Raw genomic sequence first — 69,827 nt, 5'->3', positions numbered from 1 at the left:
GACCTCGAATCTTTTTGATTCCTTTAGGTGAATCTGAAAACACATCTTCCTTTGAGGCGGATAGCATACAGCAATGTAACCCTGATTACCAGTATGTTGCTGCTGTAAATGGCATGATAGGTCCTAGTCCTAGGAAAAACAGTGGAGGGCAGAATTTGACTACTGAAGCAAGTCAACAAGGAACCAAGACTGTCCTATTTTCTATGGAAATTAAGAGTGACCTTAAAGCTTTGCATCCCAATCAAATTTTAAGTGAACCCCAGAATATTAATCGGTCTGCCATTCAATCTCCCTTTTCTCTAATTCTGCATCAGCGAGGAGGTTCCAAGGGTGTTCATTTACAATCATATGGTCTAAACTCATGCCAGGGTAGTAATGAGAGTAGCAGTTCTTTTATAAGTGCTCAACCACCACAAGAGAATTCCAGCAATAGCATGGAAGGTTATAAAATTCATCCACAGGGGGCAGTAACTGTTATGGACTATCACCACCCTCGTAAGCAAGCTGATGATGCTCAACCGGGCCAATACCATGGAGGACATAGTCTCAACCACAATCCCAGCAAAGATCCCATGTCTACTTTAGCTGTCGGTCAAAAGGTTGGTGATTTTGATGGATTCTCCCATGAGAGGCCCATGCATGAGGAAAGAATATGTCCTCCTGAGCCTATCTCACACCAAGAAGATTCAAAGATTATGTTGTCAGAATCTAATGATTATGTTGATTGTCATTGTGGCATGCATCATGCATATTCCGATTCAAAACTGCATGAGAATGGAGGGAGGTCTGTATACTGTTCACAAGAAGGAATAAGCTCATCGTCCCCCTTAAGTTTTGCAAAGGCTCAATCGTCATCGCTGCTGAACTCAGGTATTTCACAAGAAAAGCCGACCCTACTGTGTGACAATATTGAATCTTTGAATCCTCGGTTACACAACCAGTTACATGGTATGGAGTCAATAGGATTGCAGAGCAGACTGGATTTGCCGAACTCATCTCCATGTTTAGAATCACTGGGCAAGAATGAACATACTCCCAAATGTAATGGTGATTTCCATGAAAAATGCCGGACAGCTAAAAAGAAAGATTCTCTGACTTTGGATCTGACGAAGAAGGTCAATCAAAAGGATCCTTTCTTACATCAAGATGAAACCCTTTATGGGACAAGATCACCTGCCACTGGAGTTGATTATCGGAATGGATTTCCTAATATTATTCCCAACCCATCATCTACTTTTGCCTCTGGGGTTGTTGTTCCTGCAGCAATTAATTTGAAACCGTTGGTAAACAACAAGGTGGAGGATTCACAAAGCTTCCAGTGCGACAAAACCCCTGCCGATCTTCTTGTTACGAGTCAAAGAACTGCCAGTGATCAGGACTGTGCTTTGGCAGGGATGCCTAGTTGTGAACAAGGACATGATGTTTCAGGGGCCAGGAATTCTGAAGTTGCAGGCATATTTCCAAGCACTAAACAGCATTCTCGTGGTGAAAATTCTTTGGCTGATCTCATCTCAGGGTTGTCCAATGGCCCAGTTTCCCATGAGCCTGCACGACCACAACTTGTTGCAAGTCAAAAGGATATGGGTTTCCAAGAACCCCTGCCTATAAACTCTGCAAATATGCATCCAATGACAGTTCTTCGTGATCCTGTGCTGGAAAAGAGTGACCACATGGTGTTGCCTAATCCACCCCAAGATGTTGTGTTTAAAAGACAGGTCTCTCTTCTCGATGATGACTTTGTAAATTACCCTGATAAGAATGTTGAGAAGTTGAGCTCACATGTCGAAGATGTTTGTTTGGCACAATCAAAACCCCCAACAATGAGGAATGATAAAAAGCAGTTGGAGTCGGTGATAAATGTGGAAGACATAACTAATGGTGTTACTTCTGGCATCCAGTCTTCATCACCAGTTTCCCCATATGCTTTCGACGAACCCATTGGTGATCTCATATCTCCTACTGCAACAGAGGTGGAGAGCATCAATCCAGATTCTGAGTATGAGGTAAAATTGATGAAGTTTGTTTAGAGTATCAGATTTCAAAGTTATGTATATACTTGGAGGTTTGAACTTTGGATTGCTGTTTGTTTTATTTGTAGGATGATAAGGCTGATGAAGACAACAAAAATGAAACATTTAGTGATGCAATGATCGCTGAAATGGAAGCCAGCATCTATGGCTTGCAGGTATTCCACTGATGTCTTGAGTTTCTTCTTGATTAGAGCATGTTTTTGTTTATCATAGTACACAAGTTCACATCTGCTGACTGGAGCTTCTTCTGCTGCCAGCGTATGTTGCAACATTCTATATAAAAAATTTCTTGAAGAGGTTTCTTGGGGTTGGTGAATGTTGAGGAGAGTTCATTATTTTTTTAATTCTCTTAAAAAAGTTTGGCATCTGATGATTACATATGATGGAATTGTCTCTTGGTAAATGCAACGATACCCGTTTCAATTTCTCATGTCTCCTAAATCCCTAAGATTGTATTTTTGCCTGATGAGAAGAGATGGTTCATACTCCTCTTGCCTCTAAACACTTAATTTGGAGTATGCAGTTTTGACTCCTGTTATATTCTCATTAGGGAATAGGTATACAAAGCTCAATACTTTCGAATGATAAAAACTTTTGTCAAGATTCTGACTTGATATATGTGCGTAGATATGTGGTCTATAGAGAGAACTATATTCACTGATAACAAATGAATGTGTAGGGACGTATGAGACAACAATCACTCATTCTTGTGTAAACTTCTCATATTGTCTTTGATTGCTTTAGGTGGTAATTAGGTCGCTCCTTGAGATAATAGTATGACCGAAATGCTCTCTGATTTGTGAATAGATCATTTTTGCAGCATTTTTCCTTTGTGGGTATTTATAAAAGTTTAATTTGTTCATGCAACTGAATCTTCTAAATGTGGTCCAGATTATAAAAAATGCTGATCTTGAAGAATTACGGGAATTAGGTTCTGGTACATATGGAACTGTTTATCATGGAAAATGGCGGGGAACAGATGTTGCTATAAAGCGAATAAAAAAGAGCTGTTTTGCAGGAAGATCATCAGAGCAAGACCGTCTGGTGGGTTTCCTGAACAAATTTGTTTTGTTATTTTTTCCCATCACCTGCACAGTTGGTGTTGAGGAAAGTTAACATCTTTAGTTGTTTTATGACAATAATCCGTGACATTAAATGTTAGAGTAATATGATTTTCTTTGGCTTCTGGCATCTATTATGACATACACCGTCTGCCTTAAAACAAAGGTGTCATTTTTATCTGGAATATCTTGGTACCTTATGGACAATCTTTAAATTTCTTGCGAAAATTTGTAATTTTCATTTGACATGCATGTGAAGTTGATTGTTCATATGGCTGTATCAGACAAAAGACTTCTGGAGAGAGGCGCAAATCCTTTCAGCTCTCCATCATCCAAATGTGGTTGCATTATATGGGGTAGTACCTGATGGAGCTGGAGGAACGTTGGCAACTGTAACTGAGTACATGGTGAACGGATCACTTAGGCATGCCCTACTTAAAAAGAATAGGTAATTTTTCTATCATTTCTTTTCTTTTTTGCTTCTTAACAGTTTTTTATGCATATCTTAGAACGTGGCATTCCTTATGCAGATCACTTGACCGTTGTAGAAAGCTTATAATTGCCATGGATGCTGCTTTTGGCATGGAATACTTGCATTCAAAGAATATTGTTCATTTTGATTTGAAGTGTGACAATCTGCTAGTCAACTTGAGGGATCCTCAACGACCTATATGCAAGGTAAGTTAGTCTGGAACCAAGTTACATGTTCAGGGATCGACGTAAAAGCACATTATTAGAAAGCATTTTCCTTTGTAGTCTTTAATGCAAAATTGGAAAATTTGTTAAAACTAGGTACACTATTACTGTGCCAAAAGTTTCCCGGCTGATCGAATTGGGTAGATCCAATGGGAATTTTCTCTTATATGGAGGGTAGAAGTCAGAATGTGATGTTTGTAAAGGAACCTTTTATGTGAAATTTTAGCCCCATATCAAAATATTTCTTTATTTGATTTTTTTTCCCTGGGGAGTTGGATGAAAGATTTTTTTTTTAAATACCTGGTGATTGTGGATTGATCTTTTAGGTTGGAGATTTTGGTTTATCGAGAATCAAACGCAATACTTTGGTATCTGGTGGTGTGCGAGGAACTCTTCCTTGGATGGCACCAGAACTGTTAAATGGCAGCAGCAGCCGGGTTTCTGAGAAGGTAAGTATGACTTTATATATATGTCAGCAATGTAAGGAATTGTTTGTCTAGTAATTAACGTTATTGAATTAGAATTGTTTGTTTAGTAATTAACGTCATTGAATTAACTTTGACAGGTTGATGTTTTCTCATTTGGAATTTCACTATGGGAGATCTTGACCGGGGAGGAACCATATGCCAATATGCATTGTGGTGCCATCATTGGTAAGTTTATGTCGTGGACCTAGTTATCATCAGTACTGATTGCGAATGAAGGTCCACCTATGTGATGATTGAAGGGGAAATAAAATGAGTTTTATAAAAGAAATTTTGTTGAAGAAAAATATGTTTTGTATCTGTTTTGAGCATCTTTCCCTTGCTTTGAATTAGGATTAGTATGGGACACTTTGTATCTTTATATCATTTTTTTCTACTGATTTGGAAACTTGTGAACAAAGGTGGGATTGTGAAGAACATTCTTCGACCTCCTATTCCTGAACGGTGTGATTCCGGGTGGAAGAACCTGATGGAGCAGTGCTGGTCACCTGATCCTGACATCCGTCCATCATTTACCGAGATAACTAAGAGGTTGCGAGCTATGTCCAATGCACTTCAGATGAAGGTACCTAGCAATCAGACGAGACAGAGGAAGCCCAACGTTTGACATTTTTGTCAGGTACCATAATTATATAACATCACCAATGGAAACCCTTTCGGTTGAGGATCAAAACTTTGACGCCGATCAGTTCGTCCCCACAATTTGACGGTCTATTGATTTTCTTCTGTTGATGAAAGGCTACATAATTTTTTTGATTCTTTTGTAAAACAAGCCCGGGTCATACTACATGCGAGCAAGAGACGATCTACAGTTTTTCCGCTAGGTTTGGTGTCCATGTATTTTTGCGGAAGAAACGATTCTCCATATGTATATATACACAGAAATAATAGAGCTTTGTTTGGTTTACCTTGTCACTCTCTTTTCTTGATCTGTAAAATGTGCATTCACCAACCTTTGATGATGATGGCTCTTCGTCTAGGATATGTGTACAAATAAAACCGACACTGAAGAGACAATAAATAAGTACTTAACCGTGCTATACTTGTCGTCTATTTATTGTGCCCTAGTTTCGATTTTTATTAAAAGCGTGTAATCAGTTATACATAAGTGAGAAACGCTAAGGAGACTTTTTTAGAAGTGAGACTTTTCATGAACTCTATGTTTCCTTATGTTTTAGTACAATATTTTATAATATTAAAGTCAAGTCTCCTTAACATTTATCTACATACGTCTATATATTTTTTTTATTTATAAAAGTATGGAAAACGAAATTGCACCAGAGCCATCAATCAATGATTTTGGTCTCCCTCAGAGCACTTCCACCGTGTGCTCCAGCTCGAGGGATAGGCGCAGGAACAGGGCCAAAGAGCCCGAGTGATGAAGCCTAGCGTGTGCTGGTGAGCAAGCCCGAGCAGGCTCGAGGGAGAGGCCTATGGAGAGTTGCCAGCCCGAGAGCCCGGAGTGGGTTTGATGCAAGGTTGACGTCAACCACGTTTTGCTTATGTTTTGCGTTAGCTGTTAGGGCCCGCGTGCGTAGGCCTTCGTCAGTGATCGTTGGAGGCCACGTGGCACCTCGACGTCCGTTGGATCTCAACGGTTATTTGTTTTATACCGTTGGACTTCCAACTGTAATAATAATTTTAAAACCTTATTTAATTTCAACCGTTGGATCTGAGATCAATGGTCCACGTTATTCACCTTTATAAATTTTAAAAAAAAAAGTTTAAAAATCATAAATTTTACCGTTGTGCCACGTGGCACAATCTGGAGTGTTGGAATTCAAATTTTTTTTAATCCAATGGCAGAGATTAATTAGGTGAATAAAAATTAAAAAAAAAAGTGTAGAAAATTAATAAAAACCCAAAAAAAAATTTGAAAAATTAAAAAAAAAAATTGATTTTACTTTTCTATAAATACCTTCTCATTATGTTCTACCTTACACCACAATTTCATTTTTCTCAACTACTTTCAACCACATTCCTATTTTTCTCTCAAAGTTTCAATCCAATTTTTTTTTTCCAACAAAATGATACTGATGCAGGTACGAATTGGACGCTTATTGAAGATGTTGCGTTGTGTATTAGCTGGGTTGAAGTTACTCATGATCCTCTTATGGGTAATGAGATGCAGTTGTGAGAAATGTGGAGTCTTATTCATACGAAAATTGGTGGGAAAAGAACCAAAGAATCGATGTCCAGTCGTTGGAAATTACTTAGCCAATCGTTTAGTACGTGGAGAGACGCCTTGACACAAGCTAGTAGTAATTTTCGAAGTGGGGAAAATTTAGCGGATCAGGTAACAATATATTATTTATTTGTTTGTACTATACCCAAATTTACATTATAATTATTTGTTTGTATTATTTATTTATTACCTACTTACATTATAATTATTTGTTTGTATTATTTATTTGTTGCCTACTTTCATTATAATTATTTCTTATATTATTTATTTGTTACCTACTTTCATTATAATTATTTCTTCTCCCGCATTGTGTAGGAACTTCAAGCACAAGCTTGGTATAATGCCAAAACCAAAAACAAAAACAAATCATTCAACCGGTGGGAATGTTGGAATATTGTCAAAGATTGTCCTAAATTCAAAGTTGTGCCTGTCGGTCCAGAAGTTTTCATGAACAGCACCTATCTACACTCTACACCCGATCATGCCTCACATGCTCATGAAGATGACGCAGAAGAAGTGCCCGAAACGCCCTCCCTAAACAAGTGTCGGGGTCGACCCGTTATCCAATTAGGCCTCAAGATAAGAAGGCTTCAAAGAGAAAATGGAGTGCTTCCAAGAATGATTATACAAAGTATATGGAAGAACTTGCTCGTCAAGGTGAATTGACTTTGGCACGGGAAATGGCAAAATTTGAGGCTGATAAGGTTAGAGATGAGGCAAAAGCTGCAGGTGTTGAGAGAGCATTTCAAGCTAATGAGAGAGAAAGAGAGCTATATAGGCAAGAAAAGGAACATGTTAGAGAAGAAAGAATGGCTCAACGAGATCATGACATTATGAACACGCCTTTAGAAGGGAAGTCTCCAAATTCTAAATATTTTTGAAAGTTGGAGAAAGCAGACGTGGTGCAAATGAGGCGTGCAAGAGAAGCAAAAGCAAGTGAAGATGGTCCTAGCACGACAAAAGAAGATCATCCTAGCACCACAAATGGGTTAAGTGATGATGAATAGAGTAATTTTTGTAATCGAAGCCCATAATTTTCCAATCACCTTGGGTTGTAATTTATTATTTATTGAATAGAGTACTTTATGTTGTTTTCAATTTATTGAATTTAGTGCTTTATTTAAAGTGAGAGTAAATTTATTTAATTTGGTAATTTATTTATACTAAGAGAATCTTTATTCAAATGACATAAACACACCAAATAAAATTACATAAACATGCCAAATAATAAAAAACTCACTAAATGAACTAAAAAAAACACACCAAATAAAATTACATAAACATACCAAATAATAAAAAAACTCACTAAATGAACTAAAAAAAACACACCAAATAAAATTAAATAAACACACCAAATAAAAACAAACACACTAAATGAACTTAAGTATCTTGAGCTTGTTTCAATTCCCACTGGTGCTTTATCAAGTCAATTTGCCGAGCATTGTGCATATATGACATTTGAAGTGCAATATATTGTTGAATGAGCCTTTCATTGTAACGTCCATCCCTTTATAATGGCTCGTGTTGCACGGGGTTCTTCGGTGGTATCATGAGCACAATATATTTGTGTTCTAGAATTGTTCATCGTGTTTGGCTCATATTCATCAACGGCATCATAATCGTACTCATCTTCCACAATCATGTTGTGAAGAATGATGCACGTCATCATGATGGATCGAAGCGACTCTACATCAAACATTCTGGCAGCACCCCTGACAATCGCCCATCGAGCTTGGAGGATACCAAAACAACGCTCCACATCCTTCCTGCACCCCTTTTGACAGCTTGCAAAGTATTTTTCCTTTGCACTTCGTAGACGTGGCACTGTTTTGACAAACGATGACCACCTTGGGTAATGACCACCTTGGGTAAATGTCGTCTTCTAGGTAGTATGACCCGTTGTACTTATGTCCGTTGACCCAATACGTGACTCTTGGTGTCTTTCCTTGCAGGACATTGTTGAACATTGGGGGTTGGGTAAGGACATTAAGGTTATTTTGAGCTCTCGAAACCTAAAACAATGCGTGCCAAATCCATGTATTAAAAGATGCCACCGCCTCCAAAATGATACTTTTTGCTTATTTTCTGTCCCCCTAAGCGCCTTGCCATGCACTTGGACAATTTTTCTAGGTCCAGTGCATACAATCGATGCTTCCAATTATCCTAGGAAAACCTCACATCTCGCCCTTCTTCAAAAGCCTTTGCAAGTCCATGTCAGTAGGTCTCTGGAGGTACTCTGCGGTGTAAATAGATTCGATTGCTCCACAAAACCTCATAAGGGACTCAAGAATGGTTAATTTTCTCATCCTCGCTATCTCATCCACTTGGTCTGTAGATGCTCCATATGCAAGCATCCGCAAGGCAGCAATAATTTTTTGCTCAGCAAGGAGAACCATAGCACCAAAAGCATCATTTTTTTTGCACAAAGTAATAATCATGGTTGCAAACAACAATCATGATTTTGTTGAACAAATGTTGTTCCATTCTAAAATGAGTCTAAAGTATGTATCAGGGAATGCACTATTACGGACAAAATAATTGTCCAAGAGTTCCATACCTTGTCGTTACCTGCTTCTATCAAGGTTTCCTGAACGGATGGGCCTGTAGATCTGACCCACAACTTGAATGACTCGACGGGAATGTGAGGCTCTGCCCATTCTTACTTCGTCATCTCTCCTTCTACGCTTCTTATCCTCTTCCCCTTCATTTTGGGCCACCTGGAGATTGACCATTCCTTTTGAATGGTTAAACAATTCTTCCTCTTACTGATCGATTTCCCACATCATCCTTGAAGAAGAAGACATTGTAAAAAGGAAGCATAAACTATGAATAATGTTACATATTTTGATTTTGGTGAAGAAGGAAGTAGAAACTATGAATAATGATAGACGTCTTCATAAAATTGGTGTGAGATTTCTGAGAATTGATGGTGGATTATATAGAGGATTCAGAAATGATTATGTTGTAGATAATGCCACGTGGCATGCAGTCATTTGTTAAAAATCTGATCGAAATATATCCTCAAAGATTGTAAACAGATTGTGACACTTGTCACGACGTGATTGGTTAAAAATCTTATTGGAAATCTATCATTAACGATTCTAAAAAGGTAACAACACGTGGCATGACGACATTGGATAAAAATCTTATCGCAATCCATCACCAATAATTATCTTTTCCGATAATGACATGTGGCGCAACGAGAAAGATTAAAAATCTTATCCGAAATTACAAATTAAATTATTTTGTATTATTTTATAAAGAAAAATATACTAATATTTTATTGCCTATTTCCAGGGCTATTCAGTGTAGGGGTGGAGATGCAAAATGCAATTACTGTTCATTAAGGGCAGTTACTGTTCATTAGATGAATTAAATAGTGAATAGCCTGGGGAGCCTTTTCTATGGTGGAATTGCTCTCAAGCCAATAGTAAAATGATTCACACCTACCAAATGTTTTTAACATTGGTCTCAAGTGGGAATTCATATTGGTTTCCAAATTGACTTTTGGTAAAACACAGAAAACGTAGTCGTTTATTATTACGGTCGAGTGATATTCTCTTCATTTGTAAGTGAGAGATTTTAGGTCTGATTCTCGCAAATGCGAATTTGAACAATATTATTGTTAACCCTCAGTCCACACCTTCCTCCTTAGTGTAGATAACATCATTTGTTCAAAAAAAAAAAAAAAACACAAAAAGTAGTTTTTGGGGGAGAGGGAGCTTCAACTGAGTTGTATTGTAGAAAGTAATTTTCACAGGCTTATTTTTGTTTTCTTTGCAAACTCATGTTTGATTTTAGTATATGAAGTGAATAAACCAAAACAAGAAAATATGTGTGTAAATTTAATATATACTAAAACTGAAAATCAATTGAAATACTGTTCATAAGCACAGTGTACTTCCGAAAATGCCCCCACTTTAATGGTGTAATTTCAATTTTGTTTTGACAGTCCACTTTGAATCTCGGTCGTCCATTTTTATAGACACTATGCTCAGTCCGTCCATTTCATCTTCGCTCCTCTCTCCTCTCTCCGCTGAACACTCAACATTGTGCTCTCTCTCAATGTCACTTTCTGCTCGACATCGCTCCCTCTTTCTGGAACAATGTCCGAAATGCCGATCATATCGGCGATATTTCGCCGATATTATCGGTTTTTCACGTTACCGATATTTTAATAGGTATCCATATCGCCGATACAGATATTTTAATAGGTATCCAATGGGTTTTCGTCAAAATATTCTCATATTATCGATAATATCGCGATATTAGCGATAATATCGCCGAGGCTCCGTCGTCGCAGGTGCTAAGATCTGCACCCCTCTCTGCAAGCCACGCTCAGACCCATCAAAATGAGCAATCCCTTTTCTCCGAAGGTGGCCGAAATATGGGTTGGGTGTCCTTGGGGTCATCGAGGTTCCTCTACGCGTCGCTGTGCTTCCCAGAGATGGAGGAGAGGGAGGGAGAGTTCAGGAGGGTGGTGGAGATGCTGCGCTGGCATCAGGGTGGACGAATTTGGGTGTGCCTGTGTGTGGGTGCGATCGGGGAAATGGAGTCCTCTGCGCGTCGCCGTGCTTCCCAGAGACGGAGGAGAGGGTGGTGGAGATGCTGCGCTGGCATCAGGGTGGACGAATTTGGGTGTCCCTAGGTGTGGGTGCGATCGGGGAAATGGAGTGAGAGAACGAGAGTTCGACAAAGAGATAGAGTTGAGAACTGAGAGAGAGTAAGGGGTCCGAGAGAGACTCGGGAAAAGAGAGAGAGAGAGATAGGGTGAGGGTTAGTGGGCTGCCATGTGGCAGTGTGAGAGTGAGAACCAAGATGGAGGGTCCATATTAGATTAGGATAAAGGACTCAATTTCACAATTTATATAATTTTAGGGAAAGAGTGAAAATATAAATTAATTTAGGGGTGTAGATTAGATTAAGATAAATGACTCAATTTCAGGGAAAGAGTGAAAATATATAATTTCAAGGAAAGAGTGAAAAATTTGAACCTCAAAGAGTGAAAAATTTGCCAGTTCGCTATATAATCAACTTAAATCAGTTAAATCCATCATGCAATGCATTTCCTTCTAATTTTTTGTGATAAACTAATAGATAATTGACTAAATAAACATCCTGCAAAGTTTCAATAAAAATTTCCAAGTTTTTCTTACAATTTTCATGGTTTCCATATTATTTTTATCGATATCGATAATATCCCGATATTCCCATCAATATTTCCATATTTTTGGACTACCGATATTTTCGATATGATCAATATAAATATTGTAGACTGCACAAGTCGAAACCCCCTCCAAACGAACCCATAAACACCCCAAACCACCACCAGTCTCACTTCCTACATCAAGATTCATACCTTGCATGTACGATTAGGTGAAGGTTTGAAAAGGTTTGAAGGAGATTGAAGCTCAATTTGAAAAACTAGATTCCGGCAAAGCCTCCGTATAGACATCGACAAGCGAATAACACCACCTTCTCTTCTTCCTCAGGTAAAAGTCAACGACTTTCTCTTTCCGAATGCCATTTTTTTTTCTATTTTTGTCTTTAAGCTTCTGCTTTTTGGGTGAGGGCAAGGAAATCGAATTCGAATCATGCCGATGTATGGAACGTTATGCACTTCTGTCAATGTATAGTTCAATATCTGATCAATTTACATTAACTCTCTGTATGAATCTTTGTACAATAGTCTAACAATTTACAAGTAAATTGCCAAAGGCTCTGAAATCAATACTATATTTCAAAGCCTTAAATTTCCATAAATAAAAATTCCAACATCAGAAAAAAAATCGAAGTGAAAGGGGAAGGCAAAGAGGACAAACCTGGGTTTGAGGCAATTAAGGGATCTTTAGAATTCTGTAATATACTTTGTTCCTTTTTGCAGTTGATGATGATTTTTCATGAATATTTGTGCTTTAATATAGTTGTTACAGCAGCCAGTTGTTTAACTAAAAACCTTAGAAGATTAGGGTAGAGTGTGGAGGACAAATTGGCGGGAACTCGGGCTTTTCACCATAAATATTGCCTTTTTGTGTGATTGTATTAGTGTGTTTGAAGAAACTGTGTCAATATATCAAGTTCTTATATCTGACATATTTATGGTACATAAATGAAAAAAGGGGAGAAACAGAGAGAAAAGGAGAAAGGAAGATAAAATTAAGACATTTGTATATTCATTCATAATTTTTAAATGAGAAGGAAGAGACCTAAATATATAGAAGGTTTAGAAACTACAAACTGAAATACCAAAATGGCTTATTTTACTTAAAACGGGTTAGCATGTGAGAATTAGACGGCCAAATAAATCTCGAGGAGTAAAATTCAAATAGATGGTATGAATGGTTTTGAATTGCAATTTCCTTACATATTAGACTGAATTGGTTTGAGCATGATTGAATTGATTGGTTTGAGTATGAATGGTTTTGAAAACTTGGATTCATATAGGATTTAAGGTTTAGGGCTTTTTTTGCTTTGATAAGGCAATACTCTTCCAACTTACTTTCATTGTTATCATCCGCAATGCACACCACATATATTTTGTTCTCTCATTTTCATTAAAACTACCATTTATTTACATTAACAAGTTTCATTTTTCCGATTTGTAACAACGAAATGAAAACAGAAGAAGAAAGTTCTGAAGTGTCGATTAGTAAAGAAGAAAGTTCACTGCTGATCAGTTTATATGTACCTAGATTATTTTGGAAAAATAAGCAGTTCAACAGTGCTCTAAACTTGCAAAATGTTATGAACCCCCACTTTTGGACACCTATTTTCTTTGTTATTGTAAATATATTTCCACATGTATGTAAATAGTATTGTCTATCGGTATATATTTAAAACTTTCAATATATTTTATAAGGTTTTAAAATCCGCAGCATCGCGCGGGCAACTTTTGCTAGTCATTTTCGAAAAGAACAATAATTGGTTTCAGTGAACAACGTTGCAGTTGGTTCCTTGTATATTCCGAAAAGAGATCCAACAACAATAATATTATTATTGTGATATAAAATTGTGATTGGTTCTCCTCGTGGTCTTCTGCAATGGAGTTTAATATATATTAATATCAGTGCCTTTATTTCACAACTTGACTAAGTGGGTTGGTCTCTGTTGTCAAATTTTACTTGGAGTTGGAAATTTTAGAGGTCGACGTCATTAATCATAATTCCTATAAAATCCCACAGACCATTGCATATGTTTTTGCTGCTCCACAAATTTTAATTGATCAAAGAGCCTTCTTCAAATTCCATTTTCTAGAGAGAGATGGATAAAGCAATGAACAGACAGAGGGTTCTGCTGCAGCACTTGAGACCCAATTCTTCTGTTTCCTCTTCCAATTTTGAATCTGTTGCTCTCTCTGTAAGTTTATATCCACTTTCTTTTCTGTTGACTGCTTCATTTTTGTAAATATTTTTTGTTCATGTTATTTAGTTTTTTTTTTTTTTTTTAATTTTAATTTATTTTCTTCTGAATTTTTTTTGTTAGGCTTCAATATGTGCAGCTGGAAATAGTGCTGCCTACCATAGAACAGCTGCTTTTGGAGACGATGTAGTGATTGTGGCGTGAGTGATTTAAACTGACTGATAAAGTTACTTAATTTTTACTACATTTTTTGTCTTTGTATAAAATTTATAGCAAAGTTTGTAACTTTATACCTTTTCTGTATTAAATCTTTCTGCGAAAATCGTGTTAAATAGAGCGTATCGGACTGCCATTTGCAAGGCAAAGCGAGGCGGTTTTAAGGACACTCTACCTGATGATTTACTGGCACCTGTTTTAAAGGTTTGTTACAGTTCCTGAATTCCCAACTCAATTCCGGAGGAATGAATGTTTTTCTTTAATTATGTTTGTATCTGCCCCTATGAAGCCGAGTTTGAATATTTGTCCGTGCAGTTTATATTAGTTTAAAGTAGAATATCGCATTTAGAAAAGAAAAAAAAAAGGGATAAGATATTGACATATGGTGTACTTTTTATGCAGGAAGTAATAGAGAGAACAAATTTGAACCCAAGTGAGGTGGGGGATATAGTTGTTGGTACAGTTAGGGCACCTGGCTCACTTAGAGCCACTGAGTGCAGGATGGCAGCGTTTTACGCTGGCTTCCCCGGTAAGTTTTCAACCATATTTGAAGTTTGGAGGCCTTTTTTTTTTTTTTTTTTTTGTATTAATTTTAGCTTAGTGTTATGGTTTGTCGGTTTTGTCTAGATACGGTTCCCATCAGAACTGTCAACAGGCAATGTTCATCTGGCCTTCAGGCAGTTGCTGATGTAGCTGCTTCTATAAAAGCAGGATATTATGACATCGGTGAGAAAATACTCTTGATTATGCATCTATTCTAGACACCAGGTGTTCTCCACCAGTGGACTTGATCTTTGTTTTGAATACAGGCATTGCTGCAGGATTGGAATCCATGACAGTTGATAAACTTGGCAGATCCCGTAAAATTAACCCTAAAGTATATTCCAACTCTCTTTGTTTACTAGATATATTGTTTAACATAAAGAAAAGGAAGGTTTTTTTCGTACTGATATATCTTGTCAATAGGTGGATATCTTTGCACAAGCGCGCAACTGCCTTCTTCCTATGGGTATTACTTCTGAAAATGTTGCACAACGTTATGGTGTGACTCGGGAGGAGCAAGACACAGCTGCTGTGAGTGTTTTTTTTATCTGTTATAACATCCATTAACCGTTAGATAAACTGGTAATGCTGAAGCTGTAATTTAATGAATTCATGTAAATAGGTTGAATCACATAGGCGTGCTGCTGTAGCCACAGCATCTGGTAAATTTAAAGATGAAATTGTCCCTGTATCAACTAAGGTAAATATAAAAATGTTCTCTGTTCAGTTCGCAAAATGCCTTAGCATAAGTACAATTGTATTTTATTTTCTTGTAATAGGTCATTTGTATCATCAGATTGTGGACCCAAAAACCGGGGAGGAGAGGCCTGTTACAATTTCTGTGGATGATGGTATCCGACCAAATACAAACATGAACGATTTGGCAAAGCTAAGGCCTGCATTTAAACCAGATGGTTCTACAACTGCAGGTATTTTCTCACTCGATTTTTATTAGGCATTCTGCCTGCTACACATGACAGTTTCTTCGTTTAATTTTATACAACTCTTTCTTTACGTAAGAATTATTTTTTTTTTATATTTTTGTCAGTGTATTAAAAGGTCGAGGTGTGGGTGAGACGTCTGAGGGATAGCCCTGCCTAGGCGTGAGGCATGAGGCGAAGCTTCACGGGACCTAAATTTTTTAATATATACGCTGAACATACACATATATTATATTATATTAAAAAGAGGAAGATTATTAATCAATAATCATCCTGAGCACACACATATATTATAAATATATATACATATGTTATATATATATATATATATATATATATATATATATATAATAGAAGATGAAAAACACCATGAGCACACATATAACAATGCACGCAGACAGCACACACATCCATTATATAAAAAAATAAAAATCAGAAAAAAAAAGGTAGAGAGAAGATAGTGCAAGAAAGAGGTATGAGGCAGTTAAAGCCCTACCCAAAATTTGGGTTTGGGAGTCAAAAAAAAAAAGAAAGAAAAAAGCAGCCAAACAGAGACGCCTGGATGCCCTGAGGTGCGCCGCCGTCTAGGCTGCTCCAACGACGTCTTCCGCCCATTCCCTCAAAACAGAGGCGGCAACCCTCACGCCTAGGCGCGCCCTGAGGTGAGCTTTGGGCGCGCTTTTTAAAACATTGATTTTTGTTTATCTTGTTTCAATCATTGTGAATCAGTTCATTACTTTTGTCTTTCAGGAAATGCTAGCCAGGTGAGTGATGGTGCTGGAGCAGTCCTCCTCATGAAAAGAAGTTTAGCTATGCAGAAGGGACTTCCTATTCTTGGTGTTTTCAGGTATGATGTTGATTAAATCTGTTCAATCTAATTGCTTCAAGTAGAAAAAATATGAGGGCTCTCGAGTTGACTCTGCAATACTGTTATGTTATATTAATTCTTAATAATTCTTTTGGTTGCGAAATGTAGTTAATTTCCATGAGATGGATATGTTCAAGAACTAACTACAGCTTGCTTTGTACTTTCGATACAACTTTATGATCTCTGTGCAGGAGTTTTGCTGCGGTTGGTGTGGATCCCACTGTCATGGGAGTAGGTCCAGCTGCTGCAATTCCAGTAGCAGTGAAATCTGCTGGTCTTGAGCTTGATGATATTGATCTGTTTGAGATAAATGAGGTAGTCCATTGCTAATGAAAACTGTAACATTCACGATAAATGTAGTTTAGTTTGGAAGAATGTTCAGCTGAGCAGTTTAATTGGTTTTCTGTAGGCATTTGCATCTCAATATGTTTATTGTTGCAAGAAATTGGAGCTTGATCCTGAAAAAGTCAATGTTAATGGAGGCGCTATTGCTCTAGGCCATCCTTTAGGCGCTACAGGTATATGAAGTGAAGCTGAAGCTGATGTGTGATGACATAAACATGCGTGCACGTGTGTCTAATGTGCTATTATTTGGTTTATTTCCTGGTCTTACTGAACAACGCAGAAGTGAGGGTCTGTGATTTATCGTGAATACTGTATCTGTTCTTGTGTTAGGTGCTCGTTGTGTAGCAACTCTCCTGAATGAAATGAAGCGTCGTGGCAGGGATCACCGCTTTGGTGTTATCTCCATGTGCATAGGTATCGTTTTGCACCCCTTCCACTTGATTTGTTTATGAAGGAAGGCAGAATATTGAGAGCTTCATATGAGAATATGAAACGCGACTAAGAGTGTGTCCTTGTTGCAGGCTCAGGTATGGGGGCTGCTGCAGTTTTTGAAAGAGGGGATTCAGTTGATGAGCTATGCAACGCTAGAACTGTATAAAGCAACAATCTTGTGTCAAACGATGCTAAATAAACAATTATTTAAAGCAACAATCTTGCAGGTTTCTTCCTGTTATGCTTTTTATATTATGGACTTTGTCCGTTAATTGTCCTTGCCACACGTTTTATAATTACTTTGATTTTTAAGTACTTCTTGTCCGATAATTTTCCAAAACAAAACGTCGTTCAAGCATTCATTGTGCTGGGATCATATAGGTATAGAAGTTAGCACAAGCTATCAAAACCACACTTGTTTTGACTAATTGAATGCCGATGGATCGGTGCAGAGAGCAAACACAATACAATCTCAGTGTAGTAGCGACATTGCCTTTCTTCCATCTGTGTTGGTGCTTTATCCTTTTGCAGACGGCTGGGATGTCGCGGCCTACTGCAACACTAATGGAGCCTTCCAACAAGATATTTGCAGTCTGGACTCAAAACGAACTAGAATATACATGCTTCACCTTCCAAGCTAGAATCCTGAGTTTTTTTTCTCTCTTTTTATTATTTTGATCCAGCTAGGTCTGGTTCGTTCATCTTGAAATCCACTCTTTCCTCTACACGCATGCTTTCTTTAGTATTTTTGATTGGCATTTGGGAATATCTCTCCTGACGCGAATATCGATCGACATTGCCATTCATATACCTCCGATGAAGTTTCAGGTACATGTAAATTTTATTACTATCCGATCGCAAGAAAGTAAGTGAGAAGAAGATGAAGAAGACGACCTCCAAATCCAATGAGGCGATGACTTGTAAAGTGGCACCAACCAAACAATGCGAGATAATTTCCTTGTCATTTCTCAAGCTCACTGCTCAACTGCTCATCCAAGTTGAGCGTCACTGCGCTCAGATAAGTTGGAAGTTTTGAATTTATTTTGATAATGCTATTCATCTTTCATTTATATCACTTCCTTTATGTTCGTAAAAAAGTTTCAAGGAAGCTTCCTCAGTTCCCTCCTTGGTCAAAAGAATGTTTTTAATTCAATTCAACCTACGTACGTTGTCAATAAGATTCTTAATCCTTTGATTAGATACTGTTGATGTTTCCAAAGCCAACTTGCAAAGTTATCATGTGTAATAAGATTCTTAGACATTTGATTAGATACTGTTGATGTTTCCAAAGCCAACTTGCAAAATTATCCTCTTTTCACGTTTTTCGAACTTCACCTAGTGTCTTGCCTCGGGTTCATGCACATATATTTATATTTAAAATTGACAGCTGCTTATGAAAGTCCACCTATAAAAAAAATTTTGTTGACGAAAAATATCCTTGTATCTGTTTTGAGCATCTTTCCCTTGCTTTGAAGTAGATTGGACACTTTGTATCTTTATATCATTTTTTTCTACTGATTTGGAAACTTGTGAACGAAGGTGGGAATTGTGAAGAACATTCTTCGACCTCCTATTCCTGAACGGTCTATTGATAAAAAGGCTACATAATTTTTTTTTGATTCTTTTGTAAAACAAGCCCGGGTCATACTAGCATGGGAGCAAGAGACGATCTACAGTTTTTCTGCTAAGTTTGGTGTCCATGTATTTTTGCTGAAGAAACGATTCTCCATATGTATATATATATACACAGAAATCATAGAGCTTTGTTTGGTTTACCTTGTCCATTTTCTTTTCTTGATCTGTAAAATGCGCGTTCACCAACCTTTGATGATGATGGCTCTTCATCTAGGATATGTGTACAAATAAAACTGATACTGAATAGACAATAAATGAGTACGTAACCGTGCTAGACTTGTCGTCTATTTATTGTGCCCTAGTTTCGATTTTTGATTAGAAGCGTGTAATCAGTTATACATATGTGAGAAATGCTAAGGAGACTTTCTTAGAAGTGAGACTCTCCATGAATGTTAGCTCATATTTTAGTACAATGTTTTATAATATTAAAGTCAAGTCTGCTTAACATTTTTCTATAGGTGTCTATATTTAAAAAAAAAAAAAGTATGGAAAACGAAATTGCGCCACAACCATCAGTCAATGATTTTGGTCTCCGTCAAGCCCATAGTAAAAGAAAAGGGATCCTCTTCGGATCCTTTCCTCTTAATCCATCAAATCAGGGGATCCGTGCTGTTTAAATTTGATTTAACGAATGAAATTATTATAATTTTTAAAATGAGCTCCTATTTGTAGCCATTAAATCAAATTTCAATGGCACATATTCTCTACATATGTCACATCTCGGGCTCAACTTCACCATAACACGATATTGTCCGCTTTGGGCCCCGACCACGCCCTCACGGTTTTGTTTTTGGGAACTCACACGAGAACTTCCCAATGGGTCACCCATCATGGGATTGTTCTCGCACAAACTCGCTTAACTTCGGAGTTCCTACGGAATCCGAAGTCAGTGAGCTCCCAAAAGGCCTCGTGCTAGGTAGAGATGAGAATAAACATATAAGGATCACTCCCCTAAGCGATGTGGGATCTTACAATCCACCCCCCTTAAGGGGCCCTACGACCCTGTCGGCACACCACGACTAGGGTTAAGCTTTGATACCAATTTGTCACATCCCCGCCTGGGGTCCACCACATCCCGGGCCCGCTCCACCACCGTAGCATGATATTGTTTGCTCTGGGCCCCGACTATGCCCTCACAGTTTTGTTTTTGGGAACTCACACGAGAACTTCCTAGTGGGTCATCCATAATGGGATTGCTCTCACTCAAACTCGCTTAACTTCGAAGTTCCTACAGAACCCGAAGCCAGTGAGCTCCCAAAAGGCCTCGTGCTAGGTAGGGATGTGAATATACATATAAGGATCACTCCCCTGGGCGATGTGGGCTCGGGCCCCACCACATCCCGGACTTGACTCCACCGTAGCAAGATATTATTTGCTTTGGGCCTCGACCACGCCTTCATGGTTTTGTTTCTGGAAACTCACACGATAACTTCCTAGTGGGTCACCCATCATGGGATTGCTCTCGGGCGCTACTCGCTTAACTTCCGAGTTCCGATGGAACTCGAAACCAGTGAGCTCTCCAAAGGCCTCGTGCTAGGTAGGGATGTGAATATACATATAAGGGTCACTCCCCTGGGCGATGTAGGATCTTACAATCCACCCCCCTTAAGGGGCCCGACGCCCTCGTCAGCACACTTTCGGCCAGGGATTGGCTCTGGTACCAAATCGTCACATCCCGGCCAGGGCCCCCATCACATCCCATGCTCGACTTCACCATAGCATGATATTGTCTGCTTTGGACCCCGACCATGCCCTCACGGTTTTGTTTTTGGGAATTCACATGATATTATCCGTTTTGGGCCCCGATTACGCCCTTACAGTTTTGTTTTTGGGAACTCACATGAGAACTTCCCAGTGGGTCACCCATCCTGGGATTGCTCTTGCACGAACTCGCTTAACTTTGGAGTTTCGATGGAACCCGAAGTCAGTGAGCTCCCAAAAGGCCTCGTGCTAGGTAGGGATGAGAAGATACATATAAGGATCACTTCCTTGGACGATGTGGGATCTTATAATCCACCCCCTTTAAGGGGCTCGACGACCTCGTTGGCACACCACGGCCAGAGTTAGGGTCTGACAACATACGTTTATATTTTTCGAAAATAAAAAAGTATGAAAAACAAAATTGCACCGCAGCTATCAGTTAATGATTTTGGTCTCCTTCAAGCCCATGGTAAAATGATTCACACCTACCAAATGTTTTTTAAAATTGGCCTCAAGTGGGAATTCATATTGGTTTCCAAATTGAGTTTTTGGTAAACCACAAAAAAAAAAAAAAAATATAGTTGCTTAGTGATATTTTTTTTTCATTGATAAGTGAGAAGTTTTTTGTTCTATTCTCACCAAAAGCGAATTCGACCTATATTATTGTTAGCCAATTGTGAGATTAAGTTTACACCCTCTTCCTTATTGTAAATAATATCATTTTATTCAAAAAAACAAAAAACAAAAAACAATAGACAAAAAACAAAAAGTAGTTGTTGGGGGACAGCTCAGTGTGGATAAAATCAACTGTTCCCACAAACCATTGCATATGTTTTTGCTGCTCCACAAATTTAATTGATCAAAGAGCTTTCTGCAAATTCCATTTTCTAGAGAGAGAGAGAGAGATGGATAAAGCAATGAACAGACAGAGGGTTCTGCTGCAGCATTTGAGAACCAATTCTTCTGTTTCTACTTTCAATTATGAATTTGCTCCTCTTTCTGTAAGTTTATATCCACTTTCTTTTCTGTTGACTTCTTCATTTTTGTAAATATTTGTTTTATATTATTATTATTTTTTTAGATTTTAATTTATTTTCTTCTGAATTGTTTTGTTAGGCTTCAATATGTGCAGCTGGAGATAGTGCTGCCTACCATATAGAACTGCTGCTTTTGGAGACGATGTAGTGGTTGTGGCGTGAGTGATTTAAACTAACCGATAAAGTTACTTAATTTTTACTACTTTTTGTGTCTTTGTATAAAATTTATAGCAAAGTTTGTAACTTTATACCTTTTCTGTATTAAATCTTGCTGCGAAAATCATGTTAAATAGAGCATATCGGACTGCCATTTGCAAGGCAAAGCGAGGCGGTTTTAAGGACACTCTACCTGATGATTTACTGGCACCTGTTTTAAATGTTTGTTACAGTTCCTGAATTCCCAACTCAATTCCGGAGGAATGAATGTTTTTCTTTAATTATGTTTGTATCTATGAAGCCGAGTTTGAATCTTTGTCAGTCCAGTTTATATTAGTTTAAAGTAGAATATCACAGTTAGAAAAGAAAAAAAAAGGATAAGATATTGACATATGGTGTACTTTTTATGCAGGAAGTAATAGAGAGAACAAATTTGAACCCAAGTGAGGTGGGGGATATAGTTGTTGGTACAGTTAGGGCACCTGGCTCACTTAGAGCCACTGAGTGCAGGATGGCAGCGTTTTACGCTGGCTTCCCCGGTAAGTTTTCAACCACATTTGAAGTTGGAGGCCTCTTTTTGGGTATTAATTTTAGCTTAGTGTTATGGTTTGTCGGGTAAGTTTCACGGAAGCTTCCTAATTCAACCTACGTACGTTGTCAATAAGATTCTTAAACGTTTGATTATATACTGTTGATGTTTCCAAAGCCAACTTGCAAAATTATCCTCTTTTCACGTTTTTCAAACTTCACCTAATGTCTTGCCTTAGCTTCATGCACATATATTTATATTTAAGATGGGCAACTACTTATAACTCTGAACGAGAACAACAATAACGTTTTGTGTTTACAACTTAATCTCCTTGGTTACCTTGGTTTACCATTTTACCTTTGTTAAAAATTATTTTTCTAGTAGGATTTTAAGAATCAAAGTACAGGTTTTTTTTTTTAAAGTAAAATACAAGTTAGTTAGACATTACCAATCTGTATCAATATGTCTTGTCAAAGTCTCTCTAAAACGCTAAGCATGTCTATGGTGAATAAGAGCACAAGGAATCAAGTGATTGAGTATGAGAAAAAAACGTACATGTGCATGCTACAAGTTAGACCGTAACCATTTCAATCACTAATTCCCCTTGTTCTTATTTAGATTTGAATATATGCTAATGAACATTTCCAAAACTAAAATAACGCGCTAACCCTCAAAAGGCCGTGGGGTCGCATTCCGGTCTCAATGTGTTCGCTTTTCATTATTTATACGCCACACAGAGAAAGCGAGGCGAGCCACAAACACACACACAGACACACACACACGCACACACGAGAGAGAGAGAGAGAGAGAGAGAGATGGCAGCGAGGGAAAATATTGGAGGAGCTGCAGAAAAGGGGCTGAAGCAGCAGAAGAACCCAGATGTGAATGACGGGAAAGAAGAAGAGAAAGCTATGAAGATGAAGCCGAACTCAACAGAGGAGGTGATGATGAAGATCATGGTTCCGAGGGAGACAAACTGCTCATGCTTCAAGCCAAAAGCTGGAAGTGTGTTTCCCGCCAAGAGAAAATCCGTGAAACGCATGATGTTTGATCGTTTTGTACTCAAGCACTTTGGCTCCTCTGCCGTGAGCGTGTGGCCTCCCAATCCCCACAAACCCTAATAAAATGTAGAGCTATCTTCTCTCTCACTTCTCATCACAACACATGAAACACCACAAAATTACACACCAAGACAGAAGATAGAATTCACCTCACGCCCATTACCCCCAACAAACCCGCATGTATAAATATCATTCAGCACCTTACTCTTTGCAGAAGCACTTGATTTACGATGTGTACTTGGCTTTTTAATGTTATATGTTGATCTCTGGTTAATTTAATTCAACGCATAAACACTTAATTTATTATGTGTTTTTTTTTGGTCAAGTATTTATTATGTGTTTTTGTTCCACGCATATGGATGTTTTGTTTTTTGGTCAATTATTTATTACGTGGTTTTGTTCCATACATATGGATGTTCGTAGTTCCCATCACTCACATCAGACACTCACAAACAAATTTTATTCTTTTTTATCCAGTAACCTATTTTTCTTTATTGGAAAGGTCAACTTAATGCTGCTAACTGTCCAAACATGATTGAACGAAATTAAAAAATAAATTAAATGGGAAAGTTTGAGGGTGGTGTGTGAGAATGAAAGGATGAGAGAGAAACTCATTTTCTCGTCTTCTTCCTCCTTTCGTCTTCGTAAGAACAGAAGCTGCAACCTTAGAAATTCCAGAACACACTGCACTAATCCTTTCTCAAGTTTGAAAACAGAAAAAAATTGAAATTCCAGACTGCCTAGGCCAACCAGTCGGCCGCCTAGGACGCCCAAGGTCCGCCCAAGCCGCCTCGGCGCCCGCCTAATTCCTTCCCCGATGTTTCTCCCGATTAAGAGTAAATCCTGGCGGCTGGCCACCGCACAGCGATGAAGAGGTTGTGGTTGAAGAAAGCGATGGTGTTGGCAGTGGCGGTGGTTGTGGTGACAAATCGTACGGAGGTTCTGTCTTCTGCTCGATTTGCCTTGAAATCGTGGCCGATAATGGGGATAGATCTTGGGCCAAGCTGTAATGCGGGCATGAATTTCATATAGGTGAGTCAAAATTGAATCTAATTTGGGTTGGAAGTTTCAATTTTTTCTCGACTGCAATTTTCAAAGGTCCGGGTTCAAATTTGGTTTCTGATTTCGCAATTCTGTTGGATTTTGATTTTCTGGTGATGGGCTGTTTGATTGGTCAAGACAATTGTAAGAAAGATAAGAAATTGAAGAAATATAAATTACGAAATTTAAACTGAATTATGCTTCATTTAATTAAAGCTTTGGTTTTGTTGGGTTGTCATTGTTCTAGACTTACATATACATATATATATATATAGACACACACACACACATGGTTCTTTCATAATCTGTTGGTTATGCAAGATATGATAATTAGATCTTTCATGTAGTTGGATTTCTACATTTCGCTTTGTTGTAGCTGTTTGATTCAATGGATAGAACGATAATTTGTACTGGAAGATGCGAAATTTGATAGAACCCATCAATGAAAATGAAGAATAGCTGTGCACGAGGGTTTCTTGAATCATTTTATTTCCTCAAAACCGGAGGACGGCATTGAAAGTGAATACTTTTGGAGATTTGGAATCTCTGTGAGTCATCAATGTCGAAAGTGTGGTGTTGACAACCCGAAGTTGTACAGCATTGAGACCCTATAAGGTCTAAATTTAGTCAAGGTTCAGTGTATCATTGTTCAGATTACTTTGATAAAATTTGTCGTCGGTATATTATTCCGAATATAGTATTATTTGATTTTTAAATCATCTCATATCAGTAAATGGAGTTGCATGTTTACTGAGGCATAGTTATATACTTCTTATAAGGGCATAAGTTTAGTTATGCCTTTTCACGAAGGATGATACCGAGCTTTCATGTTCCGTTATATTTTTGTTTTCATTCTTTCAGATTGCATTGGTTCAGCCTTCAATATAAAGGGGGCAATGCAATGCCCTAATTGTCGGAAAATCAAGAAAGGTCAATGGCTTTATTCTAATGGATGCTGTTCATTTCCGGAATTGAACATGGAAGACTGGACACATGATGAGGATCTCTATGATTTAAGTTATTCTGAAATGGTATATAGTTTAGTACTTGTTGAATTTTAGCTTCTATTTTTCAGTTCCTTTTTGTGAATATTCAATTTTTGTAGTCAAAACTCTGGTTATGGCCATTTGTTCCTGTTTAGATTATGGCAGCCGCGTTGTCGGAAGGCTATAGCTTTTTTGGGTTCAGAGGAGAGGAGACCTTTGAGACCAAGGAGATTCATATCAGATGTGTAAACGGAAAATAAGTTGGGAGATTGGGAGATGAGGCGAGGAGGGAGATGGGGAGAGCAGGAGGCAGGCAGAGAAAAGGTGGGTCGAGAGTCCGAAACGGTGTGGAAACATCCAGAGAAAAGGTGGGTTGAAAGACTGAAACGGTGTGGAAAGGAAAAATCCAGAAATGAAGTAAAAGCCCAAAGACTAAAGCAGGGCTAAAGATGGAATCACACTGTAGAATGAACACTGTTTTAGGCAATTTTCTCTTGTAGTATATACTAGAAAGTTATGTCTGCGCGTTGCTGCGGGATTAAAACTTATAAGAAATATTATGTTTGAAAGATGTAAGGACTATGAGATAAAAGATTAATACTATTTACATTGAAAAAGAAAGGAATATTTTTACATATGGAAGATTTTATATATATGCAGCAGACGCACCAAAAGTTGCAGAAGTTGTATTGTTTTATCTAGAATGACAAAATATGAGAAAAGTTGTTTACTGCAAGGCTAAAAGGTTTTCTGCAGTACTATTGATTGTTGAGGAAGCAGCCTAGGCGAGGAAGGATAGTATAAGGCTCCAAGTGACACTAGAAATCGTAAAAAATAAAAAATAAAAAATTATATTGCCCCCCTCAATAAAATCATAATCGAAAGATTTTCGGTTTTGTCGACGTGTCTATAACTTTATCATGAATCTAATTTGGATGAATACATGTAATATACAAATAGAAAACATTGAATCATCCAGTATCACAACACACACACAATGCAGAAACAAAAAAAAAGCTATTCAATTTAGTTTCATTTATATCAAAGGAAGTCCATTCATACAACTAAAAAGACACAAATGAAGACATTGAACAACCAACATCTTTGAAAGACCACTGGTTCTAAGCTTTTAATGGTCAATTAGTTAAACATGAACCAAATTAATCTGAAACAAAAACAACTCCCATTAACTAAATTAAAACAAAACAGAAAACCAATACAAATTGATAGAGACAGAGAAACACAGATACTAATCCAACACACCCAACTACAATATATAATTAAATGCCGTTTAATAGAATCACGCTTACTATAAAAAAATAATAAAAATGATACCTTTTACTGTGTTTAATAGGTCCAAAGTAAAGGCTCCATTTTGGTCAGCAATATTTAGATATAAGCTTCCTATTCAATATTTAGTATAATTTTAATTATTTTGTTTTATTTTGCTGCTTCTTCCCCATGACTTTCAGGAGGAGATCTCATCTTCTATAAGACCAAACCCAATCCTGGATTAAATGCTATTTTTTAGGTTTTATTCCTCCTAGATCCAACCAAGCTCATGCTAGATGTGTGAGTTAAAAGCTAAAAGCCAAACAAAAGCCAAATATCTCCCAGGATTTAGCCCAGAAAATGGTGTGGGCACCACTAGCGGGACCCATCAATATGGGCATGTCTCCCAAGATTTATTGAATTTAATGGCTGAGATCGAATATAATCAAATTTAAAGGCAAAAAAGATCTAACGGCCCAAATTTAAATCTAACGGCTAAAATAATTAAAAAAATTTATTTAACTCAAAATTCATCATACTTTAGTGATTTTTCAATATTTATCGGAATTTAAATATTTTTAGGTTAAAATGTTCATAAAATTAAATTATGACAGTGTACATAATTTTTTTTAAAAATTACTTTTAAAGAAAAAATTAGCCTAAATTTATTCTTTAATAATCTCAGACGAAAAAATTTAGATCAGAAGAGTTGAAGGAGAAAAACTGTTTCTGGGCTAAAACCTAAATTTTCTAGGCTATAAATTTTAAGTTTTAACCTAGGGGTTGAAGATGGTCTAAGGAGGCAAGTGTGTGTGTGCATACTGCATGCACATGTATATATGAATACATAACTATACATAAATGTATATAGAGAGACAGACATGAAGAAAGATGAACAGAGAACATAATTGGCAAATTTTATTTGACATCAGATGTTTTTACCATATCCTCTTCTACCCATAACGTTTTATGAAGAATTCCATAGACTAAGAGCAACTCCACCCATGGAGTCTTCCCCCTGACAATCCACTATTGAATTCACCCTATTGAACAATAACTGCCTTTAATAAATAGTAACTACCATTAATGAACAGTAATTGCCATTTGCATCTCCACCCTTGGAGCCCTCCCCCTGGCAATAGGCAATAAAATATTAGTTTTTTTTGTTTGTTTAAATAATACAAAATAAAATTATTTGTAATTTCGGATAAGATTTTTTAAATCGTTCTCGTTGCGCCACGTGTCATTTTATAAAAAAAAACAATTATTCAGCGATGGAGTTCGATAAGATTTTTATCCAATATCATCGTGCCACGTGTCGTTATCTTTTGAGAATCTTTGACGATATATTTTGATCATATTTTAACTCGTTCAAAATTGTGCCACGTGTCATTATCCGAAAAGATAATTATTAGAGATCGATTTCGATAAGATTTTTATCCAATACGATCGTGTCACGTGTCATTATCTTTTCAGAATCTTTGAGGATAGATTTCGATCAGATTTTTAACGAATGACGTCATGCCAAGTGGCCTCATCTACAATCTGATCCTTTCTTAATCGTCCATATAATCCACCATCCATCCTCACAAATCTCACACCAATTTTCTCAACATCTCTATCTCATTATTCATAGTTTCTGCTTCTTCTTCACCATCCATCCTTACAATGTCTTCTTCTTCATCAAGGATGATGTGGAAAATCGATCAGCAAAAGGAAGAATTGTTTAACCAATCTGAAGGAATGTTCAACCTTCAGATAGCCGAAAATGAGATGGAAGAGGATGAGGAGCGTAGAAGGAGAGATGACGAAACAAGAATGGCCAGAGCCTCACATTCCCGTCGAGTCATCCAGACTGTTGCTCAGATATGCAGGCCCAGCCGTTCAAGAAACCTTGATAGAAGCAAACAACGACGGGGTGAAGAGCTATTGGACGATTACTTTGTCCATAACAGTGCATTTTCTGATACGTACTTCAGACGACGTTTTAGAATGGAACGACATTTGTTCAACAAAATCATAACTGATGTTTGCAATCGTGATTCTTACTTTGTGCAAAAGAAGGATGCTTGTGGTGTTATGGGTCTTTTGCCTGAGCAAAAAATCACTGCTGCGTTGCGGATGCTTGCGCATGGAGCATCTACAGACCAAGTGGATGAGATAACGAGGATGGGGAAATCAACCATTCTTGAGGCCCTGATGAGGTTTTGCGGAGCAGTCGAATCTTTGTACATCGCTGAGTACCTCCGACAACCTACTCACATGGACTTGCAAAGGCTTCTGAAGAAGGGCGAGATGCGAGGTTTTCCTAGGATGATAGGAAGCATCGATTGTATGCACTGGACGTGGAAAAACTGTCCAAGTGCATGGCAAGGCGCATATAGGGACAGAAAATGAGCAAAATCTATCATTTTGGAGGCAGTGGCATCTTTTGATACATGGATATGGCACGCATTTTTCGGGGTTCCGGGGGCTCAAAATGATCTCAACGTCCTTACCCAATCCCCTGTGTTCAACGACGTCCTGCAAGGAAAGGCACCAAAAGTCACGTACGTCGTCAACAGACGTAGATACGACGGGCCATACTACCTAGCTGATGACATTTACCCACGGTGGGAAACATTTGTCAAAACAGTGCCACGTCTGCGAAGTGCAAAGGAAAAACACTTTGCAAGCTGTCAATAGGGGTGCAGGAAGGATGTGGAGCGTTGTTTTGTTATCTTTCAAGCTTGTTGGGCGATCGTCAGGGGTGCTGCCAGAATGTTCGATGTAGAGTCACTTCGATCCATCATGATGACGTGCGTCATTCTTCACAACATGATTGTGGAAGATGAGTTCGATTATGATGCAGTTGATGAATATGAGCCAGAGCCAGACACGATGGACAATTTAAGAACATGGATATATTATTCCGAAGTTGTACAACATTGAGACCCTATAAGGTCTAAATTTAGTCAAGGTTCAGTGTATCATTGTTCAGATTACTTTGACAAAATTTGTCATCGGTATATTATTCCGAATATAGTATTATTTGATTTTTAAATCATCTCATATCAGTAAATGGAGTTGCATGTTTATTGAGGCATAGTTATATACTTCTTATAAGGACATAAGTTTAGTTATGCCTTTTCACTAAGGATGATACTGAGCTTTCATGTTCCGTTAAATTTTTGTTTTCATTCTTTTAGATTGCATTGGTTCAGCCTTCAATATAAAGGGGGCAATGCAATGCCCTAATCAGTGGCGGATCCACAGTGGGGTCGTCGGGGTCGCATGACCCCTTGGAAACCATGGAAACAACCTTGAAGCTCCCATATGCGACCTCTTGGAGCTGGGGTCGTCGGGGTTGTCGGGGTCGGACTCGCACGCCAACTGTTCGACAAAAAGCCTGAACGAAGACTCGGCAGGAAGAGGAAGAAGAAGCAGTGCTCGCGCGCGCTTCTTTTTTTTCAAAACAGACGGGCAAAACGGCGTCGTTTTGGCCCAGGAAATTTTTTTAAATGACTTGGCCAAAACGGCGTCGTTTTGGGCCAGGCCGAACAAAAAAAAAAAAAAAGAAATTCCCACCATGTCCCCCCTCAGTCCCAGCCTTCCTACCCGACTCCTATACAATCAAAAGCCCTAATTTCTTTTGTTTTCTCATCCTCCAACCCTAACTCAATCCCCCCAAACCCTCAACTCCTCTCCTCCCTTGCTGCTGCTGCCCCCAAACCCTCAACTCCATCTCCTCCCTTGCTGCTCCCCTGCTGGCGGCTCCAACTCCATCTCCTCCCTTTGTTTATATTGTGAGTATTTATTTTGAATATTTTGTATATGTAGAATATATTTAATTAATTGAAATTCAATTCATATTTATTTTGTGAGTTTTTATTGATGGTTTGTTTATATTGATGGTTTGTTTATATTGTGAGTTTTTATTGGTTTGTTTTTATTGATGGTTTGTTTATATTGATGGTTTGTTTATATTGTGATTTTTTATTTTCATTATTTTGTATATGTAGAATGCAAGATGAGATATTTAATTTAATTGAAATCCAATTCATATTTATTTTGATTATGTTTATGGTTTGTTTATATTGTGAGTATTTATTTTGAATATTTTGTATATGTAGAATATATTTAATTTAATTGAAATTCAATTCATATTTATTTTGATTATATTGATGGTTTGTTTATATTGTGAGTTTTTATTTTCATTATTTTGTATATGTAGAATGCAAGATGAGATATTTAATTTAATTGAAATCCAATTCATATTTATTTTGATTATGTTTATGGTTTGTTTATATTGTGAGTATTTATTTTGAATATTTTGTATATGTAGCATTATTATGGAACGGTTTTTTAAGAGAAAGTCATCATCGGGTTCGGGTAGTTCGAATAATGTTGATAGTTCAAATACTGTTGGTAGTTCAAGAACTCCAAGTTCAAGACAAAGTCAGTTAGATGATGTTTTGGGTAATCTTCAAGCGGATCCTGGATTAAGAACTTGAATAATAGATTATGACGCTAATATGAGAGATGAGGTCCGAAGATTATATCTACAAAAAGGACCTTGTCAACCTAGAGGTCATAATTTCCCAATAACTAATATGTCGGGAATTAATCGACGCTTCATTCCCCAATGGTTTGATGAGTTTGATTGGTTGGAGTATAGTGTATCTAAAGATGTGGCATTTTGTCTCTATTGTTATCTCTCTAAAACCAATTTTGAACAAGTGGGTAGTGAAGCTTTCACTGGAGATGGATTTAAGAATTGGAAGAAAGGGAGAGAAAGATTTAAGATGCATGTTGGACCGGTTGGGAGTGTTCATAATAAGGCTAGAGAAGCTGCTACAAATTTGATGAATCAAGCTACACATATTGAAACGGCAGTGAGCAAACACTCTGACCAAGCTCGTAAGGCTTATCGCACATGCTTGATTGCTTCAATCAAGTGCACTAAGTTTTTATTGCGACAAGGTCTTCCTTTTCGTGGCCATGATGAAAGTGCCACTTCAAGCAATAGGGGAAATTACTTGGAGTTATTGCAATTCCTTGCAGATAATAATGATAAAGTTAGAGAAGTTGTGATGGAAAATGCTCCAGGGAATCTCAAATTACTAGCTCATTCCATTAAAAAAGAAATTGTGAATTCATGTGCCCTTGAAACACTTGATGCTATCATGGATGGTCTAAAAGATAGATTCTTTTCAATATTGGTGGATGAAGCACGTGATGTGTCTGTGAAAGAGCAAATGGCTATGGTGTTGCGTTATGTGGATGACAACGGGCATGTAATTGAAAGATTTGTGGGTATCCAACATGTTACCCACACTACTTCAAGTTCACTAAAGGATGTTATTGACACATTGTTTTCTCGCAACGGTTTGAGCATTTCCAAGCTACGAGGACAAGGTTATGATGGTGCTAGCAATATGAGAGGTGAGTTGAATGGACTTAAAACAAAGATATTGAGAGAACAACCTTGTGCATATTATGTTCATTGCTTTGCTCATCAACTTCAACTAGCTCTTGTTGCCGTAGTAAAGAAGAATATAGACATTGTCTCTTTTTTTGCAACGGCTAATAATGTGGTTAATCATGTTGGAGCATCTTGTAAGCGGCGTGATTCACTTAGAGGGCAACTTCAAGAAGAGCTTGTGATAGCTTTTGAAAATGATTGTCTTATAACGGGGCGAGGCTTAAATCAAGAAACAAGTCTCAAACGTGCCGGTGACACACGATGGAACTCACACTATGGTACCTTGATTAGCATCATTTCTATGTTTTCATCCGTGGTTCAGGTGCTTCAAATGGTTATTGATGATAATCCGAATGAAAGTGCGGGTGAAGCAAATAAGTTAATGAGAGTGATACTTACTTTTGAGTTTGTGTTTCACCTTTTCTTGATGAAAGTCATATTGGGACTCACAAATGATTTGTCACAAGCATTGCAAAGGAAAGATCAAGAAATTGTGAATGCAATGGCTTTAGTGAAATCATGCAAGGAAAAGCTATATTGGATGAGGAATAATGGGTTCGATGCATTGGTTGATGAAGTATCTTCTTTTTGTGAAAACCATCATATTGATGTTCCTAACATGGAAGAGGCATTTATACTTCCAGGGAGGTCAAGGCGTTATGCTCCAATAAAGACAAATCGTCATCATTATCGTGTGGAGCTCTTTATTTATGTCATTGATGAGCAAATTACGGAGTTAGAGGATCGCTTTAATGAGGTAAATACCGAGTTGCTTATTTGTATGGCATGTTTGAGTCCGAAAGATTCATTTGTAGCTTTTGATAAACCAAAGTTACTTCGTCTTGCTCAATTTTATCCTCAAGACTTTTCGGATGAAGATCGTTTGGCACTTGAAGATCAACTTGAGATTTATATTCATTATGTGTGTTCCAGTAGTGATTTCTCTCAATTGGAAGGGATTCGTGATCTTGCAAAAAAAATGGTGGAGACAAGGATGCATCAAGTATTCAATTATGTATATTTGCTCATTACATTGTCTTTAGTTTTACCAGTTGCAACTGCTTCAGTGGAGAGAGCGTTTTCTGTCATGAATATTGTTAAGGGTCCACTTAGGAACAAAATGGGAGATCAATGGTTGAGTGATAGCTTGCTTGTTTATATTGAGAGAGATATTTTTGCTTGTATTGAAAATGAAGCTATAATGCTTCGCTTTCAAAATATGAAACCTCGTCGTGGACAATTATAGTTTGTAATATTGTTTCCATTATGAATTATGAATGAAAGTACTATGATTTCATTTTCAATATTTTTTTCCATCCTAAATTTTTATTTGAACTTTTACACTGCGACCCCTTGGGGTAAGATTCCTGGATCCGCCACTGGCCCTAATTGTCGGAAAATCAAGAAAGGTCAATGGCTTTATTCTAATGGATGCTGTTCATTTCCGGAATTGAACATGGAAGACTGGACACATGATGATAATCTCTATGATTTAAGTTATTCTGAAATGGTATATAGTTTAGTACTTGTTGAATTTTAGCTTCTATTTTTCAGTTCCTTTTTGTGAATATTCAATTTTTGTAGTCAAAACTCTGGTTATGGCCATTTGTTCCTGTTTAGATTATGGCAGCCGGCGTTGTTGGAAGGCTAAAGCTTTTTTGGGTTTAGAGGAGAGGAGACCTTTGAGACCAAGGAGATTCATATCAGATGTGTAAACCGAAAATAAGTTGGGAGATTGGGAGATGAGGCGAGGAGGGAGATGGGGAGAGCAGGAGGCAGGCAGAGAAAAGGTGGGTCGAGAGTCTGAAATGGTGTGGAAACATCCAGAGAAAAGGTGGGTTGAAAGACTGAAATGGTGTGGAAAGGAAAAATCTAGAAATGAAGTAAAAGCCCAAAGACTAAAGCAGGGCTAAAGATGGAATCACACTGTAGAATGAACACTATTTTAGGCAATTTTCTCTTGTAGTATATACTAAAAAGTTATGTCTGCGCGTTGCTGCGGGATTAAAACTTATAAGAAATATTATGTTTGAAAGATGTAAGGACTATGAGATAAAAGATTAATACTATTTACATTGAAAAAGAAAGGAATATTTTTACATATGGAAGATTTTATATATATGCAGCAGACGCACCAAAAGTTGCAGAAGTTGTATTGTTTTATCTAGAATGACAAAATATGAGAAAAGTAGTGTACTCTTCTCTCCGGTGTGAGAGTGTTTTCTCCTTCGTGAGATCCGCCGTTGTGCGTGTGGTTTGCTATCTTTGCTCTTGGTATTCCTGTTGTTTCCCTGTCTTGTCTTTCTCTCTGCAGGTTCATTCGGTCCTGTGCTGGTTTGTGGGTTTGTGGTGCTTTATACTTCTTTCGGTTGGGGTTTGGGTGGGTGTAGGTGGGGTCATAACTGCTGGATTGGATCGGCCAATTTATTGAGGGGTTTTGCTGAGCGGTTGGAGGCTTGGTCCTGTGCGGAGGGTCAGGCTTTAATTCTTCCTCACCAGTCTCTGGTGGGTAGGGCTTTATCAGGTGTACTGTTTGGAGCTTCTGTTCGTTTTGTATTTATGAGGATCTCTTCAAGGGGAAGTCTTGGTCTTAATTTCGGCATTTATTGGCATTTGGGGAGCTCAATGACAGGTGTATATCCTATGGGTATTTCACCCACCCTGTTCTGGTATATGGCAATGAATGCATTTATGGGTTTGTTCTTTTTGCCTAACTGTTCCGGGTGTAAAGGGTTACGGCTTCAGACTGTTATCAAATTATTCTGAGGAATTATACTGAGGATTGGTGCAGCGAGGGTTGGTGCAGCGAGGCTGGTGTATTCTGTAGTTCTGGTCTGGCAATTTGTCAATCTGTGCTATTCTCAAATGGCGCTTAGTGGTGTGGAGGAGCTGGTGGTCCATTTGGATCAGGCGTTGGATTTATCGTCCATGGAGCAAGGAGTCAAATTGATAGGGAAAGTTCTGACAAGTAAACTGTTGAACAAATGGGGAGTTAGGAATATACTCAGATCAGCTTGGAAAGAGTTGGGAGAGGTAGACATCAAATGGGTTAGGGATAATACGTTTCTTATTTTGGTCCAAGATGAAAGTATGGCCTCCAAGATTCTTGAACAGGTACCATGGGCAGTGATGAAGAAGGTGTTTTCTGTCAAGAAATGGCCTCCGGAGCTAGCCTTAGAGGAAGTTGAGATGGAGACTGTTCCCTTCTGGGTTCAGATTCGTGGCGTTCCATTGGGCTCGACGTCCTTATCTAATATTCAACGTCTCACCCAAGTGGCTGGACAGTTTATAGTGTTGGAGGATCCAGGTAAAGCTCATGGGTTTTTACGGGTTCGACTATTAATTGATACGGGTAAGCCGTTATGTAATGGTTGCTGGATTCGAAGGGACCAGAACCGTGATACTTGGGTAGATTTCCGGTATGAACGGCTCCAAGATTTCTGTTACCGTTGTGGACGAATTGGGCATGGTAATACTGAATGCACTTTTCAGGCTCCAGGTGAAGGGGGGGCAGCGTATGGGGAGTGGACTAAGGCGCCTCCAGTTAGGGATGTTTTGGAACCTGTGAGATTGTCAAATGTGGGGATGGGTGAGCGACGGCAGGCTGGTGAGGTGAGGGGATCTGGCCGTCCTCCGTCTTAGAACCAAAGGGGAGGAAGAGTCTTGATTTCTCCAAGGGGGAATGTAACTCGGGATAGTGCACCTGGGGCGGGTTCTGTTCACCAGGGACGCAATCAAAAGAAATGGCGCCGAAAGCCACGATCCTTGGATTCAACTGGCCAGGGTCCAAGGAATGAGATTGGTGGGGACCGAACGTTTTTGGCGCAGATTGAGGAAGGCGGTTCATACTCTTGTACTTCAGAAAATCAACATGAGGGAGACGGACAGTCGGGTTCCATCCTAGCAGGTACGGAGGATGTTATCAAGGTGGGTGAAGTAGCTGAATGGGGGACTAAAAGGGGGATGGCATTGCAGAGCTTGGAGCTGTCTACTTCTCCGCTAAAAAAGTTCAGGGGTCTTGGTTTAGAGGAGACTAGTACAGGTAGGGAGGCGGACTTCTGGAGGAGAATGAGTATTAAGGAGACTTGTTTAGTGGTGGAACGGGCTTTTCTTGAGGAGGACGAGAGGCGGGAAGGTCAATGTGAGGCTTGTGATAGGACGACATTCTTGGAGGATGTAACGGAAATTGACCAGGATACGAGTTTGGTACACAAGGCGGGCAAGATGGCTCGGGGCGGTGGCGGCTGGCCTTCAACAGCCGCAAGGCAGCCATGAGTTATATTTTTTGGAACTGTCGTGGTCTAGGGTCGGACCCGGCAGTTAGGGCCCTACATGGGCTTATTCGAACTAAGAGACCCTCTATGATTTTCTTATCTGAAACTAAGATGAAAGATCATAGAATTGATGGGGTGAGGAGGAGGTTGGGTTTTCTGAACGGTTTTAATGTCTCTCCTATTGGCAGGGCTGAAGGCCTAAGCTTGTGGTGGGGTGACTCGTTGGAGGTTCAAATTGTTTATTCTTCTCCTAATATTATTGATGCTGTTCAGCGAACTAAAGGGGAGAATCGATGGGTTCGTGTCACTGGGGTGTATGGGACTCCTTATAGGAATGAAAAACATATGTTTTGGGGATGGATGATTAATCACTTTACTCATTCGGAGATTCCTTGGATATGTGGTGGATATTTTAATGAGTACATTTGGGCCCATGAGAAGGCTGGTGGGGCTGAGGTTTTGTATAATAGGCCAAGGTATTTGGAGGACTTCATGAATTCTTCGAATCTGTTTGATCTGGGCTTCAATGGGTCGACTTTTACTTGGCGTGGGTTAAGATATGGGGAGTGGGTTGAGGAGCGGCTTGATAGGGTCCTTGTTAATGATTTTTGGCAGGACCTCTGGCCTAACTCCTCTGTTACGCATGGCATAGTGTTGGCGTCTGATCATTGCCCTCTATTAATTAAGTCTGATTTGGATGGCCCGAAAGGAAGGAAGCTGTTTAGGTTTGAAGCGTTTTGGGCTAAAGAGGAGGAGTGTCAGAATTTGGTCCGTTCCTGTTGGGCGCATAGGCAGCATGATGATGGTCTGGTGAATTGGGGGAGAAAGCTAAATGTTTGCCGGTCTAGGTTGAGTCGTTGGAGCGGTACCAAGTTTAAACGGCGAGGCCTCCAAATTCAAGATCTCCTTGCTCAATTAGATGATCTCCAAAGGGAGTGGGGTCCAAACCAAGATGAGATAAGGGAGAAATCTCAATTAATTGATGATCTAAGAGTGCAGGAAGAAAGTTATTGGTGTCAGCGGTCTAGGGTCAATTAGTTGCGAGATGGGGATGCTAATACTAAGTTCTTTCATCATTCAACTCTGCACCGGCGTCGTAGGAACACCATTGTGAAGCTTAAGGATGAGGATGGGAGTTGGGTGGAGCGTCCGGATCAGGTTCGCCGCTTGGTGGAGCACCACTTTGCTGAAAGTTTCAGCTCGGCTGGGTCTCGAAACTGGGGTTCCTTATTGGACTATATCTCTCCTGTGGTCTCTGATGCTATGAATATGGGTTTGGTTGCGCCGGTTTCGGATGACGAAATTAAGGAGGCAGCTCTGGAAATGGGGTGCTTGAAGGCTCCTGGCCCGAACGGATTTCAAGGGGTGTTTTACCAATCTTTTTGGGAGACTATCAGCGCGGATGTTCTTGCGTTGGTGAAAGCTCTGCTTCAGAACTCTACCATCCCAGGCACTTTGAATGATACTCATATTGTTCTTATCCCGAAGGTGGCTAATCCTGAAGCTGTCTAATCCTGAAGCTGTCTCTCAATTCAGGCCTATCAGTTTATGCAACTATTCCTACAAAATTATGTCAAAAGTTCTCGCCAATAGACTGAGAGTGTTATTGCCGAACATTATCTCTCCCTCTCAGAATGCTTTTGTGGCGGGTCGACATGTCCAGGATAGTATTGGTATTGCTCATGAAATATTTCATTTTTTGAAAGGGAGGACAGCTAAGACTAAATTTGAGTTGGGCATTAAACTCGATATGCAGAAGGCTTATGACAGGGTTGAATGGGATTTTCTGAAGGCGGTGATGGAAAAGATGGGGTTCTGTCAGATGTGGAGACAGCTTGTTTTGGGCTGTGTTAATTCGGTTCAGTTTAATGTTCTATTAAACGGGCAACCTGGGACTAAATTTGCTCCCTCCAGAGGCCTTCGTCAGGGGGATCCTCTTTCTCCTTATTTATTCATTTTGGTTGGGGAGGTTCTCTCCCGTATGATTCAGGGTGAGGTGGATCATGGGCGGTTGGATGGTGTGCGGATGGATGTCTCGGGACCGGTTATTTCCCATCTTTTCTTTGCTGATGACACCTTAATTTTCTTGCGAGCTGATGAGAAAAACTGTCGGCTTCTGAGCGATATTCTTGCAACTTATTGTGAGGCCTCAGGGCAAAAGGTCAACTTGATGAAATCCAGCGTTTTCTTTGGGGCAAATGTTCCGGCTTCACTTTCCGCCCACCTGGGGAGTATTCTTGGTATGGCTGTGGTTTGTAATCCTGGGACCTATCTGGGGGTTCCTGCTATTTGGGGTCGGTCTAAGAAGCGGGGGTTGTCATATGTGAATGGCCGAATTCTGGAGAAAATGCAAGGGTGGAAACAGAGTTCTTTGTCCCGTGCCGGAAAAGAGGTGTTGATAAAAGCTGTTGTTCAGGCAATTCCGGCTTATCCCATGAGTATCTTTAAATTCCCTGCCATTGTTTGCAAGGAGCTTGATACTCTGGTGGCGGCTTTTTGGTGGGGCAACAAGGATGGAGCTCGCAAAATGCATTGGGTTTCCAAGGATGTTTTGGGTCTTCCAAAAGATTTAGGTGTTTTGGGCTTTCGAAATTTCCAGGAGTTTAATGATGCTTTGTTAGCTAAACAATGTTGGCGCTTGGTTTCGGACCCTAACTCTTTGTGGGCTCGTGTTATTAAGGCCCGTTATTTCCCTCGTTGTAACATTTGGGAAGCGACGAAAGGTGGTCGTGCTTCTTGGGCTTGGTCTAGTATTCTAACTGGAAGGGATTTGCTGAAACTTGGGTCCCATTGGCAAATTTTGGGAGGTCAGGATGTGCGGGTGTGGGTGGATAAGTGGTTGCCGTCGCTGCCTATGGGTCATCCTATGCCTCTTGGGTCGGTTCCGGTTACCTTGAATTTGCGTGTGAGCTCGCTTATTTGTCCGGATTCTAGAAGGTGGGATCTGAATTTCCTGCTGCCTTTCCTTTCGGATTCGGATAAACAGGCTATTGAGGATACTCCTATTGGTGATTTGAGTCGCAAGGATCGGATTATTTGGGGCAGTAGTAAGAATGGTATCTACTCGGTCAAGTCGGGTTACAGGTGGATTCAAAGTAGATCGCTTGCTCGGAGGGATTGTAGGCTTTCTACTGCCCGTAGGGTTCCGTCGGTGTTATGGAAGGCTATCTGGAAGCTTGAGGTGCCCCCGAAGTTGCGCCATTTTCTATGGCTGACTTTGCACAATTGCCTTCCTACTTGTGAGGCTCTTTTTCGCAGAAGGTCCTCCCTTTCCCCTACCTGTCCTATTTGCCTTTCCCATGATGAGACTATTGAGCATCTGTTTTTTACCTGTCCGTGGGTTGAGCCTGTTTGGTTTGGAGGTGCCCTAAACTACAAAATTGATCGAGCTGCTATTCACTCTTGGGTGGAGTGGTTATTGGCTGTGTGGTCTTCTTCTTTAGTGCCTTCTAACCATGCTGATTGGATGCGGTCTTATATTGCTTATACCTGTTGGGTAATTTGGAAGACTCGCTGTGACTTTGTTTTTAATAAGGTGCCCATTTATCCTTCTAAAGTGCTGTTTGCTATTTCTACGGCGGTTGGCTCTTTTTTGGCTGCGAATGTTAGTTTGGGTGTGTCCAGGTCGGCGGGTGCTGGTGGGGTGGACCTAGGTTCGCGGTGGTGTGCTCCTACCTCTCCTCTTTTCAAGATAAACGTTGATGCTAGCTGGTCTAAGGTCTCAAAGTTGGGTTTTGCTGGGGTGGTTATTAGGGCTGCGGAGGGGAGGTTTGTTGCCGCTGCCAGGTACCCCATTTCTGCTCCCTCAGCTGCTGCAGCTGAGGCTCTAGCTTTGCTTCGTGGTTGTGATTTGGGTGTAGCTTTAGGTATCAATGAGGTGATTATTGAATCTGATTGTTGTGATGCTGTTAATTGTCTCTCTGATTCTCTTGAGATGGGCAGTTGGGAGGCTTTTCCTGTGTTGGCTCGGGTTAAGCAGGGTGGGGAGGCTTTCCAGTTCTGTCGCTGGTCTTGGGTTCCTAGATCAGCAAATGGTGTGGCGCATGAGCTGGCGTCAGTTGGTTTTACGGAGATGCGTGAGTTTGTTTGGGTCGAGAGGCCTCCATCTTCGTTGGTTTTTGTCTTGAACAATGATGGGCTTCCGTGTCCTCATTGATTCCCTGAGGTGGTGTATGGGGTGACGTCTTCACTTGGTGGCGATGTCTCTGTTGTAACCCCGTTCACTGCTTGTTTTCCTGCTTTGTGTTAGCCTCTCTGTAGGCTCTCTTGTTCTGTGGCTTCTTTGCCTTGCTGTTAAAAAAAAAAAAAAATATGAGAAAAGTTGTTTACTGCAAGGCTAAAAGGTTTTCTGCAGTACTATTGATTGTTGAGGAAGCAGCCTATGCGAGGAAGGATAGTATAAGGCTCCAAGTGACACTAGAAATCGTAAAAAATAAAAAATAAAAAATTATATTGCCCCCCTCAATAAAATCATAATCAAAAGATTTTCGGTTTTGTCGACGTGTCTATAACTTTATCATGAATCTAATTTGGATGAATACATGTAATATACAAATAGAAAACATTGAATCATCCAGTATCACAACACACACACAATGCAGAAACAAAAAAAAAGCTATTCAATTTAGTTTCATTTATATCAAAGGAAGTCCATTCATACAACTAAAAAGACACAAATGAAGACATTGAACAACCAACATCTTTGAAAGACCACTGGTTCTAAGCTTTTAATGGTCAATTAGTTAAACATGAACCAAATTAATCTGAAACAAAAACAACTCCCATTAACTAAATTAAAACAAAACAGAAAACCAATACAAATTGATAGAGACAGAGAAACACAGATACTAATCCAACACACCCAACTACAATATATAATTAAATGCCGTTTAATAGAATCACGCTTACTATAAAAAAATAATAAAAATGATACCTTTTACTGTGTTTAATAGGTCCAAAGTAAAGGCTCCATTTTGGTCAGCAATATTTAGATATAAGCTTCCTATTCAATATTTAGTATAATTTTAATTATTTTGTTTTATTTTGCTGCTTCTTCCCCATGACTTTCAGGAGGAGATCTCATCTCCTATAAGACCAAACCCAATCCTGGATTAATTGCTATTTTTTAGGGTTTATTCCCCCTAGATCCAACCAAGCTCATGCTAGATGTGTGAGTTAAAAGCTAAAAGCCAAACAAAATTCAAATATCTCTCAGGATTTAGGGCTGGTTTGGTATTGCTGTGCTTTGAAAAAAAACTGCTGTGAGAATAAACGGCTGTGAAATAAATCAACAGAGTGTTTGATAAACTTTTTTGTAAAAGTGCTTTTGGAAAAAAAAAAAACAGTCTGATAGTGTATCTTTTCATTAAAGGAGCACTGTAGCTCCGTGTGCTTTGAAGAAAAACCAGTTTTCCAAAGCTGCAAATAGCAGCTTCAGCTTTTTCTTTGATGTCAGCTTATTCTCACAGCAGCTTTCAAAATAAGTTTTTTTTTTCAGTTTACCAAACACCTAAAACCCTCATAACTTTTTTTCATGTGTGTTTTTTTTAAGCACCTCGCTCCCAAACCACCCCTTAGCCCAGAAAATGGTGTGGGCACCACCTGCGAGACCCCATCAACATGGGCATGTCTCCCAAGATTTATTAAATTTAATGGCTGAGATCGAATATAATCAAATCTAAAGGCAAAAAAAGATCTAACGACCCAAATTTAAATCTAACGGCTATAAAAAAATTTATTTAACTCAAAATTCACCCAACTTTAGTGATTTTTCAATATTTATCGGAATTTAAATATTTTTAGATTAAAATGTTCATAAAATTAAATTATGTTAGTGTACATAATGTTTTTTTAAATTACTTTTAAAGAAAAAAATTAGCCTAAATTTATTCTTTAATAATCTCAGACTAAAAAATTTAGATCAGAAGAGTTGAAGGAGAAAAATTGTTTCTGGACTAAAACCTAAATTTTCTAGGCTATAAATGTTAAGTTTTAACCTAGGGGTTGAAGATGGTCTAAGGAGGCAAGTGTGTGTGTGCATACTGCATGCACATGTATATATGAATACATAGCTATACATAAATGTATATAGAAAGACACACATGAAGAAAGATGAACAGAGAACATAATTGGCAAATTTTATTTGACATCAGATGTTTTTACCATATCCTCTTCTACCCATAACGTTTTATGAAGAATTCCATAGACTAAATGCTTCTTCTCTCATAGTTGTAAGAATTAAGCCACAAATTTCTACATGCATAATTTTCACACACTCTCCAAAATTAAAAATCTAATCAAAACACTAATCCAACTGCCTACACATATAAACACCTTATAAAAATCTTAAACAACAGCAAAGATTATACTTTTATTTTCTAGAAAAAATTATATTGATCTTTCTTGGAAAAAGAATAATATAGGGACCTCCATTAGATGTAAAGATTATATACTGACATGTTCGGGATTTAACCAAATGTACAGCTGGTGCTTTTAGTCATATTTTATGTTTTGCGAGAGAGTACATATATCTCAGATCCATCTCAGAATTATTAAATCGGACTGCATAAATATTCCGACAAAAATATTCGTTTCAAGTTCCTTAATCTTTGGACCGGATTTTTGTCCCATGACAGAAAACTGTTTTCAGTCAGATGTTTTTATATTAAAAGGAAAAGAAACCTTAATATACTGAGAGAGGGAGAGAGACCCGAAGCTCCGATTGCATCCATTGTCATATCGATGTGGGAGAGGGTGGTTGTTGCTCTTCCTTTCTCTCCGCTCCCCATACCTCTCGCCGTAAAGCCCACAAACCAAGTAGTGAGCGGTCATGCTCGATTCGGGGGTTAGGTTTCTGAGGGAATGGGTTCTAGTGACAGGGAGATAGCGATTCGACGGTGTTATGATTATAATAGTGGTTAGAATAATAGTGGAATATTATTTAGCTAAATGTTGTTATTGTTAGTGGCCAGCTGCCATTGTGAGAAGGATGGTTGTATAAGAACCAAATTGTGGCATTGTTCTGAAAAGGTTGAATTGAATTAGAAAAACAATATTACAAGAAAACTTTCTATCTCTCTCTATCTTCTTTCCCACTCACCGCCATTGCTATCTGCTACTAGCAGGTCGAGAAAGGGAATTTGGGAGTTGTAACCTAACAATTGGTATCAGCCTCTAGGAGCCATTCCTCAGATGATCTAGACTTCCAACGCCAATTTCGACGCCCGCTTCACCGCCCTCGAAACAAAATTCGCCCTTCTCCTGGAGCATCTCCATCGCGACCCTGGTTCTCAAGGCGTTGCTGGCTCTTCGACCGCACCACCTCTTCTAGTGCTAGATCCACATATTCCTCCTCCAATTGTGACTGATGATGGAGATTTTCGCTGTCTCGACACTCCCCGGTTTTAGCGCCGTGATTCTTTTAAAGGCGGAGGTTTTACTCTTCGCCTGCAGTGGTCACATCGTCTGGATTTTCCCCGTTTCTTCGACGGCGATGATCCCTCAATGTGGATCTATAAAGCTGAACAGTATTTTGCTTATTACCACACTTCGGAGAATCAGAAGGTGCTGACTGCCTCATTCCACTTTGAGAATGAGCTACTGCAATGGTTTCGTTGGCCCGATTATGTCCATTCCACTCCCACCTGGGGTGAATTCACGATTGTTTTGTGCCAGGAATTTGGTCCACCAGAATTTGAGGACTGCACTGAGTCGCTATTCAAACTCCGCCAAACCAGTCATCTTCGTGATTATATTGTGGAATTCAGGGGCCTTGCCACTCGAACCGCTGATGTTGGCCCTATTCTCTTTAAGAGTTGCTTTCTGGGGGGTCTAAAAAAGGAATTGCGTTACGATGTTAAATTGCTTCGCCTTTCCTCAGTTCATGAGACCATTTCCTTTGCTGCCCAATTAGATGCTAAACCCTCTCCCCCAAAACCTCTTCCCCCACCCAAACCTCCTCTCGCCTTACCTCTACCTTCCCTTACCAGGCCTCATCCTCAAACCCTCCCTTATAAGAAACTCACCCCCGAGGAAGTTCAACGGAAGAAGGACAGGGGCAAATGTTGGTTCTGTGATGAAAAGTGGGTTCGAGGGCACAAATATGTCCATAATAAACAACTCCTTATGCTTGATGTCTGTAATGGGTTGGAGCCTACCGAGTGTGAATTGATGGAGCCTACAGAGTGTGAATTGTTGGAGCCTATTGATCCTTCCATCTCAAGCATGGAGTTAAGTGCTTGTGTTTTCTATGGAACTATTGAGCCCTTCACGGTACAAACCATGAAAGTGGCTGGTGTGCTTCACACTTTACTTGTCAACATACTCCTTAACTCCGGTAGCACCCACAATTTTGTGGATTCTAGGTTGCTTAAGCAGCTTGGATGGCCATGTCACACCATCAAACCCTTCGATGTCATGATTGCTAATGAGGGTAGAGTCCGAAGTCAAGGCTGTTGCCAACCAATTCCCTTGGAATTGGGCGCATATCGCTACCACACTGACCTCTACGCACTTCCTCTAGGGGGTTGCGATGTTGTATTAGGTGTGAAATGGCTCTCCTATGTGAGTCCAATCTTGTGGGACTTTCAAAACTTAACCATGGACTTTTCTGTAGGGAAAGACCACTATAAGCTTGTTCATTCCACTGTTCCAACGTACTTGGTACAGGATACTGCTTGTCAACAGCTTGAAAAAGAGTTTAAACACTCTAATTAGGGAGTCCTATTGTATTCAATGGAAACTAATCAGTTGGAGGCATCCAATTTGAATCCCCAGCAACTCCTCGAGTTACACGATATGCTCAAGCAGTTTGAAGCGGTTTTTAAAACTCCTACTACCTTATCACCTCTACGGGCTCATGATCACCAAATTCCATTGTTTCCTGGTTCCAAGCCCCCAAATATTAAACCATACCATTATGGTCCTATGCAAAAAACTGAGATTGAATGAGCTGTGCAAGAACTTTTAGATGCTGGATTCATCCAGCCAAGTCATAGCCCTTTTTCATTTCCAGTTCTCTTGGTCAAGAAGAAGGAGGGCATTTGGAGGCTTTGCATGGACTATCGTGAATTGAACAACATTACCATTAAAGATAAATATCCTATTCCATTAGTGGATGATTTGTTAGATGAATTGCATGGCGCTCAGTATTTTTCTAAGCTTGATCTTAGGTCTAGATATCATCAGATCCGTATGCATCATTCCGATGTGGAACCGAACTCACCAAGGGCATTATGAATTCTTAGTCATGCCCCTTGGTCTTACAAATGCTCCTGCCACTTTCCAAGCCCTTATGAATGACATTTTTAAGCCTTACCTCTTGAAGTTCATATTGGTGTTCTTTGATGACATTTTGGTGTACAGCAAGACCTGGGAGAACCATCTTTCACACCTGCACCAAACTTTGGAGTTACTACAGAAACACCAATTAGCAGTGAAGAAATCGAAATGCTCTTTTGGACAATCACAGGTGGAATACTTGGGGCACATCGTATCTCGTGATAGGGTGGCTGCAGATCCTACTAAGATTCAAGCAATTATAGATTGGCCTATACCAAAAAATATCAAAGAGTTGAGGGGATTTCTCGGGCTCTCGGGGTATTACAGAAAATTCATCCTCGGTTATGGCAAGGTGTGCCAACCCTTGTATCAACTAACTAAAAAGGATGGTTTCATTTGGTCCCCTGAAGCCACGGCAGCTTTCCAAGCATTAAAAAGAACCATAACTTCTCCGCAGCTATTAGCCTTACCCAATTTTTCTATTCCCTTCACTTTGGAATGTGATGCATCTGGCAATGGAATAAGGGCTGTGTTGCAACAGAATGGCAGACCTATAGCTTTCATAAGTCAAGCATTGGGACCACGGAATCAAGCATTGTCTACATACGAAAGAGAGTTGATTGCCATCGTTAGTGCTGTCAAAAAATGGCAAAACTATCTTCAAGGGCACCACTTCATCATAAAGAAAGATCATAGCAGCTTGAAATAATTTCTGAGTCAAAGAACTAATACCCCGTTCCAACAGAAATGGGTGGCCAAATTGTTGGTATTTGATTATGAGATACAATATAGGCAAGGCCATAACAACATAGTGGCTGATGCCTTTTCTCGAGTAGTTGGATCGTCTCAATTACAAGAGGAACCTCTCCGTGACTTATTGTAGTGCAAAGCTATAACATACCCCTACTTCGGGTGGCAGGATGAACTTCGAAGAGGGTTAGAACAAGATAGTTGGATACAAAGCAATGTGCAGGAGGTGCTAGCATATTCTCAAGCTGCTGCAATTGACCCCAATCTGTCCAAGTACCATTTAGACAACGGTTTCCTCAAATACAAGGGGCGGATCGTGCTTAGCCCAGATTCAAGTTGGAAAATGAAGGTCATTGAGGAACATCACTCCTCTCCAAGTGCAGGCCATGAAGGGTTTCTAAAGACTTATCAGAGATTGAAAAGGGGATTCTATTGGGTAGGAATGAAGAAAGATCTCAGGTCATGGGTGGCTGAATGTCGAGAATGCCAGCAAAATAAGTATGAAACCATCTCCCCTCCTGGATTGCTTCAACCTCTGTCGATTCCTACACATGTATGGAAGGACATAAGCATGGATTTCATCATTGGTTTACCTCTGTGCAAAGGTAAATCAGTGATCCTGGTAACAGTAGACAGGTTGTCCAAGTATGCTCATTTCATTCCCTTAGCACATCCGTATACGGCAAGCATGGTAGCTCAGGAATTTGTTGATAATGTGTTTAAACTCCATGGGATGCCCTCTACCATTGTGAGTGACAGAGACACCATTTTCATGAGTGTTTTTTGGAAAGAATTTTTTAAGTTGCAAGGTTCTAAGTTGTTATGAGCTCAGGTTACCATCCACAGAGTGATGGACAGACCGAGGTGGTGAATCGGTGCCTTGAAACTTACTTGCGATGCTTCACTAGCTGTCAACCTAAGAAGTGGCTCCACTAGGTTCTAAGGGCAGAATGGAGCTATAACACTTCCTACCACACTTCCTCAAAGTTCACCCCTTTCAAAGTGGTCTATGGTTATCCACCACCACACATCGCGTCTTATGAGCTTGGCACTGCTAAGTTGGATATCGTGGAGCAGGGGTTGCTAACTACGGACAAACTATTAGCAATGCTCAAGACCAATTTGCAAGTATCTCAGAGCCGGATGAAAACACAAGTGGATAAGCATCAGAGTGAAAGGGTTTTCGAGGAAGGAGATTTGGTGTATTTGAAATTAATTCCCTATTAATTGCAATCTTTGTCATCTCATGCTTACCGTAAGCTTCATCCCCGGTACTATGGTCCTTATGAGGTTTTGGAAAAGATTAGGAAGGTTGCCTACCGGTTGAAACTGCCTGAGAATTAAAAAATTCATCCAGTCTTTCATGTTAGTTGGTTGAAGAAGCACTTGGGAGACAAGGTCACTGCAACTCCATTATTGCCTACTGTCACTGATGATGGGTTGCTACCACTTGAACCACTCAAGGTGCTACAAAAGAGGGTCTACAAGAAGGGCCAATCTGTTGGAGTTCAGCTGTTAATCTAGTGGAAGAACAACAAATAGGACGAAACTACATGGGAGGATTATGATGAGTTTACTGCCAAATTTCTCGATTTCAGTCTTTAATTCTAACCTTGAGGACAAGGTTTATTTTGTAAGGGAGGGGTAATGTTATGATTATAATAGTGGTTAGAATAATAGTGGAATATTATTTAGCTAAATGTTGTTATTGTTAATGGCTAGCTGGCATTGTGAGAAGGATGGTTGTATAAGAACCAAATTGTGGCATTGTTCTGAAAAGGTTGAATTGATCGGCAACCCATGGATTACGTGTTGGTTGCACGGAGAGAGAGAGAGGGAGAATTCAATCGGCAACCCATGGATGATCTTTCGGTCAAACTCGCAGATCCATGTTCGATCCTTCAATTTCTGAGCTAAACATTGATCCAATTCCTAGATCCACAAGAAGGAAACGTAAAGACTCGGTTTGTGCCTCAAAAAATATACTCTCTTCTCTGTTGTGTGCTTGAATGCCTCGGATCTGCGACTCTTGATTGCTGAAAATTAGGTTCTTTGCACCCTAACTTTGAATTTTAGCATATTTTTTTTCTACGGATTAATGCAATCACAAGATTATTTTGTTGATTTTTATACATACGTTTATGGATGAAGGGTTTAGGTGCTCTTGAAGATGCCCACCCTGATTTTTTTACACCAAGTGCAAATGGCAACCTAGGCATTCCAACTTGCCCAGGAACTTCAATCTTTTCAGTTTTTGGTAATTTTCGATTGCTGTTTGGTTGCTGAGAAAGAGAGGGAAAATAAGAGAAATCATCAAAAGTTGATATATATCATTTGTTTTTAGTCACATTGATTTTTATTGTGAGATATTATTATATGATTATAGTTTATAATTACCTGTGGACTTGAATAGTGTTATCTAAAGCTCTCTTACTACTAAGTTGTATCTATATAGTAAGAAATTGTTGTGTAGGTGAACTACAAACCTTAAATTCCCTCATTCTGTATATTTGCAGTTGCTTTTTCCGTATAAATCTTCTCTTGCAAAGAAATTCAAAGGCCTTTAATTGTATTCATGGACTATAACTGTAATTATACAATACAACAACAACAACAACAACAACAAAGCCTTTTCCCACTAAGTGGGGTCGGCTATATGAATCCTAGAACGCCATTGCGCTCGGTTTTGTGTCATGTCCTCCGTTAGATCCAAGTACTCTAAGTCTTTTCTTAGGGTCTCTTCCAAAGTTTTCCTAGGTCTTCCTCTACCCCTTCGGCCCGGAGCGTCAGTAGGCCTTCTTTGCGCATGTCCAAACCACCGTAATCGATTTTCTCTCATCTTTCCTTCAATTTCGGCTACTCCTACTTTACCTCGGATATCCATATTCCTAATCTTATCCTTTCTCGTGTGCCCACACATCCAACGAAGCATCCTCATCTCCACTACACCCATTTTGTGTACGTGTTGATGCTTCACCGCCTTCAGTGGCCTACGACGGTCACACAACACGCCGGATGCACTCTTCCGCTTCATCTATCCAGCTTGTATTCTATGGTTGAGATCTCCATCTAATTTTCCATTCTTTTGCAAGATAGATCCTAGGTAGCGAAAACGGTCGCTCTTTGGTATTTCCTGATCTCCGATCCTCACGCCTAACTCATTGTGGCCTCCATTTGCACTAAACTTGCACTCCATATATTATGTCTTGATCGGCTTAGGTGAAGACCTTTAGATTCCAACACTTCTCTCCAAAGGTTAAGCTTCGCATTTACCTCTTCCTGAGTTTCATCTATTAACATTATATCGTTTGTGAAAAGCATACACCAAGGAATCTCATCTTGAATATGTCATGTTGACTCATCCATTACCAACGCAAAAAGGTAAGGACTTAAAGATTGTTGATGCACAAAATCAGTGAGGACTTTGGTACAACAGAAAATATTAAGTTTGTGGTCTTCGCTAGATTGTTCCAGTCATTAGTGTGGATAAGTATGTAAATGGATAGAGACAGGAAAGCAAACACAAGATGTATGTGGTTCACTCAGATTGGCTACGTCCACAGAGTAGAGTTCTCATTAATTGTGAAGGGTTTACACAAGTACATAGGTTCAAGCTCTCCTTTAGTGAGTACAAATGAATGATTTAGTACAAATGACATTAGGAAATATTGTGGGAGAATGATCTCGTAATCACGAAACTTCTAAGTACCGAAGTGTGGTATCGTCTTCACTTGCCTTATCTGTCTCATAGGTAGATGTGGCATCTTTTCTGGAAGTACTCTTCCTCCATCCAGGGGTGATATCTTTAACTGGTGGAGATGCACAAGGTAATGTATCAATTTCACTTGAAGCTTACTTGTAGTTTCAGGCTTGGTCAAACGTGATACAAACCATGAAGTAGGAGTCCCCTAAGTCACCGAGCTAGGGGATCTGCTGAAAGAGGTGACAGACAAGGTAAGCAATCAGAGCTCCAAGCAATCAGTCCCATATCATAAATTTGATTTCGAGTTCCGACTGATTGTTCTCATTCTCCCTATCTTGCAGGCAACATGAAGGATAAAGAGAAGAAAAAGGAGAAGAGATGATATGAGATACTTTTGCTTTTGAAGAAGTAACTTTCCACATGCTTATTCTTGAACTGGGCTGGAGGGTTTTCTGGTTTCCTCCAGAGTATAAGGCCGAATGAAGAATTTGAGGGTCAAAACAAGTCCATCAAATCTTGAGTACGTTCGACCCTGCTGATATGGGATACTTTTGCTGTTGACAAAGTAATGGATGTATCGGCACGTGTTCTATTATGCTTGTCTCCACATGCTTCCTTGTATCCTTCTCACTTTCCCTATCTGTTCCTCAGGCAGATGTGGTATCTTCTCTGGAAGCATAAGATGTTGAAGATGAGTACTCGAGAGTAATGCCAGGTAAGTAATCAGGTAAAGGGTTCCAGGCAGTCGGTTCCTGACTGGAAGCTTGATTCCAAGTGCTGACTGATTGCTTTCTTTCTCCTTGTCTTGCAGGTAAGAACAAGGCCAAATGAAAAGATAGGGGAAAAGCATGATATGGGATACTCTTGCTTTTAACCCTAATGATATGAGATATTCTTACTCTGGTGTAGCTTGTTTGCAGAGGTATTATCGGGGGGAAAGAAAGCTGAGTATTTCAAGAGGCTTTGTTGGGAGTGCCCTCTTAGATATGAGGAAGGGTTGAGCATTTTTGCAGGTCTGCCTGTCCGTTGAGGATGGAGGTCGACATATATAGGAGTCTCCCGAACAACAAGTAGTAATGCTATTCCTTTACCCTGCTTGGTCATAGCACGGTAATGGGAGCTGCCAGCTTCACATGTTTTAACTCTGTTAGAGCACTTTGAAAAAGCGGTCTGTGGTATTTGGAAAGTTGATGTTGCGTGTGAAGATTACAGACAAGCTTTATCCAAAGAGATTTGGCTCTCGAAGTTGAGAAAGCGGTGCCTCTTCGGTTTTCGAACAAGCAATCCTATCGGGGATCTGGCTCTCGAAATTCGAAGAACGGTGCCTCTTCGATTTTTGAGAAAGCAATCCTGCTGGGAGTTTGGCTCTTGAGATTTGGAGAGCAGTCTCTCTTCGATTTTTGAGAAAGTAATCATGTTGGGAGTCTGGCTCCCGAGATTCGGAGGACGGTGCCTCTTCGATTTTGGAGCAATCAATCTTGTTGGGAGTGTTTTCTCGAATGTGAGTAAAGGTTGGGCATGTTTGCTAGTCTACCTTGCCACAGAGCACAGAGGTTGACACACAGGGACTTTGTAATTATCCAGCAGTGGTGCTGTTCCTTTACCCTTATGGGTAATAATATGGTAGCTAGACCTTCAAAATTTGTGTCTAAACTTTGTTAGTGCTGTTTCTTTGCTATTCTTTTACCTTTCTTGGTCATAGTGATGTAGTGGGAGCTGCAAGCTTCACGTGTCTAAACTTTGTCAGAGATTTTTGACAAAGTTATCTGTGGTACCCATGAGCTGATGGTGCGTGTGGAAAGTGGGTGATTGAATTCCCGTGCTTTCTACTTCACCAGAAATCTTCGACAGAATGCCCGTAATTTCCACAAAGGTGACTGTGCATGTGACAGGTGCTGACAAGGCTGAAAAAGCAGGTGGCTCTCCGATTTCTGAGATCGGCCCTCGTGGTCTCTGAGCAGCCCAGCTTTTGAGAAAGCAAACGCCTCTTAGATTTCTGAGATCGACCTTCGTGGTCTTTGAGCAGCCCAGCTTTTAAGAAAGCAAACGCCTCTTCAATTTCTGAGATTGACCCTCGTGGTCTCTGAGCAGCCCAGCTTTTGAGAAAGCAAACGCCTCTTCGATTTCTGAGTAGGCGCCTCTTCGATTTCTGAAGCTCCGTCGAGTGCAGGTTTTTATAGAGGCTGACATTAAGTTCCAAAGCACACTTGAATCTCCACCATTGCATTTCTAAGATCTTGATTTGTTCGACCTCTTCTCTCTTCAACACATTTGAAAATGTCTGGCCCCTCCGACCGTCGTTTTGACTTGAACCTTGTTGAAGAGGCAGCCACGCCTTCTCCAGACAACATATGACACCCATCCTTCTTATCTCCTACTGGTCCTCTTACCGTTGGGGATTCCGTGATGAAGAATGATATGACCGCTGCGGTGGTGGCCAGGAACCTTCTCACTCCCAAAGATAACAGACTACTTTCCAAACGGTCTGATGAGTTGGCTGTTAAGGATTCTCTAGCTCTCAGTGTTTAGTGTGCAGGTTCTGTGTCTAATATGGCCCAACGCCTATTTGCTCGAACCCGCCAAGTTGAATCATTGGCGGCTGAAGTGATGAGTCTCAAACCGGAGATTAGAGGGCTCAAGCATGAGAATAAACAGTTGCACCGGATCGCACATGACTATGCTACAAACATGAAGAGGAAGCTTGACCAGATGAAGGAATCTGATGGTCAGATTTTACTTGATCATCAGAGGTTTGTGGGTTTGTTCCAAAGGCATTTATTGCCTTCGTCTTCTGGGGCTGTACCGCGTAATGAAGCTCCAAATGATCAACCTCCGATGCCTCCTCTTTCTAGGGTTCTGTCCAGTACTGAGGCTCCAAATGATCCCCCTTCGGTGCCTTCTCTTTCTAGGGCTCTACCGACTGCTGAGACTTCTCTTAAGCAACCTTTGTGAAGGCTCCCTCTTGTTTGTTTATTTTGACAACTGTAATTATACAATGTACATTATTATTGAAATATAAAATGGTATAATTTATATATAAAGTCAATTTAAACTCATTAAAATATACAATCTTTAAATACAAAAGTAAATTTGAAAGAAGTTTAAGTAATATGTGAATGCCATATATTTTATTATGTTAAAAATTGAAATTAGAATCGTGCTATTCTTTGATATGAATGAAGTACATAGTGTTCTCCTTCAAAATTGAAATTAGATTTCTCCATCCCCTTAATTAAATGAAATATCAGAAAATTACTTTCCCATTGCTTTGTTTGTCAAATATTATGCTTATATCTGTTTAATTTCATTTTCTATCAGCAAAAGAACTGTGATACCAATGTACTAATGAGTATTGTTTCAATTTCTATGTTTACTCATCTTTTCCCAGGGAAATACTGCATTTAAGGAAAAGCCTGAAATAATGTTGTCAAGTGCTATACTGAAGCTATCAGATTGAACATGATGTGTGCAACTTATGATTGCATCCGTGCAACTGCTTACTTGGAGGTAATAGTCATTTTGCATGCATATCTTTAGAATCTTTGTTTTTATAACTATTGGTGAAAGCACTGCAGACCAAATCATGTTATATATGCTTATTGTAAACAGTTTTGTTTGTAAAAGGACAGTTGGGTGCAGTGGCGGATCCAGGAATCTTACCCCAAGGGGTCGCAGTGTAAAAGTTCAAATAAAAATTTAGGATGGAAAAACATATTGAAAATGAAATCATAGTACTTTCATTCATAATTCATAATGGAAACAATATTACAAACTATAATTGTCCACGACGAGGTTTCATATTTTGAAAACGAAGCATTATAGCTTCATTTTCAATACAAGAAAAAATATCTCTCTCAATATAAACAAGCAAGCTATCACTCAACCATTGATCACCCATTTTGTTCCTAAGTGGACCCTTAACAATATTCATGACAGAAAATGCTCTCTCCACTGAAGCAGTTGCAACTGGTAAAACTAAAGACAATGTAATGAGCAAATATACATAATTGAATACTTGATGCATCCTTGTCTCCACCATTTTTTTTGCAAGATCACCAATCCCTTCCAATTGAGAGAAATCACTACTGGAACACACATAATGAATATAAATCTCAAGTTGATCTTCAAGTGCCAAATAATCTTCATCCGAAAAGTCTTGAGGATAAGATTGAGCAAGACGAAGTAACTTTGGTTTATCAAAAGCTACAAATGAATCTTTCGGACTCAAACATGCCATACAAATAAGCAACTCGGTATTTACCTCATTAAAGTGATCATCTAACTCCGTAATTTGCTCATCAATGACATAAATAAAGAGCTCCACACGATAATGATGACGATTTGTCTTTATTGGAGCATAACGCCTTGACCTCCCTGGAAGTATAAATGCCTCTTCCATGTTAGGAACATCAATATGATGTTTTTCACAAAAAGAAGATACTTCATCAACCAATGCATCGAACCCATTATTCCTCATCCAATATAGCTTTTCCTTGCATGATTTCACTAAAGCCATTGCATTCACAATTTCTTGATCTTTCCTTTGCAATGCTTGTGACAAATCATTTGTGAGTCCCAATATGACTTTCATCAAGAAAAGGTGAAACACAAACTCAAAAGTAAGTATCATTCTCATTAACTTATTTGCTTCACCCGCACTTTCATTGGGATTATCATCAATAACCATTTGAAGCACATGAACCACGGATGAAAACATAGAAATGATGCTAATCAAGGTACCATAGTGTGAGTTCCATCGTGTGTCACCGGCACGTTTGAGACTTGTTTCTTGATTTAAGCCTCGCCCCGTTATAAGACAATCATTTTCAAAAGTTATCACAAGCTCTTCTTGAAGTTGCCCTCTAAGTGAATCACGCCGCTTACAAGATGCTCCAACATGATTAACCACACTATTAGCCGTTGCAAAAAAAGAGGCAATGTCTATATTCATCTTTGCTACGGCAACAAGAGCTAGTTGAAGTTGATGAGCAAAGCAATGAACATAATATGCACAAGGTTGTTCTCTCAATATCTTTGTTTTAAGGCCATTCAACTCACCTCTCATATTGCTAGCACCATCATAACCTTGTCCTCGTAGCTTGGAAATGCTCAAACCGTTGCGAGAAAACAATGTGTCAATAACATCCTTTAGTGAACTTGAAGTAGTGTGGGTAACATGTTGGATACCCACAAATCTTTCAATTACATGCCCGTTGTCATCCACATAACGCAACACCATAGCCATTTGCTCTTTCACAGACACATCACGTGCTTCATCCACCAATATTGAAAAGAATCTATCTTTTAGACCATCTATGATAGCATCAAGTGTTTCAAGGGCACATGAATTCACAATTTCTTTTTGAATGGAAGGAGCTAGTAATTTGAGATTCCTCGGAGCATTTTCCATCACAACTTCTCTAACTTTATCATTATTATCTGCAAGGAATTGCAATAACTCCAAGTAATTTCCCCTATTGCTTGAAGTGGCACTTTCATCATGGCCACGAAAAGGAAGACCTTGTCGCAATAAAAACTTAGTGCACTTGATTGAAGCAATCAAGCATGTGCGATAAGCCTTACGAGCTTGGTCAGAGTGTTTGCTCACTGCCGTTTCAATATGTGTAGCTTGATTCATCAAATTTGTAGCAGCTTCTCTAGCCTTATTATGAACACTCCCAACCGGTCCAACATGCATCTTAAATCTTTCTCTCCCTTTCTTCCAATTCTTAAATCCATCTCCAGTGAAAGCTTCACTACCCACTTGTTCAAATTGGTTTTAAAGAGATAGCAATAGAGACAAAATGCCGCATCTTTAGATACACTATACTCCAACCAATCAAACTCATCAAACCATTGGGGAATGAAGCGTCGATTAATTCCCGACATATTAGTTATTGGGAAATTATGACCTCTAGGTTGACAAGGTCCTTTTTGTAGATATAATCTTCGGACCTCATCTCTCATATTAGCGTCATAATCTATTATTCGAGTTCTTAATCCAGGATCCGCTTGAAGATTACCCAAAACATCATCTAACTGACTTTGTCTTGAACTTAGAGTTCTTGAACTACCAACAGTATTTGAACTATCAACATTATTCGAACTACCCGAACCCGATGATGACTTTCTCTTAAAAAACCGTTCCATAATAATGCTACATATACAAAATATTCAAAATAAATACTCACAATATAAACAAACCATAAACATAATCAAAATAAATATGAATTGGATTTCAATTAAATTAAATATCTCATCTTGCATTCTACATATACAAAATAATGAAAATAAAAACTCACAATATAAACAAACCATCAATATAATCAAAATAAATATGAATTGAATTTCAATTAAATTAAATATATTCTACATATACAAAATATTCAAAATAAATACTCACAATATAAACAAACCATAAACATAATGAAAATAAATATGAATTGGATTTCAATTAAATTAAATATCTCATCTTGCATTCTACATATACAAAATAATGAAAATAAAAAATCACAATATAAACAAACCATCAATAAAAACTCACAATAAAAACTCACAAAATAAATATGAATTGAATTTCAATTAATTAAATATATTCTACATATACAAAATATTCAAAATAAATACTCACAATATAAACAAAGGGAGGAGATGGAGTTGGAGCCGCCAGCAGGGGAGCAGCAAGGGAGGAGATGGAGTTGAGGGTTTGGGGGCAGCAGCAGCAAGGGAGGAGAGGAGTTGAGGGTTTGGGGGGATTGAGTTAGGGTTGGAGGATGAGAAAACAAAAGAAATTGGGGCTTTTGATTGTATAGGAGTCGGGTAGGAAGGCTGGGACTGGGGGGGGACACGGTGGGAATTTTTTTTTTTTTTTTTTGATCGGCCTGGCCCAAAACGACGCCGTTTTGGCCAGGTCATTTAAAAAAATTTCCTGGGCCAAAACGACGCCGTTTTGCCCGTCTGTTTTGAAAAAAAAGAAGCGCGCGCAAGCGCTGCTTCTTCTTCCTCTTCCTGCCGAGTCTTCGTTCAGGCTTTTTGTCGAACAGTTGGCGTGCGAGTCCGACCCCGACGACCCCAGCTCCAAGAGGTCGCATATGGGAGCTTCAAGGTTGTTTCCATGGTTTCCAAGGGGTCGTGCGACCCCGACGACCCCACTGTGGATCCGCCACTGGTTGGGTGGTTTGGCATTAGTTATTGTTATCTAGATTTTGTATCTTTATGTGGAAATGAGTTATAGCTGGTAAATGAGAAGCAGAGTAAGCAAATTACGGAGATACCTCCAGAAGAGTACAAAATGGCACTGGTATGGATTGACTTGGAAATGACTGGTGAGGGTAAAATAATGTATGTTCCTTTTACCCTTTTGTTATTTGTGGATAAAATTATGTATGTTCCTATCATGGTTTCTTTTTATTCTCCAAAAATAGATTTTTAATATGCAGTTTACTGAAATTTCAGTCCTTTGAGTGAAGCTCCTTATAAGGATGCTGCAGAGAGAACGGCATCTGGGAATTTACCTCTTAATGCATTTTTATCTGAGGTATCTTCGTTTTCGTTGCTACCCTGTTTAAATTAGTTTACATATGCTCTTCATGAATTTTTTTTTTTCCCATTTATTTTGGATGATATACATGTTTCCCTTTTTTCTTTGTTTAAATAATCTCCTTAAGCCAATTGTAAATTGTAACTATATCTTTGTTTTTTTGTGATTCCAGTGGGCCCTCATGACACTTTTAAATCCAAACCGAAGTTTGGCGAATTTGATATATGTTGGATACAATGGCAGTCCTGCTTCAGCTATCCATGTTACTAGAAGAAGATCAGTAGATCGTAAAAGGAAAAAAACGGAAAGAAATGTTAGCTGCTTCATTTTTGGTCCTAAAAATGCAGGAAAATCCCCTCTTTTAAATTCATTCATAGGAAGGTATGGCTTTCCCCCTTCACTGTACTCAACATAGTTAATTAGTTCCGTATATTATAAATGTGAAGAGAAAGGGTACCACCATACCTAATCCCATTTTCTGAATCTTTGGTATAACAAAATTTATTGGGTGATAACTTCCTAGCTCTCAGATGCTGTTATAGTTCTACACAAATGAACTATTTTGCTCCTAAAACTACCCAATTTTCTTTTCTTTTTTCTTTTCAAACTGAGACAGAGCTCACCGTGTCTGCTATCCCTTTCCTGTTTGACTCTGATCTATCTTCCATCTTAAAAAAGTATAGCATCTGATGATTACATATGATGGGATTGTCTCTTGGTAAGTGCAACGATTCCCATTTCAATTTCTCATGTCTCCTAAATCCCTAAGATTGTATTTTTGCCTGATGAGAAGAGATTCATACTCCTCTTGCCTCTAAACACTTAATTTGGAGTATGCAGTTTTGACTCCTGTTATATTCTCATTAGAATAGGGATACAAAGCTCAATACTTTCGAATGATAAAAGTTTTTGTCAAGATTCTGACTTGATATATGTGCGTAGATATGTAGCCTATAGAGAGAGCTATATTCACTGATAACAAATGGATGTGTAGGGACGTATGAGACAACAATCACTCATTCTTGTGTATACTTCTCATATTGTCATTGATTGCTTTAGGTGGTAATTATGTCGCTCCTTGAGATAATAATATGACTGAAATGCTCTCTGATTTGTGAATAGATCATTTTTGCAGCATTTTTCCTTTGTGGGTATTTATAAAATTTAAGTTGTTCATGCAAGTGAATCTTTTAAATGTGGTCCAGATTATAAAAAATGCAGATCTTGAATAATTACGGGAATTATGATCTGGTACATATGGAACTGTTTATCATGGAAAATGGCGGGGAACAGATGTTGCTATAAAGCGAATAAAAAAGAGCTGTTTTGCAGGAAGATCATCAGAGCAAGACCGACTGGTGGGTTTCCTGAACAAATTTGTTTTGTTATTTTTTTCCCATCACCTGCACAGTAGGTGTTGAAGAAAGTTAACATCTTTAGTTGTTTTATGACAATAATCCGTGACATTAAATGTTAGAGTAATATGATTTTCATTGGCTTCTGGCATCTATCATGACATACACCGTCTGCCTTAAAACAAAGGTGTCATTTTTATCTGGAATATCTTGGTACCTTATGGACAATCTTTAAATTTCTTGTGAAAATTTGTAATTTTCATTTGACATGCATGTGAAGTTGATTGTTCATGTGGCTGTATCAGACAAAGGACTTCTGGAGAGAGGCGCAAATCCTTTCAGCTCTCCATCATCCAAATGTGGTTGCATTATATGGGGTAGTACCTGATGGAGCTGGAGGAACGTTGGCAACTGTAACTGAGTACATGGTGAACGGATCACTTAGGCATGCCCTACTTAAAAAGAATAGGTAATTTTTCTATAATTTCTTTTCTTTTTTGCATCTTAACAGTTTTGTTATGCCTATCTTGGAACGTGGCATTCCTTATGCAGATCACTTGACCGTCGTAGAAAGCTTATAATTGCCATGGATGCTGCTTTTGGCATGGAATAATTGCATTGAAAGAATATTGTTCAGTTTGATTTGAAGTGTGACAATCTGCTAGTCAACTTGAGGGATCCTCAACGACCTATATGCAAGGTAAGTTAGTCTGGAACCAAGTTACATGTTCAGGGATCCACGTAAAAGCACATTACTAGAAAGCATTTTCCTTTGTAGTCTTTAATGCATAATTGGAAAATTTGTTAAAACTAGGTACACTATTACTGTGCCAAAAGTTTCCCGGCTGATGGAATTGGGTAGATCCAATGGGAAATTTCTCTTATATGGAGGGTAGAAGTCAGAATGTGATGTTTGTAAAGGAACCTTTTATGTGAAATTTTAGCCCCATATCAAAATGTTTCTTTATTTGATCAGAATGTGAGTCTGCAGCTCTGACCAAGAATAATAAAATCTTAACAAAAACTATTTACACCTTTATGCCGAGAATCGAAGGGTTTGGGAGGAGGAAGAAGAAGAAAGGAGGAATTTGCAGGGAGTATTCCTTCATTTCATTTGCAATCATAATGTTTGTCAATCACCAATTCTGATTAAAAATTAATACAATATCCTAAAAGATTGAATCCAGACATCACCAACGCATAAAAATAGGAGATATATATATATATATATATATATATATATATTAAAATAAACAGGTAAACGGTACCTGTTTATAATCGCGGTTAATATCCATAATAACCCAAACAGTTATATCCATAATTATATATATATATATTAAAATAAACAGGTAAACGGTACTTGTTTATAATCGCGGTTAATATCCATAATCACCCAAACGGTTATATCCATAATTATTTATTTATCTAAATAACGTAACCGTGAATTTAAATTGACGGATAATCGCAGTTACTCATAACCGTGGATATTTTGTCAATTCCTAAATATGATCTTGATTTTGTGACGTGCAAAGTTTATCACCCATGGAAAAAGCCTGCCGTTGGAAGTTTCTCACGCTTGAACTTTTATTTTTTTATTTTTTTTTATTTTTTAAACAAACAATATTATTTAGACTAGGGTGGAAGAGTTGGCTAAGACTAGCTAGTAATAATGTGGTTGAAATTCACCTTTGACAAGAGTCGAACCTAAGATTTCTTATTTACTAATGAGGATGAATACTATTAAACTATTAAACTGTAGTACTAAATGATTTCTTATTTTCATTTTAATTTTTAGATTTGCAGGTTAGAATTTTGATTAGGTATAAGAGGTAGTTGAATATATATGTTAATTTACCATTAAATTAATCTAAAGACTTATAGAAAAAGGCCTCACAGGTCCTCATAACTGACGATTAACAATGATATACTAATTATGTAATACTTGAATTTCCCATGAGGGAACCCATTTGCAGATAACGTAACTTCTAATACGTTTAATTTGTTAATTTTCATTTGAAGATTGTTCTTACAAAAAAATCATTTGAATCGGATATTGTTTGATTAGTTAACTAAATGTATTAAATACATGGATGATTCATCACAATTATGTCACTTAGGACTCACACTGTTGATTTGTTCCATATATTTAGATGCATAAATAATCTCCGATTCGAATGAATTTTTTAGAAATGATTTTAAAATAAATATTAAATAATTAAACGATTTTTATTATGAAATTTATACGTTTAAGATATGTTAGAAAATGGTGGAAAATGTACATTTCCTTTATGGGGGATGCAAGTATTATTTTATGATTATTGCCTAAATTTTCTCATTGTTTTGAGTACATTGGTATTTTTACATTAAGAGGTGGGAGAATTCGGCTAAACCACACAATGGGCAATTTAATTTAGTATTAAATTCGTCATTTACGAGATTCAAACTTAAAACCTCTCCCTTCTAAGCAAAGAAGAATACATAGATTCGTTTTTATCTTGTATGAAATTGGCTAGTCACTTTCACATATACAATTGAAGGCTCGTTGCCCAAGCTTGGCATGAAATCTCCTGGAATTTCAAGGTCTCTAACTTTTCGTGGTCTTACTTTAAATTTCAATTTAACACTTTCATGTTAACACGCGTGGCTGTGGTTTTGTTATGTCTCTTGCTTGTCAGTCTTGCTCTCTGACCGTGGTCTAATTCCTTGTGATTTTTGCTCTCATGGGCATTTTAGTAATACGATGCAGGCACATACTCTTTTAAGGTCTTCCCCCATTTATTGTAAAATGATGTTGGATTTTTTTTTAATGCAAAATTGATGTAGAAAAAAATTGCATCGCGCGTGGTTATTATGAAGGATGATATATTGCTTCAGGAAATCTTTCATATTTTATTCGCTTCCAAACCCCAACAAAGAATGAAAATGTGAAAGAAAAAAACCATTGGCATACAATGAACCTCCGCCTAAAGTTTAAAGATGTATGTTAATCAATATTTTGCACAACCGAAGATTAACCTAATACTCTATGAAGATTTACAAGATAGCTCAAGGGATCCTGATCGTATTTTAAATTTTAAAATCTGCAAAAATTGACCCTACATATATGTACATGTGCCTTTTTTCTTTTTTCTTTTCGAAGATACATGTGCCTTTTTCTACTGGTGTGTAACTTTTCCGGCTAATCAATCCCTTGAAATGTGACGACCTTTGCGGTCCGTTAATTTGATTATCTTCATTTAAATTTTAAAAGTCAGAAGAAGATGAAGATGACGACCTCCAAATCCAATGAGGAAGATGACTTGTAAAGTGCAATCCTCCAACCACACAAGAATTTTTTTATTGTGATGAGAATATGGGTGGTATATCACATATTTTTATATAAGTAGTGGAAAATTGTATTTGTTAAGTTATTAATTTTTTAGCACACATATTCTACTATTGGTATAATGACACATGATGTACCACTCATGTTCCAATCACACTGAAAAATCTCTCCCAACCAAACGATGCGAGATAATTTCCTTTTCATTTCTCAAGCTCAATGCGCATGCAAGTTGGGTGTCATTGCTCTCAAATAAGTTGGACGCTTCAATCTTTCATTATATATGGAAATCTCACTTCCTTCATGTTCTTAGAAGTTTCGAGGAAGCTTCTCAGTCCTTTTTGGTAAGCAAAGCTTTGATTTACACACGGTTGAAGTTTCCAAATCTATTATTAATCTATCAAAGATAAAAATAAAGCGAGGGCTTAAAATGATTAGTGTGTTGTAAAATCGACTGTGGGTGTAGTGGAATAAATGAAACAAGACACAAAATTTACGAGGTTCCTCTACAGTCAGTGTGACTGGAGTACGTCCTCGGGGCAGCAGTGGTGCTTTCATTATAATTTGAAATAATAGGAGTACAAAGATAACTCTCTCTATTATCTCCTCTTATCTTCCTCTATTTTCTCTCTTCCTTTTCCTTCTCTCTCTTCCTCTTCCTTCCTTCCTCTCTTTCTTTCCCGTGAACTCTCTTTCTCATCTCATCTTCTTCCTTTATATAAACAAAATAAAGCACTATTCACTTTACAAATTTTCCACAAATGAATAGTGAAAATACTGTGCATAAATAGTAACAAACTATTCATGTGGACCATCCACATAATATTTATAACACTCCCCCTTGGATGGCCACAAGTCTTCGATTGACTCGTTAAAATCTTGATCTGTTTTGAATGCTCCCCCTGATGAGTATCTCCCCCTGATTTCAAATCATTTAGGTTGATCGTTGATCGTTCTGCTTTAGTATCTTAGTAAGAAGAGTTGCTGAAAGAGTTGCTTTACTTGTTGTTAACTTTCCACAGGCTTTTTCTTGAACTGGGTTGTAGGACTTTCTGCTAGACTAGCATCCAAAGGTCTGAATTTACTCCTTTTATCTGGAGCGGAATTTGATTCAAGAGTAGTGAACACTTGATCTTGAATCGGACTTGTGATTTCTTCAAGGACCTTCGAGGCTTGATCTTGAATGAAATTGGACCATGAGGAGCTTCACGTGACAAGTGATAGTCGGCTTAGTTGGGGATGAATCAGCATATGTTCATTGCACTTGTCTCCATATGCTTCAATGCATCATTTTCACTTTCCTTACTTGCTCCCCTTACTTAAGTAGTATTTTCACTGCTTTTTCTCCCATGCATATGTGGCATCTTCTCTTGTAGGATTTGTCCCCTGGTGCAGAAGTGGAATGCAAACCCTTGCATTTGGATGGTTCATCACTTCTTGGTGACTGGAGACCCAGCTCCAACCGTTGAAGATGGCTACTCGAGAGCAACATTAGGTAAGCAATCAGGAAAGGTTCCAAGCAGTCGGTTCCTTACCGGGAGTTTGAGTGGAGGTTCCGACATATTGCTTTCTTTATCCTTGTCTTTGCAGGCAAGAACAAGGACAAGGAAATGACAGGGAGATTGCATGATATGAGATAATCTTGCTCTGGTCCCTGAAGATATGTGATAATCTTGCTCTGGTGTGACATGTTTGAAGAGGTATTCTCGGAGAGGAAGAAAACTGAGTATTTCGAAATGCTATGTTGAAGATGCATTCTCGGAGATGAGGAAGAGTTAGGCATTCTTGCAGTGTTGCAGGTCTGCCTTGTTATGGAGAACAGAGGTCGACATATATAGAGATTTCTCAATAGCAAGTGGTGGTGCTGTGCTTTTACTCTTGTCAGCAACTGTGGTGTAAATAGAACAGTAAGATTTACGCGTTTTCAACTTTGTCAGAGATCTTTGACAAAGTTGCACGCGATATCTGAAAAGCTGAGATTACGTCTGAAAAATGCCAACGAATTTTATTCAGGAAAATCTGGCTTTTGAAATTCGGAGAGCGGTGCCTCATCGATCTTTGAACAAGTGGCTCTGCTGCCTCTTCTTTTATAGAGACATCAATTGTGTTCAAGAGTATGCTCAGAAAGTTGCTGCTTGTAGAAATTTCCCCTATCTTGCACCTTTGAAATTTTATTTGACCTCTATTTTTCCTTCATCATTTCTGAAAAATGACTTGCCCATCTAACATTTGCTTAGATTTGAGTCTTAGGAGTGATACAGACGAGCAGCGTCAAGATAATATATGGCGCCCGTCCTTCTTATCTTCTAATGGTCCTCTTACGGTTGGGGACTCTATGATGAAGAATAACATAACCGCTACTGTGGTAGCTAGGAATCTTCTCACTCCAAGGGATAACAAGATCCTTTCAGAACGGTCTGAAGAGTCGGCCGTTCAAGACTCCTTGGCTCTTAGTGTTCAGTGTGCTGGCTCTGTGTCCAATATGGGCCAACGCTTACTTGCTCAAACTCGCCAAATTAAATCATTGATGGCAGAGATGACAAGTCTTAAACAAGAGATCAGAGGGCTCAAGCACGAGAATAGGGTGTTACACGTGCTTGCAAATAGTTACTCTACGAGCATGAAAAGAAAGCTCGTCCAACTGCAGGAATCCGAAAGTCGGATTCAAAGTGATCACCAGAGGTTCGTTGCTAGATTCCGAAAGCAACTGATGCCTTCCCCTTCTGGTGTTTTGCTAAGTACTGGGGTGCCACATGATCAATCTCCAGTGCCTCCCCCTTCTGGGGTACTTCCGAGTACTGAGGTTTCACATGAGCAACCTTTGTGAAGGCTCCATCCTGTTTGTTTATTTTAACTCATGTGTATGTATATATCTGTAATTTCTTGGAGATATTAATAAATAAGCTTTATTTCATTCAATGTATTGTGCCAAATACAATAAAGCATATACTTCACTAAGATGTGGTACTTCTGGACCAAGTATTAATTTATCTTTACCCTCACGAAGATAAATGATTATTCTTAGTGTCTTCATCATATGAGTATTTAACTCATAATCTTCAATCCATATGGTTCTTTTAATATCATAAATATCATGGATAAGATTCGTGTTGGTAGATTGTTCGATCTGCAGCTCGAGACAATAATTCCTTCAACACTTTATAATTTTTCTAGACTCTTCAGGAGTCCCAATTTAATATCATCAACTCTTCAAGAGTTCTAATTTAATGTCATTGGCTCTTGCAAGAGATTTTAGTATGTTGCAACAATATCATAATGATAGTACTCACTAAGGCAATTTATATCATCCATTGATATTGAGTACATAATTTATGCTTTACCCTTCGGGGCCTTACTTCAAGCAATTTGAATCATTCAAGGATTTTCTACACTTCATGACACATTTTCCTTTGGAATTTATACAGAGCAATTTGCTCCCATGTATATTTGAGGGATTTACTTATGGAGATATGATGTGGGTGACTCACAACCCTTCATATATAATTCTCCATTTATATGAACTCGTTTACAAGAGTATAATTTCAGGTTTCAATTAGTAACCTTGTGTCATATTATGTGAGTGTATTACAAATGCCGATATGTAACCTCCTTGGTTCAACATCTTTTGGCTATTTATATTGTATTCAAATATATATAGGTTCATTTGTCCACGTTCTTACAAAATTGTAATGGAATTGCCTTTCTCCATTTTGGCCAATAATTTTTCTTTTGTCGACGAACAAAAGAACGTGACTCAATATTAACACAGCTCATTGATGAATTTAGTAGCTACTTGTAAAAACCAAAATTACCATTGGTTATCATCAATCCGTGATCCCATATTCTCATGTGCATGCGCATGCATAAAAGCTTTTTATTTCTTTGGATATCCATTGCCTCTTCAAGGGCATGACGCTATCTCTTCCAAGATAGTCATAATTGAGAGAATGTGGATCATAACCTCCTCTTGAGCGTTATAGAGCTTGGATTTTAATCTCCATTTCCGGGAGTTGAGTCATTGGAACCTATATGTTTATTATGCTTCATGTATGAGACATCAACATTCCCATGTCTGTGGATTGTCCTATCTGGGACGTGTATCCATGTGGCGACTGTCATGCTTCTGGCATGCAACAATTATGCTTCGGGAATGCAATAGTTCAGTAGTGCCATATTATTCTTCTTTCGAATAACTGAACCTTTTGAGTCTAAAAATCTGCCATGCTTCAGGCGTGCAACAGATAAATCATTTACTGTCTCATTATTTTATCCAACAGAGACATCAATTCTTGTAGGCACATTTGCAATAAATATATATGATTTCATCACTTTCGTTGCATCATTCAATTATTCATATTTCATTTTCTCATTGATTGCTTCGTGAATCAAAATAAGACAAATTCTCTTCGTTCTTCTGGAACGGTCTTTTCTCATCATTCTTCTGGAACGATATTTTCTCCCCCTAACAGCGGGAAAATTGTCTTATCAAAATAACAGTCCGCAAAACATGCGGTAAACATATCCCCAATCAAGGGTTCTAAATATTGAATGATAGATGGTGTTCAACTTTAATGCCTAATCTACGATGATACCTCATTTCAGTACGTTGTGGTAGTGCAATAGACACATAGATAACACAACCAAAAACTCGTAAATGTATAATGTTTGGTTGGTTCCAAACCCGAGTTGTACTGAGAAGTATTGATGGTCGGTAACATGTCTCAACCGAATTAATAATGCATCATGTAAAGTTTACATGTCCCCATGTAGAAAATTGGCAATTTCGTTTTCATGAGCAGAGCGCGGGAAATCAATTTCATTCGCTTAATAAAGGCTTCTGCTAAACCATTTTGAGTATGGACATAAGGAACTTCTGGTCCTTATTTAATAGTCTGTAAACTAAGACTCTTATGGCTTTTATTACAATTAAGTTAAGGCACTGCGGCACTTCAAACTAATGGTACTCATCTAGGATCATCATGTCCTGATCTTCAGGATCAATGGGCTTCATGCCAGATCCTTTTGTATGATGGAACTTCGGGTCCAATCATTTTATATGATGAGGATCAAGAAACTGCAGGTTCTGATCTGATCAAGGAACTTCAGGTCCTGTATATACTCATAGTAACAAAAGATAAGTACAATAAATAAATTAAAGCAATAGACGGTAATTCCAGCCATAATGAATAAATTGCATTTAAGTAAATAAAGTTTGTGACAAGGGCTTTAATTCAGCACCATCAAAACTTAAAGCAATAGGCGGTAAAACCGTCCATGGTAAATAAATTGCTTTAAAGTAAATAAAGCTTGTGACAAGGGCTTTGATTCAGCACCATTCACATAAATATCAAAGCTTTAAAGCAAAGGGTAATAATTCTACCCACTATAAATAAATTGCTTTAAATAAATAGAACTTGTGACATGGGCTTTAAACCAACACCATGCACATAAATATGCCAAAACAGAAAATACAATGATTAAGTCCTCATGTTTTGCTTTTTCATTTTCTTGGTCTGCCACTTCTTTTGTTTCATCCCTTTTATTTTTATTATTATTTCACAGTTCGAAGTCATTTTGGTTACTCAGTAAATAATAGTAACAATTAGTTCCAATTGGTGTTCCTCCTCCGGTGAGTTTCGAAAAAGTCGAAACGGTTCCCATAAGTTTTGGAGTCAAGAGTGTCTGCAACTTATGAGAAGATCTAACCGTTAGTTTTAATTCAAAATTTAGTATGATATGGATAAGAGGATACCAAACAACTTTCATGAAGAAACAATTTCGATTTGAGCTATCGAAATGGCGTTTTGGTACTCATAAGGTGGCTGCCCAGTTTTCTGCGGAAATTGGAAACTGGTTTGGTATTTCAGACATCTGCCACGATCGCACCGTTAATATTTTCTGAAATTTTGATATGTTGTAGATACTGAGCAGACGAACAACTTTCAAGAAGAAAGTATTTCAATCCGAGGTCCGCAAGTTAGAGTTCCGAGGCTATTTACATGGCTGTCAAATTCTTTACGAATTTTGAGTATGTACTCTTTTGCTTCTGCAAATGATGATATACAGTCATACAACAATATATATAGTTGCTTCAAGTAAATCAATTGTACTGAGATTTGAAGATGAAATGAAAATTGTTTCTTATCTGTGAGATTCCAGCTGAAGGAGGTGAACAGGATTTGTGGCGTTGTGCTTTCCACTGACATGAGAGCTTCTCGTGCTGATAACGTGTTGTAAAATCGACTGTGGGTGTAGTGGAATAAATGAAACAAGACACAAAATTTACGAGGTTCCTCTACAGTCAGTGTGACTGGAGTACGTCCTCGGGGCAGCAGTGGTGCTTTCATTATAATTTGAAATAATAGGAGTACAAAGATAACTCTCTCTATTATCTCCTCTTATCTTCCTCTATTTTCTCTCTTCCTTTTCCTTCTCTCTCTTCCTCTTCCTTCCTTCCTCTCTTTCTTTCCCGTGAACTCTCTTTCTCATCTCATCTTCTTCCTTTATATAAACAAAATAAAGCACTATTCACTTTACAAATTTTCCACAAATGAATAGTGAAAATACTGTGCATAAATAGTAACAAACTATTCATGTGGACCATCCACATAATATTTATAACATAGTGTTGAATTGAATCTAACCTTTTTTCACATTAAGGTGTGTATAATACGTTTAGTGATTGTGAACCATCCATCTTTCAATTTGTTCCTATTTTCACTTCCATATTTTCTATGTCTTTCTTTTATTCTCTTTTCACGTTCTTCACCTAGTCTCTTACCTCGAACTTACGTGCGTGTTAATTGATTTTTCACAATTATATTTATTTATATTTGCGATTACAGCTGCTTAGAACTTTGAGCGAAGAAAAGATGACTGTTGTTTTTACAAGTTTGACTATATATACATCTACAAGTTAGACCATATACTTTATGGCACGAGTAATGTTATTTTTACCATTTAAAATACCACAACTTCATACCATCTAATGTGTCAATTGAGGTGGAAAGCTACATCAATTAAAAATGATCTTTGTGGTGATTGATCAAGGTGGATAATCACATATATTACAAAAATAAAAAATTGTAGTGTTTTAATTTTTTTTTAAAAAGAGAAAGTTTGTCACATCCCGGCTCGGGGCAGATCACTTCCCCGGCCCGGATGTGACAAATGGTATCAGAGCCAATCTCTGGCCGGAAGTGTGCCGACGAGGACGTCGGGCCCCTAAGGGGGGTGGATTGTAACATCCCACATCGCCCAGGGGAGTGATCCTTAAATGTATATTCACATCCTTACCTAGCACGAGGCCTTTTGGGAGCTCACTGGCTTCGGGTTCCGTAGGAACTCCAAAGTTAAGCGAGAAGGAGGCCAGAGCACTCCCAGGATGGATGACCCATTGGGAAGTTGCTCGTGAGTTCCCAAAAACAAAACCGTGAGAGAATGGTAAGCCCAAAGCGGACAATATCGTGCTACGGTGGTGGAGCGGGCCCGGGAAGTGGTCTGCCCCGGGCCGGGATGTGACAAAGTTAGACATCGATCAAAAGGAGTTTCTAGTCATGAC

General features: G+C 38.7%; 7 protein-coding genes and 2 long non-coding RNA genes across 12 annotated transcripts in view; 8 read left to right on the top strand and 1 right to left on the bottom strand.

Moving 5' to 3' along the window:
• LOC103422203 (uncharacterized) overlaps positions 1–5,179 on the top strand; it is a 6,976-nt gene extending 1,797 nt beyond the window's left edge. For both annotated transcript variants that reach the window (XM_008360243.4, XM_070805908.1), the window contains exons 2-9: positions 1–2,003; positions 2,099–2,185; positions 2,922–3,074; positions 3,376–3,539; positions 3,622–3,769; positions 4,114–4,236; positions 4,353–4,440; positions 4,674–5,179. The exon at positions 1–2,003 is cut by the window's left edge. In XM_008360243.4, the coding sequence (XP_008358465.3) occupies positions 1–2,003; positions 2,099–2,185; positions 2,922–3,074; positions 3,376–3,539; positions 3,622–3,769; positions 4,114–4,236; positions 4,353–4,440; positions 4,674–4,879 (2,972 nt within the window). In that variant the 3' untranslated portion in view covers positions 4,880–5,179. The remainder of the gene's footprint in view (positions 2,004–2,098; positions 2,186–2,921; positions 3,075–3,375; positions 3,540–3,621; positions 3,770–4,113; positions 4,237–4,352; positions 4,441–4,673) is intronic.
• Positions 5,180–11,809: 6,630 nt separating this feature from the next.
• Positions 11,810–17,433, top strand: LOC103429319 (3-ketoacyl CoA thiolase 1, peroxisomal-like). 2 transcript variants are annotated; one of them, XM_029104609.2, is made up of 15 exons: positions 11,810–11,949; positions 13,639–13,813; positions 13,940–14,016; positions 14,152–14,236; positions 14,435–14,561; positions 14,660–14,758; positions 14,842–14,909; positions 14,999–15,106; positions 15,198–15,275; positions 15,372–15,504; positions 16,267–16,363; positions 16,576–16,699; positions 16,794–16,902; positions 17,060–17,143; positions 17,251–17,433. In XM_029104609.2, exons 2-15 carry the CDS (start codon positions 13,718–13,720, stop codon positions 17,325–17,327), a joined length of 1,362 nt encoding a protein of 453 aa, XP_028960442.2. In that variant the 5' UTR covers positions 11,810–11,949; positions 13,639–13,717; the 3' UTR covers positions 17,328–17,433. The 2 variants fall into 2 exon arrangements, with proteins under 2 accessions (XP_028960442.2, XP_028960443.2); XM_029104610.2 differs by having other exon boundaries at positions 11,811–11,949; positions 13,712–13,813.
• Positions 17,434–21,683: 4,250 nt separating this feature from the next.
• On the top strand, positions 21,684–25,928 carry LOC103422202 (uncharacterized). The gene is made up of 4 exons (XM_070805857.1): positions 21,684–21,912; positions 22,103–22,229; positions 25,183–25,352; positions 25,463–25,928. Exons 1-4 carry the CDS (start codon positions 21,817–21,819, stop codon positions 25,565–25,567), a joined length of 498 nt encoding a protein of 165 aa, XP_070661958.1. The 5' UTR covers positions 21,684–21,816; the 3' UTR covers positions 25,568–25,928.
• A 2,643-nt stretch (positions 25,929–28,571) lies between these two features.
• Positions 28,572–31,072, top strand: LOC139188656 (uncharacterized). The gene is made up of 3 exons (XM_070806308.1): positions 28,572–28,881; positions 29,002–29,191; positions 30,904–31,072. Exons 1-3 carry the CDS (start codon positions 28,572–28,574, stop codon positions 31,070–31,072), a joined length of 669 nt encoding a protein of 222 aa, XP_070662409.1.
• A 99-nt stretch (positions 31,073–31,171) lies between these two features.
• Positions 31,172–32,858, top strand: LOC139188655 (uncharacterized). Its single transcript, XM_070806307.1, has 2 exons — positions 31,172–32,800; positions 32,847–32,858. The coding sequence occupies exons 1-2, from the start codon at positions 31,172–31,174 to the stop codon at positions 32,856–32,858; spliced, it is 1,641 nt and encodes a 546-aa protein (XP_070662408.1).
• Positions 32,859–33,425: 567 nt separating this feature from the next.
• Positions 33,426–33,766, top strand: LOC139188446 (uncharacterized). Its single transcript, XR_011571870.1, has 2 exons — positions 33,426–33,553; positions 33,664–33,766. It is a non-coding gene; the product is annotated as an uncharacterized lncRNA (long non-coding RNA).
• A 14,377-nt stretch (positions 33,767–48,143) lies between these two features.
• Positions 48,144–53,827, top strand: LOC114827682 (uncharacterized). Its single transcript, XR_011571774.1, has 4 exons — positions 48,144–48,393; positions 48,498–48,603; positions 53,438–53,556; positions 53,679–53,827. It is a non-coding gene; the product is annotated as an uncharacterized lncRNA (long non-coding RNA).
• Positions 53,828–54,252: 425 nt separating this feature from the next.
• Positions 54,253–55,747, bottom strand: LOC139188654 (uncharacterized). Its single transcript, XM_070806306.1, has 2 exons — positions 54,311–55,747; positions 54,253–54,264 (listed from the first exon to the last, which is right to left on the bottom strand). The coding sequence occupies exons 1-2, from the start codon at positions 55,745–55,747 to the stop codon at positions 54,253–54,255; spliced, it is 1,449 nt and encodes a 482-aa protein (XP_070662407.1).
• Positions 55,748–56,940: 1,193 nt separating this feature from the next.
• On the top strand, positions 56,941–59,922 carry LOC114827681 (mitochondrial Rho GTPase 2-like). Of its 2 annotated transcripts, XM_070807041.1 has the most exons (7): positions 56,941–57,390; positions 57,505–57,586; positions 57,762–57,970; positions 58,795–58,947; positions 59,250–59,413; positions 59,497–59,644; positions 59,759–59,922. In XM_070807041.1, exons 1-4 carry the CDS (start codon positions 57,341–57,343, stop codon positions 58,799–58,801), a joined length of 348 nt encoding a protein of 115 aa, XP_070663142.1. In that variant the 5' UTR covers positions 56,941–57,340; the 3' UTR covers positions 58,802–58,947; positions 59,250–59,413; positions 59,497–59,644; positions 59,759–59,922. The 2 variants fall into 2 exon arrangements, with proteins under 2 accessions (XP_070663142.1, XP_070663141.1); XM_070807040.1 differs by having other exon boundaries at positions 59,497–59,922.
• Positions 59,923–69,827: the final 9,905 nt, after the last annotated feature.

Source organism: Malus domestica, chromosome 10, assembly GCF_042453785.1.
Source record: "Malus domestica chromosome 10, GDT2T_hap1".
NCBI classification, from domain to species: Eukaryota; Viridiplantae; Streptophyta; class Magnoliopsida; order Rosales; family Rosaceae; genus Malus; species Malus domestica.
The sequence above is the reverse complement of the archived record's forward strand: the minus strand, read 5'-3'. Positions and strand labels throughout refer to the sequence as shown.

Bases quoted from the DNA above. Each gene is read 5' to 3' on its own strand.
- LOC103429319 (XM_029104609.2), top strand. From the start codon at position 13,718: ATGGATAAAGCAATGAACAGACAGAGGGTTCTGCTGCAGCACTTGAGA. The intron at 15,505-16,266 runs GTATTTTCTCAC...TTTGTCTTTCAG, and splicing joins AGATGGTTCTACAACTGCAG to GAAATGCTAGCCAGGTGAGT. The intron at 16,364-16,575 runs GTATGATGTTGA...ATCTCTGTGCAG, and splicing joins CCTATTCTTGGTGTTTTCAG to GAGTTTTGCTGCGGTTGGTG.
- LOC103422202 (XM_070805857.1), top strand. From the start codon at position 21,817: ATGTTAAATAGAGCATATCGGACTGCCATTTGCAAGGCAAAGCGAGGC. The intron at 22,230-25,182 runs GTAAGTTTTCAA...TCATTCTTTCAG, and splicing joins GTTTTACGCTGGCTTCCCCG to ATTGCATTGGTTCAGCCTTC. The intron at 25,353-25,462 runs GTATATAGTTTA...GTTCCTGTTTAG, and splicing joins ATTTAAGTTATTCTGAAATG to ATTATGGCAGCCGCGTTGTC.
- LOC139188656 (XM_070806308.1), top strand. From the start codon at position 28,572: ATGGAACGACATTTGTTCAACAAAATCATAACTGATGTTTGCAATCGT. The intron at 28,882-29,001 runs GTTTTCCTAGGA...TTTTGGAGGCAG, and splicing joins GAAGAAGGGCGAGATGCGAG to TGGCATCTTTTGATACATGG. The intron at 29,192-30,903 runs GTGGGAAACATT...TTGTATATGTAG, and splicing joins GCTGATGACATTTACCCACG to CATTATTATGGAACGGTTTT.
- LOC139188655 (XM_070806307.1), top strand. From the start codon at position 31,172: ATGTCGGGAATTAATCGACGCTTCATTCCCCAATGGTTTGATGAGTTT.
- LOC139188654 (XM_070806306.1), bottom strand. From the start codon at position 55,747: ATGCATGTTGGACCGGTTGGGAGTGTTCATAATAAGGCTAGAGAAGCT.
- LOC114827681 (XM_070807041.1), top strand. From the start codon at position 57,341: ATGGCACTGGTATGGATTGACTTGGAAATGACTGGTGAGGGTAAAATA. The intron at 57,391-57,504 runs GTATGTTCCTTT...CTGAAATTTCAG, and splicing joins ACTGGTGAGGGTAAAATAAT to TCCTTTGAGTGAAGCTCCTT. The intron at 57,587-57,761 runs GTATCTTCGTTT...TTGTGATTCCAG, and splicing joins TTAATGCATTTTTATCTGAG to TGGGCCCTCATGACACTTTT.